General features: G+C 39.9%; 5 protein-coding genes across 5 annotated transcripts; 2 read left to right on the top strand and 3 right to left on the bottom strand.

The window, feature by feature from the left end:
* Positions 1–13,234: 13,234 nt before the first annotated feature.
* dchs2 (dachsous cadherin-related 2) lies at positions 13,235–46,119 on the bottom strand. The gene is made up of 20 exons (XM_069166916.1): positions 44,363–46,119; positions 41,260–41,451; positions 40,881–41,112; positions 39,548–39,784; positions 35,963–36,991; positions 35,674–35,861; positions 34,718–34,817; positions 34,423–34,580; positions 32,340–33,180; positions 31,517–31,756; positions 26,799–26,933; positions 24,115–24,324; positions 22,718–23,578; positions 22,521–22,634; positions 21,571–21,782; positions 21,317–21,468; positions 20,351–20,481; positions 19,967–20,253; positions 18,996–19,137; positions 13,235–16,961 (listed from the first exon to the last, which is right to left on the bottom strand). The coding sequence occupies exons 1-20, from the start codon at positions 46,106–46,108 to the stop codon at positions 14,362–14,364; spliced, it is 9,807 nt and encodes a 3,268-aa protein (XP_069023017.1). The 5' UTR covers positions 46,109–46,119; the 3' UTR covers positions 13,235–14,361.
* Positions 46,120–47,317: 1,198 nt separating this feature from the next.
* Positions 47,318–49,397, top strand: LOC138208796 (uncharacterized). Its single transcript, XM_069166915.1, has 5 exons — positions 47,318–47,585; positions 47,674–47,874; positions 48,013–48,218; positions 48,881–49,030; positions 49,189–49,397. Exons 1-5 carry the CDS (start codon positions 47,449–47,451, stop codon positions 49,395–49,397), a joined length of 903 nt encoding a protein of 300 aa, XP_069023016.1. The 5' UTR covers positions 47,318–47,448.
* Positions 49,042–55,026, bottom strand: plrg1 (pleiotropic regulator 1). The gene is made up of 15 exons (XM_069166914.1): positions 54,880–55,026; positions 54,560–54,666; positions 53,651–53,787; positions 53,422–53,475; positions 53,226–53,319; positions 53,033–53,123; positions 52,820–52,918; positions 52,614–52,706; positions 51,779–51,928; positions 51,546–51,647; positions 50,832–50,934; positions 50,596–50,704; positions 50,018–50,157; positions 49,711–49,904; positions 49,042–49,612 (listed from the first exon to the last, which is right to left on the bottom strand). Exons 1-15 carry the CDS (start codon positions 54,886–54,888, stop codon positions 49,553–49,555), a joined length of 1,542 nt encoding a protein of 513 aa, XP_069023015.1. The 5' UTR covers positions 54,889–55,026; the 3' UTR covers positions 49,042–49,552.
* Positions 55,027–56,435: 1,409 nt separating this feature from the next.
* Positions 56,436–60,375, bottom strand: fgg (fibrinogen gamma chain). Its single transcript, XM_069168155.1, has 9 exons — positions 60,268–60,375; positions 60,132–60,179; positions 59,848–60,034; positions 59,627–59,711; positions 59,009–59,139; positions 58,540–58,673; positions 57,717–57,901; positions 57,259–57,536; positions 56,436–57,061 (listed from the first exon to the last, which is right to left on the bottom strand). The coding sequence occupies exons 1-9, from the start codon at positions 60,328–60,330 to the stop codon at positions 56,883–56,885; spliced, it is 1,290 nt and encodes a 429-aa protein (XP_069024256.1). The 5' UTR covers positions 60,331–60,375; the 3' UTR covers positions 56,436–56,882.
* An 8,332-nt stretch (positions 60,376–68,707) lies between these two features.
* On the top strand, positions 68,708–70,394 carry lrata (lecithin retinol acyltransferase a). The gene is made up of 2 exons (XM_069167611.1): positions 68,708–69,247; positions 70,242–70,394. Exons 1-2 carry the CDS (start codon positions 68,714–68,716, stop codon positions 70,392–70,394), a joined length of 687 nt encoding a protein of 228 aa, XP_069023712.1. The 5' UTR covers positions 68,708–68,713.
* The last annotated feature ends 413 nt before the right edge of the window (positions 70,395–70,807 follow it).

Genomic DNA, 70,807 nt, shown 5'->3' with positions numbered 1-70,807 from the left:
ACTAAAAGAGAAAAGACATAGAAATTACACTAACAAACAAAACCCAAAACAGGACTAACAGACCTCCTTACTAAAAAAAAAAAGAAAAAAAAAAAGAGGAAAAACCACACCAAAAGGAAATATTCAGAGGGCTACATCATCCAGGAGAGAAAGCGCCTTTCCCCCCGACCGCTCTTAAATACACTAAATTGAGGCAGGCAATCCACTCATCACAGATCAGAAACACCTGACGAGAGAGAGATGGACAAAAGGCAGGAGCGTGTAACACAAGTCTGGCATCAAAGTCACCAGGATTAAGATCATACCCAATGTCAAAGACACATTTAAACAGATTTATAAAATTACAGATGTTTAAAATCACATGGTGTAAAAATGTTAGCACATTGAATACAATGGCTAAAAGGACAGCTGTCATCTCACATCTCTCAATCAAGACAAAGTTCACAATCTTAATGCAATAGTCTTCCTTTGATTATTATACACTCTCCTTCTGTAGGTTTGAAGGACTTTCAGCAATTGCAATCGATTTCACTAGAAGCCAGAAAAAAATATTCATATGATTAGTAAAATCCTTTATTTTTATTTTAGCCAAAATATAGCTGAATACACTGCCTCCATTTTTTTGCTGTAACACAGATTTTTTTTTTTGTCTACAGTATCTTTTTATTTAAAACAAGCAAATGCAAACCAAGCTAGCCACAAATGGAAACTGAATTTACACCACTGCATAGTTACTAGGCAAGGTGGTACAAACCCTGTAATTAGTGGGAAACGTATTGTTAATTTTGAGCCACAAAAAACTTGTAGGACATGAACTTCATTGGCCTCAAACTAGCTACATTTCTTGATGTATTTATTACTTTCACCAATGTTAAATGTTTCCCATCATCTATAGTCTGGCTTTCTGATTTCACAATCCTATAGGTTTTTTCTGTAGATGATTTCCAAAACACATTTTCTCCTCCATATAAGTAAATTGTAAAAGTGACAACCACAGACATTAAGTAGTCTAAAGGACCCACCGATGTGTCTTCATTACTTTCCTGTTTTCAGAAGGCAGCATTAAAACCCCACATGCAGAATCCTCCCACTGTGGTGTCGGAGTAAAATGCACCTAAATGCAGTCAGACACAATCACTCAGCTCTTTAATATTCCTCAGCACACTCCCTGAAGAGAGCGTATTAGCACTGACTTAGAGTAGCATCACTACTGTGCGCGTTTCACTCTAGTGGTGTGTGGAGGCAGATGGAACAAGCCCAAGGCGGTGCGCATTAAACCTGCAGAGTCCTGCTGAGATGAAGAGGAAAAGACCCAGAGTTATCCTAAACTCTTTGGGGAGACACATCATTGCACACACACTAAAACCTCGCCTCACGTTAACTATATGATGGCTCTCCTTTAACGCCGAGGGCTTTTCCAACCTCAAACATGCAGCCAAACAACATCCACCCAAGTGCTTAGCGCTAATCGTTTCACATTCTGCTCGTGTTCTGTTAGAGAGCATTATCATCACCATCATCACTGCACCACAAAGCAGTTTTGCACATGACCAGAAGTAAACACAGCCCTGCTTATCTGTCACTGTGCTACGTAATTAAATATATTCTAAATTGGGTTGGTGGCACAATGTCCCATTTTAGCGTTCCAACCGAAACATCGCTCTGGCTCCGTGTCATCCTGCCAGGAGTTACGTAGGCCCTATCAGATGACACATCCCGTGTATACAAGATGAAATGTAACATTTATTCTAATCCACTCCATGCATGATGTCTGCGTGTTCAGGCTGCTGTTGCAACTGAATTGGCAAGCAAGGAGTGACAAACCTGCTCAGCAACAACACGGTGAAACGATTTTGTTTGCCTCATTTTTTAGGGTAAATTTTGATTTCTGTCCCTTTGCCCGAAGAGCAGAAAATAAGATAACCAATTCCTTTAAATTAAATATTAAAACAAGGAGCAGTATTATATTCTGAAGATAACATCTTTGTATTTCACTTGCCTCCAGATGCTCTAACATCATGGCTCTTTTGGCCGCCTTGGCATTGGTGACCAACTAGTTTGCGCCAAAATTCAGACTTTCCAAGACAACTAAAATTACAAGCCTAAATATTATCGGCAAGTTAAAATATATTTCATATTTTAAGAAACTTTTTTGGGCTTATTAATGGACTACATACTGTATACAGTTATGTTTCCTTATTGGAAGGCAAGTATCTTAGCATAGGCTAAAGTCTGGAAACAACTAGCCTGACTCTGTGCAAAGTAAAACAAAAATCCACCTACAAGCATGTCTGAAGCTCACAAATGAACCCTCTCTATTAGATTTGTTTAATCCATTCACAAGACAATTGTGAAAGTGGTGTTCATCCTCTGCTGCAGCCTGACATTGAGGTTCAGGATGATATTTAACATTAAAATCTTGCTTGTGTAGCTGTAGCAGACAAAGCATTATGCATGCAAAATAAGATTTGACCAGTTATGTAAAATCTTAATTTTTTTTAAATTTACAACGAATAAACATCAAAACATGAAATAACTAGAATTACAGCCTTGTGGTTCTTTGCCTCTGCCATCCAGTCAAGTTGAAGTTTACATTCATTTCTGTCCAGACTCATAAATAGATGCAGTACATACCTTTCAAATAACAAAGTTGATCCTGAAAGAGAACAAAGTTGTAAATATGTCAGCAGACAAAGCATCAAATATGAATTCTGCTGTAAAAAAAAAGAAGCTACGAATTCATTTAAATTTCAAAGTAGAATTCAGGATTGGTCACAATTTTCCATATTTCAAGATTACAGTAGTACATGCAGCCTCTGTACGTGTGCTGTATAAAACATGTGTACATGGCTGTTTGACACTTCCTGTTTCTGTACCAACTATTTCCCCTGTATATAAGAGCTACAGAATATCTGTCTTTGTATGTTTTTGTGCTGTATATACTTGCATTAAAAACGCAGACAGAGCCACATTCCTTGTGTATGCCAGTAAACTAAAGAGTTTAAATGCACAGACGCATTATGCTTCTACACTCTCCAGATTATCCGCAAAGTGAGGGGATGAAATGAGCTCCACATGGGACATTGTGCTTTCTCCTGCACAACCACTTTCTTAGGCACACACACACACACACACACACACACACACACACACACACACACACACACACACACACACACACACACACACACACACAGCCACACACAGCCACACACAGCCATTCCTTCTGTCTCCCACATCTGTGTGTGTGTCCCTAATTGTTTAATACCTCTCTCCTACCAACCTCCCTGTGCAACTGAGGTTCTAATAGGCCTATCAAAAAACTGTTGGGGCCTCTGATTCTTATTACTCTGAACTAACCGATGGATATTTCTTTGGTCAGTGGAGGAACTTGTGCCACTCACCACCTTTGTTTATTTCACATGGTTGTTTTGTGGCTGGATCGTGCGTGTGAGTGTGTATAGAGGATGATAAAATGGTTCAGAAAACAACTTGCGATGCCTACCTAAGGGGGTTTCTTTGTTTCAGTGTGTCTGTCCTTAATTTATACTTTTGAGGTTGGAGGAAAAAAAACCCTCTATTTTTGCACATAACTTCAGCTCTCCTTTGTTGAACACAAGAACACAAAATTGGCACCAGCAGGAAGATTGAGTCGAGTGTTTGTGTCAGTTGCTACTAGTAGTGTTTACAGTTTATCTTCAGGACACTGAAGGACACTCAGTGGAAAAGGGAAGACGGGTAGGTTGGAAAAACTTGACCCTAACATTGTTCAATCCCCTTCATCCTCTTCATGTCCTCAAAGACACAAATGGATGGTCTCTTTTTGGAAAAGAAGGGAGGAAAGCTGTCATTGCCACCTCGTCTACTCAGCGTCAGACGCAACCATTTGAACCTGGGGTGGGGGCATAAATCTCAACCCTCGGGCCAGCCTTGACATTCTTTTCCCAGATGGTGCCTCCCCTGCTGTGGACTCTGCCCCAGAGAGGCCTGGCATCTCAGATAGACCCATCCATCACGGAAGAACCTGGCCCCTTATACTGGGAGCAAAGGCCCCTGTAGGGAGCACCTGCCCTTGTGTTTTCACCTTGTGGCTAAAACAACCCCAACCCTCCCCCCAAGCACACTTCATCCCCCTCTGCTTTCCTGAGAGGTCAGAGGTCATTTAAGGTTGTGAGACAACTTTGCATGGACAGGGACACTCTTTTAATGTAACATTCACACTCAACGCCTGTGGTTAAATCTATTAGGGCTCATATTACAGGCGGGTTAGAGGTTGAGATATTATTAATGTTAACAGAAGGCCACACAGGCTACAGAAGAAACAGAAATATGAGAATAATCAGTGCTGGAGTCAAACTAGTTGCACACAAAGAGTAAAAACAACAAAACAACACAACATTTCATAAAATAAAGGAAAGCTGCAAAGCACAGGTCACTTTAGAAAGAACTCCAAACAGCTTTTGTACAAAAGAATCATAGGCCTCCCATTTTTGGTCCATCTGTTTTATATATTGTAGCCAAAAAACATCACTGATTTGATTGGACCCAAATGTGACGCTTGAGGCTGCTTCATACATCCAAAGCCTGTTTGACCCTCCTTCTCTTGCCCTCCACCAACAAAGCTCCTTTTCCTGCTCCCCACTCGTCTCGTTCAACGGGCTCCAGGCCTGACCGTGTGTGTTTCTATGTGTGTGTGTGTGTGTGTGCGTGCGTGCGTGTGTCTTTATGTGTGTGTGAGAGCTTTTTGAGCTTGCAGCAAGAGTCTATAGCAGTGATCCTCAAACTTTTACAGACCATGTTCCATTATGTACCAAACCAAAATTTCCATGTACCACCTTCCATTGCAGATAATAAAATCCACTGGTTTAGCCATGCAGTAGCTCCAGAAAGGCTAAAAAAAAAAAAAAAAAAAAAAAAAAAGGCTACTGCATCAAAATCAAAGAATACATGCAAAAAAAAAAATCAGCCAGACGTATCTAGAAACAGCTGCACATTTTGCGTGTCCCTCAACTGCTTCACCATTGAAAGGTCGAGCGCTGTCACTTTCGTCATGACTGGCTTTTGGCCAATGTATTATTTCACACACTCATTCCACCCGCTAAAAACAAAGAATGATGAGTCTGAATCTCACTGCGTCAAGCTAATGTTAGCGTTATGCTATGCCAGACATGATGTGGCATTACCCTACCTGGCAAAGCAAATACGTTCTTAAATGATTAACAACTCACTTTTATTTTACCGTAATGAGTATATGAATTAACTGCAGCGTGGAATAAAAATGAATGACTTTTTGCACTTGGGCTAGGACTACAAGTGTCAGCACTTTGAGCAAGGCACCACCATGTGGAGCCATGCTGCACCACAGTTTGGAAGTCACTGCTTTATACTTTGCTGAAAAGTCATCCAAATACCTATTTGAGTATCAAGCACTCACCACCTGTACACCTAAAAAGTGGCTCTGAAAATTTCACAGTAGATTAGATTTACAGTAGTTACAACGGCTGGTGTCAGACAAAAGATGTGTATTTAGCACTATTTTTTCACGTTTTATTTTGAAACTAGTCTCAGAATATAGAATATACATGGGGACAATTCTGAGCGAAATGCTAACGACAGCATGCCAACACCCTCATCATGACCGGAGTAATGCGTAATGTTGGCCGACACTAAAGTGAAACTGAGGATCATGGGAAAGTCTTCTGCTTCGACGTTACTTTTGGTCATAAACCAAAATCAGACAAATTTAAACTTAAAGTTTCTCGACATTTTCTATGTTTGTATGCGGGAACTGGACTGCTGTTTTCTTCTTCTATGAATTCAGTTTCATTCAATTCTAGTTATATTGTGCCAAATCACAACACAGGTCACCTCAAGGCACTTACAACAGAATCGTGCAACATTAGAGAGAGGGAACCAACAAATTAGACAATGAGCACAATAAAGAGGAGGTAAGAAATCATAAATTCACAGTAGAGCATTAATGTGTCAGCTTAAGAGTTGTAGTAGGTCATGGTTAAAATAAAATGTATTGCTATATGTACTGTTGAGTGGTTTAATCTATCGGATTTTAAACTACAAATTTAACCCTCGTGTTGTCCTTGGATCAGAATGACCCGCAGCTGTGTTCAACCAAGTTCTATTTTATTTTCATATTTTTTGGGATCATTGGTAACGAGGAGGCTGTGAGGGTTTCTTTAAAGAATGATAACCAATGATCCCAAAAAATATAAAAATATAAAAATAAAATAGAACTTGGTTGAACACAGCTGCGGGTCATTTTGACCCGAGGACAACACAAGGGTTAAGGGTGGCCTTTGATTGTGACCAGTCCAATGCACACTTGTGCTAATCCTGTTGATCAGCATCTTGATGTGCCGCAGCTGTCAAATGGATGGATTACTTTGAAGCAAAGTGCTCACTAACACGGATTAAGTTGTGAACATAATTTGAGAGAAATAACCCTTTTTTTGTGTTTAACTCGTGAAAATTATGAGAGAAAAAAGTGGTTCTTATATTTTTGTACATAGGTATGTAAAATCAGCGAAGTTACTTGTGACTATATAAATGAATGTTGTGGAGTAAAAAGAACAATATTTAATTGTAAAGGAGAGTAAAAGTATCAAGTAGCATGACATATATTTACTGAATTCAGTCTTAAGAAATGACTTTTAACAAGAGCCCGTGGTTTTATTTAAGAGGTATGCATGTTTTGTTTTCCCTAAATTGTATCACAGGTTGTTTTGGAATGAAAAGTCTTCGGTTAAGACATCAAAATAAGGCCTGATAAGACTCAGTAAAACTATAACAACAAACCAGGTTCTACAGGCTGCATGCTTCCTCGCTTTAAACTCTTGTTGCCAGCTCTGTTCAGCTATCCCACATCATGTCTGTATTAATTTTCATCAGGAGCAGGCACAGCAAGGCACTCTGGCATACATCGTCCCACACACTTGTCAAACATCTGAAAAGCATAGAAAGGATGTTCCACATGTTTCTGATAAAAACAGAGGTAAGCAATGGTCACAGAGTGCAGTTTACTCGTTCTGTGATTAATTCTTAATATAAATTGCATTATTATCTCATCGCTAAGGTTATAAATATCTGCAGGAAAATGTCCATATTATAAATAAATCCTAGAATGGGTCCACATTATTAATAAATCATGATGGTTAAGTTTTCTTTCTTCTGCTGTCAATTGTGCCCCCTTTTTGTTTTCGGGATTAAGAAAAGGTGGGATAGAGAGAAAACCGAAAGCTTTTGGCTTTTTTCCAGCTCACAAATGAAGCATAAAGCAGGCTCTCAGTGTGACAATGTTTATATAATCTTTCAGCAGCACAGCTTAGATTAATTTACAGATTTATGGAAAAGTATCAAGACGCTGCACATATGTTGATTGTCTGAAGTCAAAGGGCTTGCTAGTGATTTATGATAGTGAGGATGATGTTTTATATTTTTACCACAATCCTCCAGATAAAGAATCTATGGTCTCCTCTAAAGAAAAAAGCACATCCTCTACACTGATAAGAGACTGTAACTGTTGATTATCTTATAAATAAAACAAAGATGAGCTCAATATTGTTTAAATTGGGTTAAATCTCTTAAAGCTGTTTGTGATCAATGGTTTTCTGTGCGGTCAACAGTTCACTTTTATCACTTGTCATCAAAAAGGTTTGTCAAAATCCCTCCTGAAAGAGTGTTTATATAATACCAACGTCCTCGGTATTCTCTTTCATAAACCAACACACAAATCCCCATTGACAGACAGTCAAGTCGACGAAATGATTATGGTTTTGGAAATTACTCTCATATGTACTTAATCTCTTGATCTTTTGTTACCTTACTTGTTATGAATATATATAGCAATACTGGTTTGTCAGTTCACTTTGGTCTGGACTGAAATACAGAACTGTGCAAAGGTTTGATGCAAAACTAAATCAAATATAATGTTGGTCACCCCATGCTTGTAAAACAGAACCAGCTCTGCAGAAACACCTGTGCAGAACTTTTGAAGGACTTGTGAAGTATAGGTAGTTTCAGCATCTTGAAAAACTTGTCACAGTTCCTCCACGGATTTAAGCTGCCTTAGTGCCTTTTGTCTCTTCATTACATGCCAGACTGACTCCATGATGTTGACATCAGGGCTCTGTGGAGGTCCGGCCATCTGTTGCAGGACTCCTTGCTGTTCTTGTTGCTCAAGATAGTTCTTTATGACTCTGGCTCGTTGCAGAATTTGGGACCGAATCGATCAGATGCCTCCATGAAGGTTTTGTATAACTATCAAGAATTTATTAGGGTTAAAGTGCCAAATTCTTTTGCACAGTACTTATATCCAAACGAGTATTGGAAGGATTGCAATTTTGTGACATTAATGTCGCCTCCCAGCGTTAGTTGCAAAAACTGTGGTGATCCCTTTACTTTTCACATGGTTCCAATACCGGGCCAGTTTTTTCATCATTATCATTATCATTATCATTATCATTATCATGGTGGGAATTGTTTTATCTATTAAAAAAAATTCAGCAGGAATATGTTCTTGCAGAGAGCGGTGGCCACTATTGTTGTCATATGTGAGTGATTTTTGTTTTCAAAAGAACAAATCTTTTGGGGAACGAAATTAACTCAATCACTCCTTGAAACAATCCGCTCATCTGTCAGTTCAGTTGAGCTCTCTATCAGTTGCAAGCAAACGTTTAGGGAGATTCAAGTGAACTGAAATTTTTTGTAAAAGTCGCCTCAAGTGGAAGCTTTTGTCCTTGTGCCAGTGTTTACAGTTTACAATGTGTGGTGCAATATTTAAAAAAAAAAAAGGTGGCTGCCTCAGATCCTTTCACTGTGAGGTCCTGTGATTTGTTCACTGAACTGACTGCACAGTGAATATAAAAGCACCATTTGGAATCAGGCCCAGCAAGTTTAACAGTAATGCCAAACTGTTGACCAGTTAAAAAGACTTAAAAGTAATAATAAACCAGCCTTTGTATCAAATGTATTTTTTAAACCCAGAATTATAAACATAGTTTGGCGTGTTTTGTCAAAACCGGAGCTCATGAGGATTAGCCACTGAATGTAATGCTATCATTTCTCCTAGTTGATGCAGAGTTAAGTGCCTAAAAGGTATAAGCAGCCGTAGGCAGTCACGCTGTTTAATGAAAAAAGAAAAAAAAAAAAAAGCAGAAAATTCACATACAGCGCTGTGTAAAATTTCATGACATGAACCCCCCCCTTCCCTTTTTTTTCAGTCAGACTGTTTTTAGATTTATAATTAAATTTGTGATCAAATATGTCAGTCTTTGTGAATCTACAACATGATTCCATTTTTACGTGGTTTTGTGAGTAATCACAGAGCCAGCTTCTTACTCTGGGGAGATGCTTATTGTTTTAATTTTCCAGTCTGCGTTTAGTCTATAATCTATACCATCTTCCATGTTAGAGAACTTCAAAGGAGTTTTTCTGTGCTCTTTACTTTCAACAAGTGGAATTTGTAATGAACATCTCATGCTACAAATCCACATTACATACACAATGATAGAAGTTTTTTTTTTTTTTTTTTTTTTTTTTTTTTTTTAACTAATGTGTTTCTGGCATAAAAAACTAAAATAAAGGATCAGACTTCTAAAATTAGATTAACATTTTTTTTACGTCAAAACTTCCAGTTTAACCAAACACAAATATAAATGAGAGGCAATGCATATATTAGCAACCCATTAACACCTCCAACATGCATATGAAAACAGTTTAAAAAAGGGTTTCCATAAAATCAGCTGTCACCTCAATTGTGCTTTCCTGCTCCGCAACTGTTTCTCTGCCGATTGAATGTAACCTAAATTCCTATGGTGCATCATTCAGCCTCAAGTCCCCTGTGATCCAAGCCAGAAACCACAATGCAGAACTTGTTTAGCCACAACATATCTCAACAGAATGCAAACAGAGATAAGTATGAAATCCAAGCCAGTTTGAAAAAGCAGCTGTGTTTTATTTTGTCACAATGCCTCTTCTTCCAATTCACTATCAGACTGGATAATCAAATATTTTCCTCGTGTTCTGCAGAAAAACCTGGTTCAGGAGAAACTTTAGCTTAATGTTGACCAGATTTTAAAAGTGAGGATTTCAAACAGATGACTGTGTGCTATGGTGGGGTACGAGTTCATTATTTGCCTTTACTCAGTTAGTTACTGTAGTTAGTTACGTAGTTAGTTACTAAGTCATGCACATACAGGTGCCAAGCCCACATGCACTTACAGGAAGCCAAAATACCAGGTTGCACTGGTGACATATTTTTCAAACAGAAGAACAAAATTCTCTCTCTCTCTCTCTCTCTCTCTCTCTCTCAAAAAAAGCTTTGTTTCCTATCGGCTCAACAAAAAAAAAAAAATCCACTTCACAAAAGGTTCTATTCCAGCAACACTCTTTCAGGGTGAGAACATTTCTTATAATTCTTTATGGAATACATCAGAAACAAATGATGTCACTTTGTCTTCAGGCTCACCTAAATCGTATAATAAACACATAAAAACCTGCTTGTAAGTTATGTACCTGGATGTAGCTGTGGACACAGAGATGTTTGAGTTTTAGAAAAGTTGGACTTCACGTAAGGCTTCAGCTGTTTTTCATCAGACAATGTGCTTTAAATTAAAGTTCCAAACATCAACAGAGCAATTGAGTCATGAATATTACACTGTATTCTAATTTTGGAAAATAAAAAAGGAGTTAATTATTGATTTGACTGTCTTGTTTGACACTGCTGAAGTGATACAGATCAGTGAGGATCAATGCCGCAATGTTACCAGCCTACGACACAAGACCCCTCATGGGCAAATGCCCCTGTTCACTGAGTCAACTGGTTTGAGATTAACTGAAGTATTCCTTGAAAATATGCACCTCTAAAGCATAATTTAACTGAATAGATGATGGTCTTGTGATGACTTTGCTGCCTGGTCTTAGGGACTTGTGTTAAAGGGGGTCCCTGTGTTAAGGCTAGTAAAAAACAAGTCCGTACAGTGTCCAGAGTAACCAAGCAAAACTGTTCGTAGCTGTTCTGAATGGCTACACAGTAAGACACTACAAAAAGTCTGTTGTCAAGGGCAATATTGAGACATGAACATACAAAAAAGTGACTGAAGTTAGTAATCGTGGAAGAGAGGGAAAAAGGAAATTTTAGACAGTTTCTACACACTCTTTTCTTGCAGCAAATTTACTCTCTGTAGCCCAGTTTCAGTTCTCTGAATCAATGAATCTTTCGCCTTTTGAATGATTCAAATAGATCTGAAGTTTTGTGCTCATTGATGCTACCTTGGTTGGAAAAAAAAAATCTGCGTATCGCAGTAGGAATATGAAAACTCTTTTGATTCAAAGTACACACAAACATTTACTTTGTTCAAAGCCACAAGCCATGTGTTCTGCTACACATGACCGCCAACACCATTCCTTGTCCACCAAATCCAAAGAGTAGCTGTGCTCAGCTGTTCCGTCACTTCCCTCACTGCCTGCCGGAAGCTTCCTCCCTGGATTCCAATTTCTCCACAGAGCTGATGTTTAAGAATAATTCTTAATACAAACGATTTAATCAGTAAACATGCTAAATACCAACCTACCTGCTAACATATGCACCTACTAACTTCCACTAAAGCTTCTGTTGGTTCGGGTGCAATAAGGCCTCCTCCCACACAGAAAACAGAAAACATTAACACAATGCTGAACATAATCCAGAAACCTCTGTCTTTGACTGAGTGCTAAAGAATCTGTCTGACCTTTCTTAGCAAATTGACTTGCCTCACTGAGTGACAGGCGGTATTTGATAAAGATCCACTGAACAGCTCTTTACACAAGTTGTGGCTATGTCAGCTATGTGCCGAGACACAGAAGCTTGTTTGGCTAGATCACCTGATATGGCGGGAGATCTTCTCCATCGCCATGATCCCGAGGCCAAGGACACACTGAAATCATAAATACAAAAGAGTGCGGAGCTCCTCAAAATGAACAGAGGTGCGGAAGAGACCTGAGTCAATAAATAATTACGCAGCTATCATTGACTACATGCAGGGCACACTTGGCAAGTATATTTTAAAGCCCGACGGTTTATTATCTTTCATGAAACTATCTGATAAAGGCTTTAGCTTCTCAGCTGCCCTGCGGGCAGCACATTTGGATTCACAGCAGGCCAAGTGGAGCCATGTTGAATCCTTTTGTATATATTTACTTTTCTTGGAAAAGCTAAATTCTGATATGTTTGGATCACTGTTCTGGAAACCAATAAGAAAAATGTGAACAGTGTCCAAAGCTGCTTCTTAAATAACAGAGAAAACAAATGCACTGACAACTCATAATCTGGGAGTTGTTCTATGATCCATCTGTAAAATTTGACTTGTTGAAAAACATTTGAGACAATAGATACTTGTATCCTTGAAATCACACATAATAGCCATTTTATTTCACTTGCAGATGCAGATCCAGAGGTTTGGAACCAGGACTTATCAAACACTCAGGCAGAGATTTGCAATCATCAGCAGGGTTTAAACCTGACAAAAGCTTTGGATGTTGCAAAGCTTTGTGGAAACACTGAAGAACTGATGAATGGATTCCATTACTTTAACCAATGTGAGAAGACAGCTCACTTGTATTATACTGTTGTAAAGCCAAACCAAGCTGTTTGGCTGGCTCCACTACAGATGGAAGTGATGACAGAGAAATACTGGAAATACTGCATCTGACAGTAATGGTAAGATTAATGTGAAAATGTGCTGTATTTGTACATGGATAGACAAAATACAAATTCAAGTAGCAAAAATTTCAACATCACAAAACTCAGGTAGTGAAACAAGCAAAGTTCACTGTACATGTGATAGTGTGGCACACTACCACATAAAAATGTTTGTATAACTTTAAAGTGACTTTTGAAGATTTTAAAGGAAAACATCAAAGCTGGAGAGGTTAAGATCAGGCTTTTAAACATGGCATTCACATCTTTTTTGAATGTAAAATGAATTGACTTGATTGAAACCTCTTGTTTCTCTTTGGATGCATGTTGAGAAAAACACTTAAAATGCTAAGGGTGGACCTGTGAAAAAAAGATTAAGGAAAAAAGTGCCATCTGAAACCAAAATCAGAATTCTTAATACATTTTAAAGTGAGGCTGTGAAATTCAGATATCCCATGGGAAACAACAGTAAAGTCTTAATGGTAAAAACGTATCTAATGATCATCCTTTTTTTGAAGTATTTTATTTTCTTAGTCGAGTTATTATTGTCCTATGATAGAAATAATGTCTTTATTACAGGTGCATTTCAGTTACTTTAAATTTCAGTCCGAAAATGTGTCTTTGAACCTAAGAAAATACACGTACAAGCACAATATCACTCTGTTTAAATGCTAAAAACAAGAAAAATACAAAAAATGTTTTTATTGCAAATTCTTTTGCAAATTTATTAATATTTAAAGTTATACAATTTTCTGGAAATTGTACATAAAGTGCTGTTTATTAACAGGACGTCCATAGTCTACAGTCAGCACACACAGAAACAATCATGAAGTGTCTATTCATGAGAAAAAGTACAACCGCCAGAATCTGGAACTGGTTTGTGAACAGCGAGCCAAAATAATCCCATTTCTAGAATCTGAAATCTGAAAAAGATTTGTGTCAGTGAAGAATCATTTATACTCTCTTTTGGTTTTAGGTGATGTCTGTATACACCTGGGGTCTCGTAGCTTCAAAAGGCCTACTATAATATTAAAGTAAACCTTAGATTGATGGAACACAATAATCTTTATTCATCACTGGATTTTACTGGCATTTTATTGGCAAAATATATTAAAGAAGAGGGAAGCAAAGAAGGGCTTACATTCAAAACAATATTTTTATGATTCCAGGAAGATAGACACAACCACAAAACAATGTTGCCTTTCTTTGGTTATTAAAGTTAAACCAACCTTGAAAAAGTTTCCATTTAGAAGCCACAACCAACAGCAATATGAAAGTGTTTCATTTTCTTCACGTAATATGTTTACAATAAAAGTAATTAATTGCGGATTAGAACATCTGCTCTTGTTCAAACTGTTGTATTTTAGACCATAATGCAGGACAGGCTTCAGCTCTGGCTTTTCCATGTATTAGTTTCATTACAGAAGTGGGTTATGAAATCAACCTCAAGCCAAGTAATTAAATAACCACATTATCTTATGAATAATCTGCTTGGTATCACTCCCTTGAGTCCAGAATCATAAAAATGGAAAAAAGATGGAAATAAGTCCAGTGATATATCACAATGATAATGAACCAAAATCAAAACCAAATTGTTCCTTAAAAATGCTTCAGATGGTAAATCAAGGATGGGATTGAATGTCATGGATGAAGTTGTTCCACGTTTGTGTCTACACCTGTATTTCTGACTCCAAAAGACTAGCAGTGAGGGGCCCTGAGTCAAGTCTTATCCCCCCCACCCCGGTCTCTGAGACAACTGGTGAGACACTGGGGGTCCTAATGGTGAGAGAGGACAGTGAAGGGGAGAAGGTGGGTGTCATAGCTGACGGGGTAAGTCCCGTGTTCCTCCCCAAGGGTGAATAGGCATATTTGGGGTAAGAGGGTTTCCTGCACAGGCTTGGCACACGAGCTGGTTTTCGTGGAGGAACAGTCCTAATGCCAGGCTGTGCCACACCTGTAATAAGAGGCGGTGGGTACATGAGACAGCTCGACTCTGCCGCCAAGTCCTCGTGGCCGCCTTGAAGCTCCTCGTCAGGCAGCATCCCGATATCTGTGAATACTGAGGCCAGAGTCTGGAAGCCTGGCTCCCAGTCCAAAAGGTAGTCCCAGCTGTAGCTGCCCTGCAGCTGCTCCTCAAAGTAAAATAGTGAGGAGAAAGAATCCGCTGAGGCTTGGGCTTCAGAGAGGGGAGCATACCCTTTTGTCGCCATGTTCTCCTGTAAATCTCTTGCCCTAAGTATTGCAGGAAGTAGTCCTTCCCCTCCTCCCTCCTCTTTGAAGTGGTGCAAACTTTCTGTGCTAGCCACCCCTGAGATAAATTTTTTATTGATTGATAAAATATGCTCTGGACCTACATCGATAGAGTGGCAGGAGATAGTATCCCCAGGTAAGGCAGAGTCTGGGATCTCTGTGATCTGTTTGCTGGGTTCCTGTCTTTTACGGCAGGGGTACTCATTGATCCACTTGATCTCCTGGTCCTCAGCTGTCTCACCTTCTGCTGATCCACGGCCACTTGAGTCGGACGGATTGTACGGGATTACGATGTCCCTCTTGGTCACCAAGATGGTGGGCCGTATCATCTCCTGCAGAGATATGACACTTTCCGTTTGGCTATTGGATCTGCTGAACGAGCCAGTGCCCAAGTGCGAAGCAACGGAGGCGGCCTTTCTGATGGCAGCTTCTTTGAGCTTGTACCTGAGAACCAGGCACACAAATATGACTAGGACCAAGAGGAACATGATTAGCGAGACACTCAAACTAAGCATGTGTGCATCAAGGGGAACCCCGGTAAGTGCTTCTGCTGAGCTGGAGATATTGACAAAAACCAGGCAGGTTGTCGTCCTGGAGCCCATTTTGGGACTACCTGCAGACACAACCAGTTCCACCATGTCCTCAATGGCATGGCTGCCTCTTCTGCGATATACAGGACCTGACACAAAGATAGCACCAATTGTTTTGTTAATTGAGAAAAACTGTGATGATTTCATAAGCGAGTACTCCACTAGCCCGTCCACGCCTCCATCATGGTCCATCGCCATCACGTAACCGAATGGCTCTCCGGGCTTGACGTTTTCGGGTAGGAGGAAGTGGTACTGCTTCTGGGTGAAGACGGGACTGAACTCATCCACTCCCTTGATGCTCACCTGCACTCTCACTGTAGCTGCTTTGTCGCCTTTGTCCCTGGCCTCCACTACAAAACAGTAGTCACTCTCTCGCTCGAAGTCAAAGGTTTGTCTGGTGTGAATGTCGCCTGTAAAGGGGTCAATGGCAAAAGCCTCCTTCCTCTCAGGGCTGCCACTGCCGTAGTCCATGAAGCAAGAGGACAGAATAGAGTAGGTGAGCTGGCCAAAAGGACCCAGGTCGTTGTCAACAGCATGGACAGAACACATGTGGGTAAATGCTGGGAGGTTCTCCAACACAGAACAGTTAAGTGTCGGGAACATGAAGTATGGAGTGTTGTCATTCTCATCCAACACTGTGATGTAGACGATGGCAAAAGCCACATTATGGTTGTCGGACAATTCGCCGCCATCAGATGCTTGGATGGTGAGGGTGTATTTTGAGTCTTCCTCATAGTCAAGCAAGTGGTTGACCACCAAAAGGCCAGACTGAGGGTCAAGCTTGAGGTGACCTTTGCTGTTCCCAGAGATAATGTCATACTGTAACAGGCCATTGGTTCCCAGGTCAGGATCCTGAGCGCTGACCTGGACCAGCTTGGTGCCAATCTGGCTGTTTTCACCAACCTGTGCGTGGTACTCCGTGCTGGAAAAGACGGGGTAATTGTCATTGCAGTCCGTCACAGTCACCATGATGACAGCTGAGCTGTTCAGTGGAGGCATTCCTCGATCAGACACACTCACTGTTAGTGCATATATCTCAGTGGTCTCACGGTCTAACGGGTTACACAGAACCAACTTCCCTATATTTCTCATTTGATTCTCAACTTGAATCATTTTTACTTCCAGGCAGAATCTTTTCTCTTCATTTCCTGTGATGATGGTGTAGTCAAGATGGCTATTTTCAGCACTCAAATCTTTGTCCTCTGCAGAGAGCGTCAGTACGGTGGTGTCTGTGGGTGTGTCCTCTGGGACTGTGAGTGTGTAGATGTCCTGGTGAAACAAAGGTTCGTGGTCGTTGGTGTCCAGAATCAGCACTTCTATTGAGGTGACAGTGGACCGCACAGGGTCGCCTCCATCTCTCGCCTCAACCAGAAGATGGATCAGGTTGCTGTTTGTGATGGCCTTTAAGGGCTTGTTGGTAAAAACAGAACCTGCAAGACAAGACATTTTTTTTATTGAGTAACTTAAAGCTGCTCCAGTTGACAGGATCTGATGAAGAGAAAAAAAAGTTTTCATGTGAACTGGAAAACATTAGAAGGTTTGATGAGTGAGAAAGATGTTAAAAACACAAGAAAAATTAAAGAAGAACTATTTCAGATTTTGCATTATTTCTACAGAAAGTTAGCAATAAAATTGTATGTCTTTGTACAAAAGACCAGATTTCTCAGAAGGATTTGCTGATCTTTTCAGGGGCTTGTTAAAGTAAATCAACCAGGTTGTGCCTCAAGTTTCCAACAGAACATTGCGTACTAAGGGAACAGTGCATGACAGTCTAAAATACTATAACTGAAACATGGTGGTGGGAATATTCAGGTTTCGGGGTAGGGTTGCATCTCTGGAGTTGGACACCTGCACTAAATCAACCCCACACTGACCAAGGAGAAGTAGCTCTCCCTTCTTCAGAGACACGTTCCACTCCTTTGGTTGGCATATTTGTGAAGAAGTAGCAGGATAATGAGCCAAAACACACCCTAAAGCTTTAAAGAGCTACTTGAAGACCAAAGAAGACCAAGGAAAGCTGACTTTCATGGACTTTCCTCTGCAGTCAACTGACCTCAACCCCCCTGAAGACTCAGAAAGCCAACCATTCCTGACATCACAAGAAGCTTTTTGGATCATCTGTCAGATCAGGCTAAAATAACAGGGATTATCAGGTTTGAACAAACTTGTGGAGTCCCTGCAGCTCGAGTGTTGTTGCCAGTAAAGCAAAAAGGGGGCAAACGATGCTAAGATACTCTTCAAATTATGTTTTCAGAGACAATACTTTTCACACAAATGAAGTTGTTATTATCATTTGTAATGAAATATTTAGTTTTCAATTCAAAACAAATGCTAAAAGATGTGACATTTAGCCGTACCAGTGTAAAAACTACAATACATTTCAATCGCTTTAACATGTGGTTCTCATATGGTTAACAAATACACAAGCTTGTTTTTCTAAAAAAAATAAGAACTATACAATATCTCTGCTTTTGTGACAATACATGGAGAGTGAAATCAAAATTGCCCTGGTTATTAGACACCGCAATGCAACATAATTTCCCGTGTAACAATTCTTAAATGAATTCCATGTGCAGACTATAAGAGCAATTTTCTTGTTGGATGGCAACATCAGTGTTTGTCCATCCAATTTATTATTCCACTTCACTGCCACTTAAACCTTTTCTACAGGATGACTGTATTCATTCCATTCTGAAGCAGCACCCTCCACTGTTTGTGAAACATATAAGCATGGAAAAACAGGGAGGTACTGGACCACAGAGAGCACCATATTAAACTTCTGGATTCCAGTTTGAGAGCTTGAGTTAACAGTGATGCAAATTTCCATTAGTGCTCCTCACCGCAAAATGGGGCAAATACATTTCTCTGATATTAAATTTGGGGATCAAACATGATAGAAGCCCATAAATCACTCTTGAGTGAAAAAGACCAGCCAGAACTGAGGAGAGCTGGTTTGGTTTCAGCTGGGCAGGATTATCTTTTTTGGGTTTAGGGAATTTTAAAAGCAGATAATAGCATAGTCATGTCTCATCAGAGCCACTACATCTCATTGACTTCCAGTTGGCTCTTCTTTTTTGTCCAAGGAACTCACTTGTGAAAGACTTCAAAAATATCAACAGCAGTCAAATATACTGCCACTGGCAGAAGGAAAACTCTCAGTAACCTTTGATAGTGTGTGCTGAGCTGCTCACAGCCAAGTAAAGACTTTATGGATGCCCTTTACTTTGGCATATGCCTCTTTTAACTGTGCCAGAAAACTGATTTTAATGGACAGAATAAGACTGTTGAATATGAAGTTCAGACCCCCAGACAGTCATAAGTCATGAAACTTCTAAAGCATGAAGTAATGGCTTTTACAGAAGAACTACAGTTAATTGTATATTTACAATGTAGTGTCCACATTTTGTGATGTTTATTGTATACCATAGCGATTGCAACTTTTCCATCAGTTAAACTGGTCTTACCGTTGTCTGGCTGGATGTAAAAGCCTTGCAGAGGAGATGACAGCAGTCTGTAGCTGATCTGTCCGTTGAGTCCAGAGTCTCTGTCGGTAGCGGACACCGACATGACTAACGTTTCTGCTGAGACCAGCTCTGACAACTCCACCTGGAAGAGAAAACGAATCATGAATTATGTCTGTAGTGAGATCATGAAATATACTTTTGGTAAGAGATAACTTTTTTTTAAGAAATACTTTATGAGGAGATTATAATTGTAAAGAAAAGATTTCATAATGTTTACTTAATAATTTATTAAATCTTATAATTCAACACATCAGAACAAATTTTGGAACCAAGTGACACATCTCTTTGGCTAGTATATAACTTTCTTCATTTGTTTGTCATTTTAGGTAACTCTTTATTCCATAAAGCAAGACTCCTCAAGTGGATAGTCCAACTCTTAAAGTCACAAAACATATATATAATGCCCGCTTTGATTCTGGAGGTAGTTTCTAAAGTCTGAATTTAAATTGAAAAATGTGAAGTTTTAAGAGATGAAGGGGGCCTAATGAAAAAAAACAGCTTTATTATGGAAAATGAAGGATGCAGTGTTTTTAAAGACTAAGAACTAAATATTCAGATACATGAAATGCTACTACTTTAATTTTAACCAATTATTTTTTTTAATGTGTCTCTTGTGTTCTTGTGTCTCTTTACTAACTTTCTCATAATAATAAGTCAAAAAGTGAGCAGCAATTGTTCATAATTTATAATTAAAGGCTTATGATTGTAACCATCTAGTAGTAAGCCATCAATACTTATGAAACACCTCATTAAAAAAAATGCATAAAATCTTTACAACCTGGCAATGGCAAAATGATCATCAATGACTTGTGTCTAAATAACAAAACCTTTCATTTGACTGACAAACCACTACATTTTTTATCCATCCATCTGTCCATCCATCTATGGGTTGATGAATATTTCATATATACCTGGTAGGAGACCTGGGAGAAGACCGGAGCGTTGTCATTTACATCAAGCACTTGAACTTTAACCTCTCCATTGGTCTGGTGAAGGGAGTCGGACGCCCACACTGTCATCGTGTACTTTGTCTGCTCCTCATAGTCCAGGGCTTGAGTAAGAGTAATAACTCCAGTATATCGATCGATAGCAAAGGGGACGTTGGTGCTACTGTTGTCTGAGAAGCTGTAGGTGATAGTTGAGCTCAGGTCAACGTCGTTTGCAGTCACCTGCGTGACCATGTAACCTGCCGGCAGATCTAGGCAGAGAATAACAGAGAATGTCATTTCAACTGTATTAAACTCCCATATTCTACAATGAGTGTTGCTATAGTGTGTCAGAGGAGGGATGCTTACTCTCAGCTATGACCACAGGCTCCATGGGTGGGATGGCAGGGCTGTTGTCATTGACGTCCACAACTTGGACCCTGACGGTGGTGGTGCTGCTGAGTGGAGGATTCCCCCTGTCTGTCGCCCGCAGAAGAAGCCTGTCATATAAAGGGAATAATGTAAGTTATGGTGTTTCAATGGATTATGCTAGGTAGGAAATGTACAAAAAAATATATAATGTGCTGTTTATAATAGAACTGTGAAGATATACAGCATGTATTTGCACCTTAAAATCCCTAACTCTACTTTAGGAATTATGCTTGTTGTACTGAGCGACATACTGAAAAGCAAAAATTACAGAGTCGTGAGCATATATCATGTTGCAGCAGAAGCAAAGTAATATTCTATTTTACTTTTAATGTATCCTCTTTGGCCTTGTCAGGAAATCTGACAGACTTACAATGCATGAAAGCAGTGCCCTTATAATACCAGAAGAGCACTCTAACTGTGACCACACAGCAGGAATAAACTTCCTATTTATATCTCCTAATAGGAATGAAACAAGTTTTTAAAATTCAACAACCACTGCTCCCATGAGCCCTGAGCAGCATACTGACAGTGAGGATGCACAGGTTGTGAAATGCCAGTAAAATAATTGTTGTTTTAGCCTGGTTAGATAGATAGATAGATAGATAGATAGATAGATAGATAGATAGATAGATAGATAGATAGATAGATAGATAGATAGATAGATAGATAGATAGATAGATAGATAGATAGATAGATAGATAGTTACTTTATTAATCCCACTGGTTTTACATTACATTTACATTTTATATTTAAGTCAGCTGTTAAAGAAGCTAAGAAGTAGGATGTTCACTCTCTGCTTTACATGTAGAATTGTTACTAAACTGATATAATCAGTCCATCTTTCAATTCCATGCATACAGTAAAAGTTTACTTAATAGTTGTTAATGTGTGAGTTGAACGTACTTGTATGAGGGAGTGATCTCATGGTCCAGTAAAACGTTGGTAGCAAGGATGCCTCGCACTGAGTCCAAAATGAATGCTTCATTAAGGTTACCGGACAGGATGGAGTATTCAACCTGCCCGTTCATACCGCTGTCAGCATCAGAGGCAAACACCTGCTCAAAACATGGAAAGTGATCAGTGCCATTACAGTTAATTAAGTAATATACTTGCTTGGTGTTCTGATGTCGAAGATGGCTTAAATAATGCCAGTTTACCTGCATAATGTAGGTGTTGTGCACCTGCCCCTCCCACACAGCCGTTCTGTAGCTGCTGTGTTCAAACTTTGGTGCGTTGTCATTGATGTCCAGCAGAGTGATGGAGACCCTGCAGTGAGCCGTCTGCAGCCCGTTATCAGCCAGCACCACTAGCTGGATCTGAGGACTCGCCTCGAAGTCCAGAGAGTTATCTTTCTGCACTTGGATCTCACCTACATACGAAGGAAACATGAAAGTAAAGCGCGCTCAAAAGAACGTTTGAGGAGGTGTAGCTCACTGTATATCAAGTAAAAGTAGATTTAAATGTATTTTAATATCTATATTTGATCATATTGTATAAATAATTAACATTTAAATAAAGTACATTCCACTTTGGCCTTGTAATGCCGCGTTTTACCAAATAATGGAAAAATGAAGTGAAGTAGTGGAATGAAAAACAGAACTTTTGATCTGTTAACAGAGGTGTCGACAGAAATGCTTTTAGGTTCAAGTTTTTGTGGTAAATGTTCAGTTATATTTGAGCCTAACTGTGTCTGCACATGACTTTATGCAGAAATAAATACAGAAAAGGAGTTCTGGGTGGTGCATGAAAAAATCTGGCAAATTACAAGTATTTAGTGGGAAATACTTGCATATAAAAAAACAGATGAACCAGATAAGATGAGTGGGAATTTTGAAGAGTGATACAAAAAAAAAATTAATAAAAGACCTTTGAACGGTTGGATTAGAGGCTCTAATTGTTCAAAGTTATTTTCTGGATATTTATACGGAAAATACAATGGATGAGTGAATGATAATTTGTACTATTCCCATCAGTTATATAATGAAATCATGCACGACGTTCCTGCAAATACATAACACAAATGCTATCTGGTAATCATAACCAGTGAACTGAGAGCCAAAAGCTTTGGATGTGCAACAAGAAAAGCAACACATTTCATGTTTATTACCTGTCTGATGGCTAATGGAGAATATTTGATTCTCATTGCCACTAAATATGGTGTATGTGATCCTCTGTCTGCTGTTGGTTTGGTCATTTGCCTCCACTTTTGCAATCCAAGTGCCTTAAGAAAGAGAAAGTGAGAAGATTGATCAGGTTTTTAAAGGAATCAGTGACAACAATAGACACAGAGGTGGTGAAACGTACCAACTCTGCTGTTCTCCTTGATGGTAGCGTTGTACACTTTGTTTGTGAACTGAAGTCCTTCATGTTCCCCCTTCAGGTGGATGAAAACCAGGCAGGTGGAGGTCAGAGGAGGAAGTCCTCGGTCTGAAACCACAACCTGCAACTTCCTCCCAGACAAACCTGCTCTCATTCGTCTCCTCAGTGAAATCTCTCCCGACTCCGTGTTGATGTCAAACAGATTTTCCTCATCAGACAACATAAACTGTATTGTTCCGTTCTGACCCAGGTCTCCATCTGATGCCATCACCGTGGTAACTATCTGGCTTGGTAGAGTCCTCATAGAAACCCATGCGTTGTAGGGATTTTGGTCGCAGACTGGCACGTTGTCATTCACGTCCTCCACCTGTATGGTCACCGACACCTCAGAGCTCAGTGGTCCCTGAGTGCAGTCGTCAGTGGCCACAGCCCTGAAGGTGTACTGAGCTCTGCTCTCTCTGTCCAGAGACCTGGTGGTGTGGATCACTCCTGTGAAGGCGTCCACTGAAAAGGCCCCCTGGCTGCTGTCCTCTGTCAGCGAGTAGGTCACGTCCCCATTGGACCCCTCGTCAGGATCAAAGGCACTGATGCGCAGGACCTCGGCTCCTGCAGGGAGGCCCTCGCTGACGGAGGCGTGATAGCTCTTACGGCTGAAGGAAGGGACGTTATCGTTCTGGTCCAGCAGCACCAGCTGGAGCTGGGTGGAGGAGCCGAGTGGGGTAGGGCCATAGTCACGTGCCTGTATGGTGAGTGTGTAATTCTGTGTTTCCTCCCGGTCAAGGACCTGCGTGGTGCTGATGGCACCTGTGTGACTGTTGATGGTGAAGCGACCTTTGTAGTCCTCACCTAAAGACAATCAGAGATATTTTTTTTTATAGCTTTGGCCATTGTTTCAACCAGTTATGATGACTTACTATTCCCAAAAATAATGTTTGATATCTCAGAACATGGTGAAATTGCTGCTATCTAGTCCAAACCAAGTAGTCAGATTATCAGACATGTTTTAAACACTGTAAACAAGCAAATAGTTTAACAAACTATCTAAACTAGTATATTTGAAGGTAAAACTGAAACTGTGTGTACCTGAGATCATTCCATTTGGAAAAAAAAATATTATTCACACAACTACATACATACAGTAAGTGAACGGTGAAGTCAGTCTACAAACTGTGATCGATATTTAAAGCAGTTAATTTTGGCAAACCTTTGAAGGGTTTTGTTTACCTTGTCTTTTCAGCCAAGCTGCTGTGTTACAATATCTCAAGAATTATTATGACCAACATAAATGATGTCTAGAACTACAAGAAAAAAGGTCCCAAGTTGTGATAAAGCAGAAAATAAACCCAATGCTTGAAATTCAGCGCATTATCAGGGCTCCTTACCGAGTATGGAGTAGTGTATAGTGCCATTTTCTCCATGGTCCGGGTCGGAGGCCTGAGCGGTGTGGACGACCCCGGGAGGAAGGTTTTCTGGCAGGCTGATCCGGAAGGAGGACTGCATGAACTCTGGAGGGTTGTCATTGTCATCGAGCACGGAGCACAGCACGATGGCTGTGCCCGATAGAGGCCGTGTGCTGCTGTCACGAGCCTGGACTGCAGACAGGAATCGAAAGACATTCACTCTTACACTCACTTTTCTAGATATTTTTTTGCTACAGCTTTTTAATATTTCGGAAATTTTCTCATTTTTTTTAAATCTGAAAAGCATTTAGAGACGAAATATTATCTGCCCTGCTCCTTAAATACGCCAGAGTTACTCTTAATAAGAGCTGTTTTTAATTGAGCTATGTTTTCCCCTGAGATAATTTTTTTGTCATTTTACCTTCATTAATCCAGGTGACAGTTGATATTCAGCATAGACAACAGCAGCATGCTGGAGTTTAGCAGATATATTTTTGACCATGGTTACCATCTTAACCAAGTAACATTTTCTAATTTGTACTCGCACAAAGTACAGATGAGTAATGCTGATGGGAACATTATTAGTTTTGCAGCTTTAGTTTACAAACCAATGTTAAAATTTTCCCCGGCTGAAAGCATTAGAGGAAAGGTCAGGGTGACACCAGAGTCTGTCGGCCCCTGTAGGCTGTGCAACATGAATGTGTGCAGAAAGTTACATCAATATCAATGTCCATGCATTTAATCATTATTACATTTCAGTTTGAACCTTCAGTAAACAGCTCAAAGGGGCCACAGTCTATTACTATAGTGTCTCCTTTAACAGTAATTTATTGTATATTTTGAAAACACAAAAATTATATGCAAAGATGAATAGAAAAAGACAATTTTTCTCAATAGTCTCAGTCTCAAAACACAGCGGCGACGTAGTTAATGGCTCCATCACTGCTCACCAAAGACTGAGGTCAAATTCGATTTTTAGAGCAGCACAAACGCTATAGAATAAAATAAAAAAAATAAAAAAAAACTGTCAACATGAAGTATACTGAGGCAGCTTTTAATACATGTTGAAAAGACCTTGGTATTTTATTTCTTTCCAAATTCATCTGAAGCCAGAGAAAATTGTCTCCACATATTCCAATATTTCCCAACAAGCCCTGTGTGACTTTGGCACGACTTCAAGACGCTCAAGCTTTCCTGCTATTATATTTTATTGTTGGATTTAATTGTTCATCATAGTGGCAACTGTAAAAATATTATGATTAAACATCTGAAAGCATTTTTATCACTAAACACTGCTGAGTAGGTTGGATGTAATTACTGCGTGTACCCATGTCAGAGTGAAAGCAAACACTTCAAAAGAGCGGGGGGCAGCAGTGCAGTCAGTAGAAGCTAGATATACTGTAGCTCAGCCCTTTAAACGTCTACTGTTTCCTCTACATAAATCAATCTGCTGAATAATGTTGCCTTCATGCAGAAGGCAGACCTTTAATTCTTTATGACTTTGGCTGTGAAGCATGACAAGAGAGAGGGTGGAGAATGAGAAACAGAAGAGAAGTGTTCGATAGAGGCTGTAGAAGTATATATGTTTCGTTTCAGCTAGTTTAGATCTCTTTAAGATACTATTTGATATTTATATAAGCCTTTCGGAGAAGGAGATCCGGGCCAATTATTGCCTTAAATGTGCAGAAAATCAAACAGTTGGTTGTGTTTATATCATCAGTGTCAAATCAAAAGGGATTTCATTGGAACAGTTTTCCTCAGGACATCCTGATCACAGCCACTGATAACACAGCTGGTCAGTACAAACATCATCTCCATACAAACTGATTCCAACTGGTGATTATAAAAGTAATTTCTTCCTGGTGAGTTGCAGGCAAATGTGCATTGATTTCTGACTGGTTGTGGATCTTTGTCACTACATTTCCCAACTTGTTAAAACACATAAGGTTTTTTCCACTGACATTGCAATATGCTGCTCTGATTAATTGCAGCAAGGCCATTGTATGTTGTGATCGGTCGATTACTCACCTGCTAAACTGAATTAAGCAAAACCTGATATGTTACATCTTGTAATTCATATAATTATTTAATGATATTATAACTATTGTATTCATTGAATATGTGACCTTTGCTGCGTAAATTTGCTCGACTATTCTTCTTCCCTGCCCTAAAATATAGAATTAAAATATAATTTCTTTTATTGATCTTACACAGACTACAACAAATCCCAATTGGTGCAAACACAGAAAAAAAAGAAAATATAAAAGGGACAAACTATATAAACAAACAAAAAAATAGATATATGCATATCTGCTGTAAGCTGTAGAACACTAGGGTAGCTGATGTATTAAACTTTTCGATATTGTACATTTGGTGATATTTTTGTGTGTCTGTATACAATGAATTAGTGCGGTTATTGGTATAATTTTGTAAAAAAGTGGTTCACTTTGTTTCAGGCGAGGCGGGGAGCTTCCACTCTAAAACACACTGTTAGCTCACTGTAGCTTGACTTCAACTCTGATTCAAATGAGAAACAATAGACAACCTTTGACCTAAAGTGACAAACACTGAAACCACCAAATTTTGACAAGTGTGTGTCAGAGGAGTAATGCTCTTCAGACTTCCCTGTCACTTGGGTGTGTGTGTGTGTGTTCATGTGTCCATACCTCTGAGAGTAAAATTATGCTGCTGTTCTCGGTCCAGGCAGGAGGTGGTGGTGATCAGGCCGGTGTATGGGTTGATGCTGAAGAGCTTGTAGCCGGGGCCCGCCAGCAGACTGTACCACACCACGGCATTCTCCTCTGACGGACGGACACAGGAAGTAAATGGAAACACTGTTACAGACCTCACAGTCAACACACGGGCAGAAAAAAAGGAAAATTAAGGCCCCATTATCATTAATGTCATTACGAGGATAGTGCCCAGCCTATCATCTTACTCGACAGAAACAACAGCTAAGATGATCACATCAGATCGTACTGTATGATCTCACATGTTGAGATCATTTCTAAAACAGAAATGCTCCTACTGTGACGGTGCTCTCTTTCTCTCTTCGCTGCCAAAACAAAAACAAAGCAATCTCAGCATGACACCTACATAAATAATATGTTGAATGGATACAGGTGAGAAATAATCTGCCTTGGTGTTTGTGTCAGTCAGTCAGTTTAGCACCTCATCAGGTGAGTTCATGTTTAAGGCTGCCTTTGTGTCAGACAGCATTTATCTGAGGGTCTAATTGAAAACAGAACCATGTTGGGGGAAGGACTGGCAGGATGCAGTGTGTCACCTTTAAAACCGACAGAGGAGCAGAAACCTCGTCTGGCCCGGGTGCTTACTGCTCCTTCTACTGACAGTCACACATTGACTGACAGAAACCAGTTCACCTCGATGGTACACTCAAATTCACTGTTGACCAATAGCTGCAGCACAACGACACATGATTTATATCATCTCAGCATCAGAAGGCTTTCACAGAAACTGTCTGGAGCACCAGTAAAAAAGTATGACTCCCTCGTTATAATAAATGGTTACAGGGATACGAGAGCTCTTAGTGTTTGGTGTGAAAAACCAATGTGGCCTTTAACATTGAAAAGTAAAAAAAAAAAAAAAAAAAAAAAAAAAAAGGAAGAAATATCGGAGAACTGTGGTCATAAAAGTTTACTTGAGTTGACGATCATCACTGTATATTATAGGTTTCTGTGAAAACTGTCAGCAGATTGTTTGGTGAGGTCGTTTATGTGATGTGCTTCACTTTTTTCTGGACGCAAGTCAGAAAATATGGATTTAAAAAAAAATAATTTTTTATACTTTGAGTAAACCAACCCTTTATACTGTTGTATGTTGTGGTAGTAAAATCATTGCTGGCTGTTCTAGAATTGAATGACTCCTGATTCATTACAAAAGGTGTTTTAAAAAGGGTGTTGAGGGAACATTTATGAATGCCAAAATGATTCACAAAGAGAAGATCGTTTGTGCCAACAGCTGTGAAACATTTGAATCACATGTGATATTTGCTTGTTTTTAAAATATGGGTTGTAGTTTTAAATTTTAAAAGTTAAATAACAAATATGTTGTATTGTTTTTAAGTGTATCTCTTGATTATCGGTCTATGTTTTTATTTATTATCAATTCATTGATTGTATTTACATTGCTTTAAATTAGTTGCTTTACATTGTGTGTCAGATATGTGTCTTTCATAACTTGAAGTTATCTGTCTGACTTATGTCTTTTTGTTGTGTGATCCTGTGTATAGGCAACTAAATTAATTTCTGCTCTGGGTTTCAACATTCATTTTACTTCATCTTACTGTGTGACACATAAGATCATGTTGTACGTATATTTCTTCACATTTTCTGCCACAATAAATTGATCATCACATAAACAGCAAATTCTGTAATATCTGAAGATAACTTAAGAAACAATTTGAGATTTAACAGAATTTCAGTAAAAAATAAAAGGCCCCATACAATAGTGTACATGGTAAATCTGGCATGGTGATCAAATCTTACGGTTTGACAACTCTCCACATAATGAAACTATCTTCTTGTGACCCAAAGGACTGCATAGTTTATTTAAAAAAATAAATAAATAAATAAAAAAATCCCTCCAAGCATTTTAACACTTGCTCAACAAAGTGAATTCAGGATGTGCAGAGTAACACAACGGTTAGCTGTCACACTCGCTGATATTGCGTATCGTCTCTGATTGACTCCGACACAGAAACTGGATACAGAAACCATCATAGGCCTAAAACAATGGTCATCTTTGGTGAGAGTTTGTGAGAAAAAAAATAAAAGCAGCACAAATGATAATGAAATAAGACTGGTGGGAGAGTGGTTGAAGCTGCCAGACGAGGCGCTTCGAGGAGACAGATGAAAACATGGCGCCTATTGGCACAGATGGCTTGGATTATGGAAATCACCAAGAGAGAGGACCTTTCAAATCTCCCAGAGGAGCTGTGTGCTTGCTGTTCTTGGACAATTCTCACCCCCAAGAATGTTAGTTCACATCAAAAACCCCTCCTGTACGGATCCTCCGGCCGCATGCCCTCCACCTCCGCTATTTAAAAAGACTCCTACTGTCAACATGACGAGACCAGACGGGATTCAAGAGGCCCTGAGCACAACGTGTTAAAATAAACAGGAGTGATGTGTAGATTTGTGAATATGATTCGGGGTCAGATGAATGAGATTTGGTGGGATGTAAAGTGAACAGAGCACGAGAAAAAGACACAAACTGAACAACATATGAGGAAAAGGGCGTGGGTTGGTTTCAATTAAAGTGCTAATGGAGTAAAAAAAACTGACGATAACCTTGATGCTAAGCAGTGCTGAAGTTCAACCAAAACACAGCAGGGGCTCACGCTGCCATGCTGCTCCACTGTATTTTGTCATGTGGTACTCATACTTGAACAATAATAAACATGGGCTGTTACACTGCTGCTTACACAGGAGATTTCGGGGAATTTCCCCTTTTTATCACTTAATTTCTCTAGAAAGTAATCCATTCAATCCTACATAATTATTACAATTCTACTAGTTCACAGGCTTTGCTATTTGGTATTATTTTATTTACATGTGTCACTGTGTCTTTTTAAGCAGACCAGATCTCTGGTTTGAGGAAGTTATGCTTTAAGGAGACATGCAAGTGCTGCCATCTGGGCACCTTGGAGGGATACTGCTGTCTCTACATCAACAGAAAGACTATTTCAGGCTGAACATAAATGCTAAAAGATGAAAAGTGAAGCTCCATAGATTCCAGAGGGAAGATAATCAGAAATTGTATTCACAAATATCCTGTAAATCCTCTTAGAGAGCTCATAACTGAGGCTACAGATTTCTAGAAAAGAGTCAGAGGACACCTCTTTGGAGCAACTCTGAGTGAGGAAGGGACAAAAACTTGTATTTTACTGAGGAGGTTTGGTTGACCTTGTTGCTTGGTATGACACATCATTTAAAAAGGTGTGATTTGTCGATCCAGAACAAAAACACTCTGTGATGATAGACACAGAGCAGACAGTGCCATCCAGTGGAAATTAAATTAACTGCGTCCCAATACGAGTGAGAAAGTGCTGTTTTTCTTTGTGATCACTCTGCTGATGAAGGTTTTGACAGATCCGAATCATCACTGCTGCATTTTTCCAGCTGCAAAATATCTTAGTGCCGTGATCAACTTAATTTCTGGTGTTGACAAACTTCATCCATGAACAATTGCATCCCACCTCTTTGTCTTTCCACCATTTTCTCCTCTTAAGAAATTCTTAAGCCTCTTAAAAGTCCTCCTTTCTGTTTCTTACAGTTATTTTCCTTTAGTTGCTCTCTTAAGACCTAAAGATCTAGGTAATTGTTGTGCACAGAAGCCCCTGGATTTTAGAGGAAAAGATTCCTTAGTTTTGTTTGTCATAATTTTCCATCGAGTTTCTTTCAGTGTCTGAAGTAAATTTGATCTATCCAGCTAAAAAAACCCACACATTTATTTTAGAGGGCTCCATAAAAAGAGAGAAACAACAACAAAAATCATCAACACATGGGAAGTTTGTTTTGGATGAAAAGATATGCAACAGCTGCTTTTTCTACAAAGCATAATGTATAAAGAGGTCTCTGAGTTATGATTTGAAAATACAGGACTGATCAGATCTAATTTAGCAGCTTTCAATAGTCATTCAGATCATTCTTTATTAATTCAACTTGAAAAATAATCATTCTCCCTCAGACTTTATGGAAAAACGTACAGTATGAAAAAGGGAAAAATCACTGCATTATGGAAACCAGATATGTGGTTGCCCTTTAAAAGATATCGACCGAATGTGCTTCTTTTTTAGTTTAACTTGAAATCTAGTTTTTCCCCGCAGCTTTTAACTACATCTCAGCAGGTTTTTGCACAGTTGTCACAGAATTAGTTCATTTGTCATCGCCGAACCTGAATATAAAACTTCTGCACCTGATCTTAGATCACATAATGACAGCTGACCAAACTGCATGACTATGTGCTGTTCTCTGATGTAGACCATGAGATGTGGTTGAAAGTCCCACTAAAAGCTAGTAAGTGAATCTTGAGTTAAAATCATTCTGTCAAATTGCTGTTCACAAAGGGGAAACTTTCTAACTCAAAATTTTGAATGAATTTTTTCCCTGAAAGTTTCACACATGATTTGCAGAATGACAGATACAGATTCTTAAATGTTACGGTGTGTTTTTTTTTGTGTTTTTTTTTCAATAAAACCCAATTGGACCATCTTTGTGAAATAATCAATAACTACTGGTTGCAGCCTTAGATTAAATATAAGGGTGTTAAGCAATTAACTGAACGTCTTTAACCCATTTCTTCCTTTGATCCAACACATAACCAAACCAAAAACAGGATGTTAATAGCTGAAAGTTGTTACCCGAATCCTTGTCAGTGGCAGAGACCCGGACCACAGGTTCCCCAAGGTCTCTGTTCTCTACCACACTGGCGTTGTAGATGGCCTGACTGAAGACAGGTGCCTGGTCGTTCACATCGCCCACCTCTACTGTCAGAGTCTGGGTGGAGGAGAGCGGAGGGAGGCCGCAATCCACCGCACGGACGGTCAGACGGTGCAAACGCTGCGTCTCGTAGTCCAACGGAGACGAGAGAAACAAGAGGCCTAAAGGGGAGGGAAGAGTTTGAAAAAGATGGCCAGAAGAAGCAATAACAGCTCAATCCTGCATGAAGAAAGGACCTAAAAGGCTTTTGGAGTGATGCACAATGAAATGGAGGAAAATAAATAAAAATATGACTTCAGGTTTTTCCTCTCATTGTAAATCCCTCAGTAAATATGGATCAGTCAGGCTTCAAGTAAATACTGCCAGTGACTGAGACAAAAACTGTTTAAAATGCAAAGTAGTAAAGAATTTACTTTTTTATCATTTATCATTACAAATGTTCCTTGAATGTATACATTTGCTTTACTGTTTCTTACAGGACATGTCATTTGTAAAATAGTTTTTTAAAAAAAATATATATATATAGTTTTTTTTATATAATTCATGTATCCTGTTTCTTTTGTTTTAGTATTTTCGGTGGTAATAATCTTTAATTAAAAAAAAAGAGGATTATATTAATCAGAACACCATCATAAAAAAAAAATTTTTGTCCAAAGATGATCCCTCGTTTAAAAGTAAAATCGTATTAAAAGTACAATAGTTCATTGTTAATTCATTATTTTGACATTGCATACACCACGATACCTGTTTTCTGCTCCAGTGTGAAGAAACCTTCGTTTCCAGCCATAATGGAGAAGGAGACGACCCCATTTTCACCCTGATCTCCATCTATGGCCACGAAATGATGCAGCAGACTCCCCACCTCTGCATCCTCCATCACCTGAACTGTGTCTGCAGACACAAACACTGGCCGGTTATCATTGACGTCCAGCAGGAAGATCTGAGCCGTCACTGCCGTCTGTTTACGCTCATCCTTCCTCTCCGCCTGATCCGTGGCCGTCACAGTGAAGGCAAAGCTCCGGCTGCTTTCGCGGTCTAAAGGCACCACGATAGTCAGGCTCCCTGTGTAAGGGTCGATCTGAAAAGGGAAACGTGACGGTGACCTCTTGACTTCAGGGTCAAAGGTCAGAGTGTAGCGGAGAGCACTGTTTGAGAAGGTGCCGTCAGCGTCTCTGGCGTGAAAAGCAAACGCCAGCGATCCAACTGGAGCGTCCTCCCTCAGACCGAGCATCACCAGTTTGTCAGGGAACCAGGGTGTGTGGTCGTTTACGTCCTCCACCATCACGCTGACCAGCACCGACACGTTCACACCAGGAGCACGGCCCGCATCCTCAGCACGAACCATGAGGAAGTACTGCACGGCTGACTCGTAGTCCAGAGGCTGGTTAATATATATGTCACCAGAGGAGCCGTCAATGCCAAAGTGAACGCTGCCATCTCCCTCAGTGATGGAATAGTGAAATATCCCTTTATCTGAAACACTGGCAGAGCCAATCACAGTCGCCGGCTCAGTGTCCTCCCTCACCGAAAAACGTCTCATAATGTGATGGTCGGTGCGGCTGGACAGATCCTCTAATGCATTGACCTGCAGATCAAAAGCATAGAGAGTTATACTCTTAGTTTGTTTTTGTTTTTACACAACATAAAACCAAAGAAGACATTTTTGAAAGTCACAGGAAAATGAAAACAGTAGAACATAAGGGATTATTAAAAAGGTGAGGTGGACATCTTGAAGAGATAAAAGATCGCTGTACTTGGAGGAAAAAACACAACACTCTTCAAGCATGAAACTTTTCGGACAGAAACACTGAACAACATGTCATCCAGTTGTCTGTATGAACCCTTTTTATAAACCCTTTTAAAAGAAATGTCTCCCCTGGGTGCCAAACTTAAAGCTACTTAAAGATTGGTTCTTTCCTTATGCAAAATCACAACAACATGCTTAGGTTTTGTTTTTGAACATTGGTAAAAATGTTTATTATATACACACTACTGCAATTTCTATATAGTATGTACACAGATCTTGCAATAATTATTGTGTCGACTACTTCTCTTCTTCTGCCTGAGGTGTAAATATTAAATCTCAGGGCAAAGCAGCTGAGCCTGTGCAAACCCGACTAGATTACTGTGTGAATTTAAAGTTACAATAAAAGGATATAAGCGGTGGTAATAAACAGGGAAGCTCAGAAAAGAATGGGAGCTGAACTCCAGGTCTAATGACTTTAGTAAGAAGCTCCTTTCTTTCTATGTGGAAGTTGCTGGATGACTTGCTGCATCAATATTCTTGTTATACTGCATATTTACGGTCTATAATTTAGTAAATTTTCCTTTCTTGGTTTATTCTGTACACATGACATACATTATATTGTATGTCTGCACTGATGGAGCGATCGCTCCAGTGTTGCTCGTTCTGCGGGTTGTTTTTTTTCCTGTGAAGGTTTTAGTTTATTTTTTACTTATCCAAATCAGGGCTCTAAGGTCAGATTCTGTAAAGCCCCTTGATGCTCATCTGTTAGTTGTGATGTCAGGCAATATAAATCAAATGATCTTACTAATGACTAATAATAAACTCTTAATTTAGCCTAAGAGCTTCTGCAGGGAGCTTCTAATAACTGAATGGTAATTCACTGAATGATGATTTAGAATATAATAAGAACTGTATACTGTACTCTGCAAAGGGAATTGCTAAGGTCTCACTGGTCTTACACTAAACTCAATTTCAAGTCAAGCCTCCAATTTAAATCTCAAAGAAATATGCCATCCATGTAGCAGGGATTTGCTTATAGAATAGGATGAATTAAAGTAGTCAGTGGAGGACAGACTGTACCTGTACATTAATGACTGCAGTGCCCTCCTGAGGCGTGGCGCCGCTGTCCCTGGCAGTTATCTTCAGACTGTAGTATGGTTCAGTGTTTAGGGTGAAAAGTTCTGTCGTTCTGATGTCTCCACTTTGGCTGTCAATCTCAAAGTGTCCAAGGTCATCGTCTTCAAAACCAACGAGAAGGAGAAGTACAAGGTGGTGATACTTAGGGTCTCATTATTTAACGGGTGTATGGTACTAAATATGAATAATATAATGTATATTTCATACAGCAACCTCCAAACACACATGTACGACTCACCTGTGACCAGTGAATGAGTAACTGTTCCGTTCTCTCCTGCATCCAAATCTTTGGCAAACATGTTTGTCACCAAAGATCCTGTTGGTATACCGGCCCATATCTGCAATAAAAGAGTAATATGTACATAAATATAGTACATGTGACAAAATACCAACCAACACTAAAGATATATGTCTATGTTTTTGTTTAATTAAGTCTTATTAAGTCCTTCCTTTATACATGTTTCTGTCTTTTCTAGTTGTTTTATGTCTTATCTACATCAGCATAGGCCCACAGACCAGAAACATGCCACCAGAAACCAACAGAAATCATCTCATCTGACAAGAGTGCAACACACATTGATCCTCTGGTGAAGCATCATGTGACAGGTGAAGATGTCGAGGTAAAGAAGCTGAACTGTGCATCTGGAGTGTTGGTGCGAGTTGAAGGTAGCAGATAGGGAGAAATTATGCATCCTATATAATTGAAATTTCTTGATCAATAAACTGCACCAATAGCTGAAAAACGGATGCAGAACAATAACATACATTGACCCATTTGCTCTTACAAAAAAGAAAAACCCACCCACTCGTCAGAAACTGTAATTTTTAAAATTTCTCAAAAAGTGTGTATTTTTTGGTAAAACACTTGGTAAACTGGTAATCCAATATTTGTGATGATAATAATAATAATTTATGAAAAAAATGTAAGTTCTAATTAATAGTTTAAATTAATTTTAGATGTTTATTCTCAACTCTGCTTAAGAAAAAAGGCAATTGTTTTACTTTTGATATTGGCAGTGGAGAAATAGACAGAAAATGTGGGGAGAAAAACTGAGTATGGTAAGATGGAGACAGAGAGTGTTCGTGTACTGTATGTTATACCACATGTTATACTGCATGTTAAAGTTACTGTATCACCTGTCTACCCGTATTAACCACTTGACCACTGGACGTTGAGATAGGAGTCATTCTTACCTGCACATTCAGCTCTTTGCTGGCAGGCAGGTGTGTAAACTGTGGAGCGTTGTCATTGATGTCAGTGATGAGGATGTGAACGGTGGCAGTGGCATTAAGACGAGGGTGACCCTGGTCTGTCACCATCACCTTCAGACTATGCTGGCTGTGCTGCTCCCGGTCCAACGCCACCCAGTTGATGATTTCACCTGGTAGGGCAGAGGGGAGACAGAAGAAGGTGAGGACACACTGCTGCACAGTAAAGCACAGGATAAAGTATAGATGGTGTGATTACCACGAATATTTTTACCCGTTTTAGAATTGATGCGGAAGAATTTCCCATCTGAGAGCAGGATGTAGGACAGCTGGCTGTTTTTGCCAGAGTCCTTATCGACGGCTTTGACTGTTCCCACCAGGCCCTGCGGTGACGACCCCTCTGACACAGTGAAGTAGTAAACCTCGCTGCTGAACACCGGGGCGTTGTCATTGATGTCCAGCACCAGCACTATCACCGTGGCTGCAGCCGTGGTGTTTGCCGGCGAGGCCTCCCTGGCTGTGGCCAGCACTCGAAAGCGATACCTGGACTCTGTCTCGTAGTCGAGGTTGTGGGAGAGATACAACCATCCAGTCTTTGGGTGAATCCGAAAAGGAGCAGGAGGGAACCCAGCTTCTGCCTCCAGCGAGTAAGTGAGGCCGGAGTTTGACATGCGAGCTCCGCGGGTCCGGTGCGCCCTCACCTGAATGACCCGAGAGTCTTTCCGGTAGCCCTCACCGATCTCCACCTGGTAGACCAACGTCTCGAAGGCCAGGCTGTCCTCTGCAGCTGTCCGGTCTATGTTCACTGAGAGGGTCAGTGTGGAGCTCAGCGAAGGTTCACCTTCATCTTTAGCCACAATTTCTAGGCTGTGACTCTGCTGATGATCCACCTGCAAACTCTGATTTAATATAACCGTTCCAAGGTGGCGGTCAACAACAAACGGACAATTTCTGCTGCTTTTCAGGTAATACTGGACCCTCCCATTAGCTCCACTGTCATAGTCATGTGCATGCGCGATGAACAGCACTGTTCCTGGCAGAGTGTTTTGTGACACTGTGATGGTGTCACGACTTTTGGTGAAGACGGGGGCATTGTCATTGACGTCAGCTACGGTGATGTTGACCTGTGTAGTGCTGTACACGGGAGAGGCGTCGGTGTAGGACTGAAGAACCAGCAGGGCGTAGGGCTGAGACTCATGGTCCAGAGGTTTGACATTTAGGATCAGACCGGACTTCGGATGGACGGAGAACAAACTCAGAGGGTCTCCAGAAGAGATTCGGTACGATACAGATTCCACAGAGTCTGTGAAGACACACAATTTTTCATAGAAACATTAAAGACAAAACAATAAATAGCTCACAGAAATCACACATTTAAATATCTTACAGACTTTTAGTCGCTGTATTTAGACATGCGGAAAGTTTTAATTGCTTACATTTTGAGATATCTATCAGACATCAATTGCCCAATGGTCCTTCCAGCAATATATAATACATTCAGAAAAATATCACATCAGCATCATCCTAGAAACAGCTGCTGTGCCCTCATTTCATATTACAGAAATAGTTGCAGTTAATATACAAGGAATCAACATGCTTTGGTGTTTTGTACTGGAAGGAAATTACACAATATGTGTGACAATGAGAGCCAATTAAACATCATGAAGAGAAAATCAACAATTCATCACTTTCTTTTTGTATCCGTCTCATAGTGTAGACCAACTTTGTGAGTTTACTTACAACACACAGACAACAATGTTTGTCTGATGTGTTTTTTCCACAAAGAAAATGAATGTATTACTTAATTATTATTATTAAGGACATCTACTCCTGCTCCCTCATTAAAAAAAAATCCAGAGTCTATGAGGAATAGTTAATTCTGTGGTTTAGTTGCTCGGCACAAGATGTCTCGTACTTCACTCTAAAGTTCAATTCGTGTTTGTACACCAAAAAGAACAGAAGGCAAAAGACATGTAACCACTAATGAGTAACTTATTTTAGTCCTTTATGGTGAGGTTTCATCATCCTCATTCAACCAAACACATTTTTTTCAACGACAGTTAATTCCATTTATAAAAAAAAAAAGAAAAGGAAATATCGTTTTGAGTTCACATATTCTGTATCAAGATTGATTAGTTTGTGAAGTCAATGAGTAACAGTCTCTTTCCTCCGTGTGCAGGCTCACTGACTATCGAACCTCTTTTAAACAGGTCAGTAGTCCGCATAATGTGTGTTATTTTTAATGTATAAACATTAGGTATAAATCAGATGGAGAAAAGTACTGTATACTGTTATATCTGCAGGAGAAAACATGAATACACACCACACACACACACACACACACACACACACACACACACACACACACACACACACACACACACACACACACACACTTGATAAACAACACAAACGTAATTACAATACAGGTTGGAAGATCCCATTAATCCCCTCCAAGTGTTTGCTGTGTTTGAACTGTAACTACAAACCACTGAAACAAGCAAAGAGCTTAAAGCAGCCCAATGCTCTTGTTTCCGCTAAAAATTGGGGCGTTAATCGGTTAATTAATTAGACAGCCTTAAATGACTGTCTAGTGTAGGCAAGTGGTTTAGAAACAAAAAGACTGTGAAGGGATAATCCTGGTAACTGTGGAGCTGGGGAACCCCCGTGAAGAGAGCAGACTTTAGTGTTCATTAGTTTACACAGGACACAAATCATAATTTATATATATACATTTATATATATATGTTTGCACTTCCAATATTTACACTGTGCTCACTTTTTAACTCACATCTAAACAACAAAATAACATCAAATATACTTTATTTATTAATGGTAAAAAAAAAAAAAAAAAAACACCTGTCTCTCTGTACAGTTATGATGGGACAATGTTGGACCTGTAAGAGTACAGACACAATGACTATTCAAACATGTAGTCAGTCTTTGACCTATCTGTCACATGTCCATGTGGCTAAAGAGGATTAAAGATTAAACTTCCTCTTTACTGCTCGCCGCTTCATGTCTGGAAGGAGATTTGAGCAATGACAGTGATTGCTCAATTGTTTTTGTCACAGACAAATCCTGCTTTAATACTGTGTTTGTACAACATCCACAGGTTTGTTTGAAAGGACAAGGGAACAAAGTTAGTCCTAATATTAAGACATCTAAATAAATAATCACAAAACATTTGCTTACCCGTTTCATATTAATCAGAAATATGGCTTTTTTTTCCCACATTAACTTTTGCTCAACTGCAGCTAATCCTAGCAAGCAATTTGCAAATTGCTAAACCATCTGACCTGCATTTCTTTGAAAAAATAGAGAACACCAGAGTTTGTATTTAAGAATCACACTAAAGAATAAATTGCCAACTTAAAATGTTTAAAAAGCAATTTTCAAGTGATCACAAGAAGGACAAGCTAATCAGAGAGTGTATTATAGACTCAATTACAACCGGTCACCTTTCCTGAAAAACAGGCAAATTTTATTGTAAACAAAAACACTCAGAATCGCTACTTCATCTGACTACTGTCTGGGGATGTATTGACCATTTTTTTTCTCCCATAATCACAAAATATAAACTCATGGTATGAGCAGATACGAAGTACTGATTCAATACCAAGGCAAGTATTTTTGTTGGTTTTTCTTTGTTATTTTAGAAATGTGGAACTGTTTGTGATCGTTCAAGAGTGTTCAAGGTTTTCACATGCGGTTATTTGCAGACAAAGGTTTTTTGGTTTTAATTATCACCCTGCTATAAATCACTTTGTGTTTATTACAAATATCAACCTCCACCTGTCACCCAGCCACTCTGAAACCAGCTTGGACAATAAGGATCTGAGCAGACACACACACTCACCGGTTGGGTCGATGGCCTCCACCGTCCCCACAGACGTCTCCAGCGGTGCGTCCTCAGGCACTGTGAAAGTGTAGCGTGACCTCTGGAACACAGCTGGAGCCTGAGCGCTACGTAAGACATTGATGGTGACCCCTGCAGGTCTTGCTGAGGTCAAGCCATCCCCATCCTGTGCTGTTACAGAGAGCGTCACACTGGCAGCACCCAGGTGGGTCAGAGTGGAGGTGAGGAAGAGCATTCCTGCAGGAACAGAGAAATGTTCAAGCTCAGTTTGCTTCATCGAACTTCAACAATCACTCTGATGTTCGGTGTTTTTAAGGTTCGACTAAATATTCGTACTTAGTTTTACTTTTCCTAATGTAAAAGTTGAGATAGGAATCAGATCAATTAAAATCAACAAGTGTTTTGAATGACACATGATGTAAATGATTTTTCAAGAAGAAATTATATTTTTCAAGCTTTTCAAATGGGAGAATTCTCTTTTTTCCAGTTTTATTCATCACTGTAAAAGTATTAGTTTGAGTGTCGGTCGACAAACTAAGTTCTTTTGTCACCTTTTGAAAACTATATGGAGATAATATTACTAATTTATGACATTTTGTAGAAAAAATGTTTAATTGAGAAAATATCTACCATATGAGAATGGAAATATCTTTAGTTATAGCTCAGATTAAAACATTCTTTTGAAGACAGGTCTAATCAGGAAGGCTGCAAAATTACAATATAGACACAGCACTGCTACACAGCACAAACGATACCCAGTTCAGCTGCACAGACATCATAAAAACAGATATTTTCTCACTATTGAATAATTTTACTACTTAAAATTGCTATTGTTCAAAGCCAAATCTGTAACAGAAAACATCTTTTTTATTTTTTAAGTAAAAAAAAAAAGAGTTTCCTGTATCATCAGACATGCAAAGTTGGACATAAGCAGGTGGAAACAAAATAGCTGTTTGAAAGTGGTTGTCATTTTTTTAATTTGGTGTGACAATGTGACTGAGTAAAAATCTTTTCTTCTCGTCTGCTTTCATGCAGATCTAAAGCTTTTAAGCTTTCTGCACCCCCGCTGCTGAGTGGTGACACTAGCAATCATATCAATGGGATTTACACAAAGTAAGTAGTTGTTCATCCCTGAATGCTGCCACTAACCAGTCACAACTTACTTAAAGATTCGTGAGAGGATCTAATTGACAAATCAAGCTTGAGAAGTCATTTAAATACAGTTTGAAAACTCCCATGTCACACCTGAAACAAAACCTCCTTCTACTTGGAAAAAACCCCCAGTGGATCTACTGAAAATGTAAAAAAATAACCTAAAAACATAATTGCCTACCTGTTTGTTTATCCAGTGCAAACAAATTGGACATGTCCCCAGGAAGGATATCGTAGGTGACCTGTCCGAACCTGCCAGAGTCTCGGTCAGTGGCGATAACGTTGAGGACTTCTGTGCCGGGCTGTGCGTGGCTGCTGATGCTCACGGTGTACTCTTCAGGGTTGAACACTGGAGCGTGATCATTCAAGTCTTCTACCTCAATGTGCACGTAGGTTTGAGCGCTCAGGCCGTCCTGAAACAGAGTAAAGAGGGGGATTTTGAAGGGGCAAAATGTTGGAGATTTGTGAGTCAAATCAAACCTGATCTTCTGATCATTGTGCAGAAAATCAGCTCCAACTCCACATCAGGGATACATGTATTCAATAAAATGCAGACTCACTGGATCTTCAGCTTTGATCAGAATGTCGTGGACCGTCTGTCCCGTATCTCGATCAATATCCTGCGAGACGCACAGCTCTCCTGTGTGTGGGTGGATTTGGAAGAGGGGGTGTTTGTCCTGTTTGTCAAAGCCATCTGACAGAGAGTATAGCAGCACGCTGAACTCAGGGCTGTCTGCATCTGTGGCAACAACCTAAAACAAAGAGAAATACAGGTCTGAGGAGGAGAGGGGCAACAATGAAAATACACTGCATGTGTGTCTCGGTGGAATGGAGGCACGGTATCTGTCCATCTGAACGAGTTCACAGCTGATGCTGGGCATCTGTTGGGGGAAACATGTTTTTCACACAGCTGTGAGGAAACCAAAAGGCAAACATGCTGAAATTCAATCCTCCAGTCTTAGTGAAAAGTAGATGGGTGCAGAAATTGTAAAAATAACAACTAATGAATGAAATAGCTTTTTCCTCATCCAGTTATTTAAATAAAGTTTAGACAATTAAATAATGATGATGGGAAAAAAATTATATGATCATTTAAAATATTAAATCGGCAAAAAGTGATTTAGCAAGTTCAACATGGATAATAATTCATATAGAGCTTTAGCTGCTAAGAATATTTCATTTCTCCTTAAAGAACCGGCGATCACCTTGTTATCGTGCTTTAATTAAAAGAACTTTCCCCGGGATCATGAGCAATGGCAAATATTTACTTTCAATTCCTTCTGATTTACTGCTGACTTCATAGTGACGACCTACGAAGTCTGAACTGCACCTAACGACTGCTTTCATTTCTGATTAAGGTGACAATTACTTTCTTGATTACTCAATCCATTTTTCGGTCTGTACAAAATGAGATATGACCAAAAATAATTTCCCAGAGCCAGATGTGCACTCCTCAGATAGCTTGTTTTTTCTGACCAGCAGTCCAACATCCAAAAATATTTAAAAACATTACTATCAAAGATAATATTTGCGCCTTTGGGGTAGAAAGCAAATTTTTTTAAATCAGATTTTGCTTGATAAAGAGCTTCACTCCTTAAAGCGGTGGCCATTTGTTTTTCTGTTGATTGCCTATTTGACTAATTGACAATAATTTTAGCTCCACAGTCTTATATTTATATATTATATCAATGAGTAAATTAGTATTTTATTTTTGTTGTACACATTTTATTCTTCAGTTAACTCAAATAATTTGGTTTTGGTATTTTTGCAGTATTTCACAATCAATTGTAAAATGATCCCTTGTAATTACGCACCTGTTATTAAAAGTAGTGCAAGCCATATTGTCAGCTTTGAGTTTTAACCTTTGTGGTAACTGTGAATCATAACGCGAGTCTTGTTCCGTTAGAGAAGGTCAACATAATAAAAGCGTAATAATAAAATCCCCCAAATCACGGGGTGAGGACTAAAGACAGCAAACGTTGGAGTAAAAACACACCTCAGAAGTGACAGAGTTGCTTTCATGTTTGGCGTGCCCGTGACTAAGAGACACATTTTACCCAGAGAGCGCTCACTTTCCAGTCATAAAAATGGTATCACCTCTGAGTTTATGGACTGATCACAGGAAGTTTTACAGACGTGGGTCAAGGTCTAATCAAACGTGTAGCACACCCAGCAAGTTTCTGAACCACAGTTACTTCTGGGAATGAATTATTATATATTGAAAAAAATACATATTTGAAAAAAATAACTTAACTCAAAGAAGGGTTTGTCATCTGTATTCTTATAGCTACTTCCACCATTAATCCTTTTACTTTTTCACCCTCTGATTCACACATAGTTGCATTATATTTGGCTGACTTTGTTTTTCTGAAGGTACTTTGTGTTCAAACTAAAGGCCAATTGTTTTCATGCAGAACAACACACTTCAAATTTTGCCTGATGTTAAAAGCCTGAAAAAAAGCCAATAATTCATTTTTAGTCTTAAATCAATTCAATTATGTGTAGAGAAGATGCTGTACTAAATAAGGCTTCATTTGTAATGACCTTCAGCTTGTGCCAGGCTGCAGGAGTGTCGTACCAGGCATCACATCTGTCATATCATGGCCACAGCGCTGAACTGCAGAGGCTGCATGTTGTGTGTGTTTACGAGGAACACTGATGCCTTTGTGCAAACAGACTGAAGGCTACTTTTGTCTTAAGACAGACACCGAAAAACTGAGAGACCGAGGTGGGGGACGTCAACAGTGAGGACTTCTGGACAAACTGGACAGATATCTGCAGCTTCATTAAGTGGATGACTCGGAGGAGTCAAACTCTCCACTGGACTGTGGATGTATCAAAGTAAAATGTTACACATGCACGTGATTATTTTGCTACTCAGATCATTTAAAATAAAACTAAATTATTTAGCCTTTTCCAACATTTCACATGAAAATGAAAAGATTTGAGAAAAGTCACTGTGATTTTCTTCTTTCTTATTCTGTCAATCAAATCAAAGCCCATTCTTTTCAGGGTTGTAAACCAAAGGTTGTCAACTACAGTTGCACAGGATGCTTTTATTTCACTGTCGAGGTAAATAAGAGGAATCTCCGTGGACTAGTAAGATGAGTTCATATGGGTCACTTTATGCATAATATGAAGCAGCATATTTCATCATTTAACTTTATAAACTCTCCTTCTTAGATTTCTCACACACCTCTTACACAATGGGCATGAGTGGATGTTTTTTGTGGTTATTGTAACTCTCCAGCTGTAGTGCTGCTTCCATAAAACTTACGGCCTAAACTAAACAAAACATAACTATTTACTGTGTTCTGTAGATTATCCTGAGTGAGTAGAATGATGTTTTTGAAAAGGCTGTGTTGCTGCTGAACTTATGCTTTGGTCTCTAAAAAGTTCATTATATCACTTAAATTGGATGAAATGCATTTTGGTAGTGTCAGAGTTTCAGACTTTTCAGGTCCTATTTGCTTTTCCTGTTAGCCCTCTGGTACATATCTGATAAAGGCACAGAAATTTGCTCCAAAAGTATCTGAAAAACTGCCCAGAAAGCAGCTGCAGTTATTTCAAAAACCAAAACCACGTCTGATATGAAAAAAAAAAAAAAAAAGGACTTTTGTCGTGTTATGAGTAAACCCTTGGTGCTAATTATCTCCAACATACTTGTAAAAAGCAGCTTCCAACGTCACTGTGCTCTGCTATGGACACGTTGTACAGCTGCTGCTGGAACACTGGCTCGTTGTCGTTGACGTCCTCCACCAGCAGTGTGACTGTAGCCGTGGATGACAGAGCCGGTTCCCCTCCGTCCGCCGCCACCACCAGGAACCACACCTCCATCTGTGTCTCTCTGTCAAGAGCTGTAGCTGTGGTGACCAGGCCGGACTCCGGGTCGATGCTGATCAGGCTGTCCTGTTTGGACTTCAGGACGGAGTATCTGATGTCGGAGTTGACGCCTTCGTCTGCGTCTCGGGCCTGAAGCCAGATGAGGGAACTCCCCTGAGGAGCATCCTCGGCGATGCTTACAATGTATATGTCCTTCTCAAAGACTGGGTGGCAGTCGTTTGTGTCAGACACCTTCAGGAGGAAGACCATCTCACTGCTCAGAGGAGGGCTCCCAGAATCCGATGCTTGCACCTTCAGCTCATACAGATCCTTCTCCTCCCTGTCCAGCTCAGAGTCCACACACAGAGCATACAGGAAATCATCCGTCTGCTTCAGGGTGAACTTCCCATCACCTCCTTGGAGCGTGACAGTGAGCCTCTCCTCCACGAGGTCGGGGTCTGACACTGAAACCCGGGCCACATAGTGCCCAATCGCTGCTGCCTCTGACACCACGGCATCTCCTGTCTCACTGAGAAATAGCACATTGATGGCGGGACTGTTGTCGTTGATGTTAAGCACCTTGACACCCACAAAGGTGCTGCTGTACTCGGGCTGAACCCCGTTGTCTCTCGCACTGATGATCAACTCATGGAAAGCCTGTCTCTCGAAATCCAGCGGCTTGTTGAGGTAAACCACTCCGGTGGTTTCATTGATGGAGAAAACTTCATTTGGGTCGCTCTGCCGCCTGTTGATCTCATAAGTGATTCTGCCGTTGTCGCCCAGGTCGAGGTCGGTGGCGTGCACCTGACACACGGCAGACATGGTGGGAGCATCCTCGCGCACTGAGGCGTGATACTCAGTCTGGTTGATCACAGGGGGGTTGTCGTTCTCATCCAGGATGTGGATGTTCACCTGGAGAGTCCCTGTCCTGGCTGGGATCCCGCCATCGAAGGCCTCAATTATCAGGAAGTAGAAGTCCCGTGTTTCTCTATCTAGTTTGCTGTTAAGAACGAGATCCAGGCCGAGGTGGTTCTCAGATCCACTGCGATAATCCAGGTGGAACAACTCGGCCATCTCACTCTCTGTGATCCTGTATCCCTGAGTACCAAACTCCCCCTCATCCTGGTCTAAGGCACCTTCCAGTTGAAACCGACTCCCTGGTGGGCTCATTTCTGATATTTCCAGTTTAACCTCCTCTGAAGGAAACACAGGTGAATGATCGTTCACATCTTTCACCTCTATCTTCACTTTTATCATCTCCCCGGTGAGAGTGGCTGCCACAAATTCATACCTGTGTCTGCTCTCTCTGTCCAGAACCACAGCGGTGGAGATGATCCCCGTGTCTGCGTCTATTTCCAAGTCCCTGAACACGTACGAGTCTCTGCTCTCTGAGATGAAGAACCCGGTGCTTGGCCTGCTTAACCCCGCTCCCAGATCTCCGACGATGGTTCTAGCGGGCAGACCCTCTTTGACGGACAGCGTCAGGTTGAACACCTGTCCGAGACACTGCGCGCAAAGCAGCGACAGGACGAGCGTCTGAAGGAGCCGAGTTGATGCTTTCCGGCGACCCATTCCTCCGCTACACATGGCTCTGAGCTCTTGTGGAAGCCGAAGTGACGCTACATAATTACGTGTCAAAAATCAAACTCCTCAATCAAGTTTTAGACAAAGTTTCCAAACAAAAACAGGTGAACTCGTCGTGCGTGTTTGCCCGCAGGAAAGCAGCCAGCAGTCATCCTCCATCACAGGTATTAAGCGGGTCGTCGCGTGATTTTGGAGACTAGAAATCCCAGGACCTTGTAGCTGAAAATCCCCTGGGCTCCTTCACCCACCGCGACACTTGTGAGTGGCCGTAGAGCGCCAACCCGCAGTGCGCGCTGAACACACCTCCTGGCACGCTGCGCGCCCCACCCTGATCAGCTCCATCTGTGGCCCTGGTTGTTTAAGATTTAAGTAGGCCGAGAGATTATCTTCAGTGCCGCGTGCTGACAGGTGGTGTTGTGTGTTTGACTTGTTGAAGATCCTGAAGTGAGGTTCTTCGGTTTCGGCTTTTTTTTTTTTTTTATACACAGTCTATCATTTTGCCAAAAGGCCACATAGTGTTGGGGTGTCTCCCTCTATCGGGAACAAGGAAAACTTTTACACTCCCTAAACCTGGCCAATTATGGGCTCAATTAATCCTGTTGTTATTTACCACCCGATGTAAACCCCTTGCGCATGTGCATAAAAGATTCGTATCCTTCAAGGCAAAATAGTCTGTCTAAATAATCAGTGTGTATACTTTGCAGTTTTCAGCTGTATTATGGTATCAAAATCAATTATTATCTCTCGTCAGATGACGTAATATATGTTTTTTTTTTGTATTCGCAGGATTCCTGATTAACAATAACTGAAACTAATGTTTCTGAACATTATTAAACACTGTAATGGCGTCACGTCATGGGATAAATAGGTCTCCAGAAATATTTACATTTACAATAACAACATACAAGCATAATGTAAAAGCATACGTGTTACACGTTCTACCTATAGTCATCTATTGTATTAAAAAGCTTCAGTTCTTTGTGCCACTAAATCAATCACTCAATCAATAAATACTCTGACAGGACACATTGGAAATGCTTTTCTTGACACAAAGATGACACCAAAAACTCCATATGAGTGCATGCACATATACAGGACAAACAATAGAGGTCATTGTGGACCTCTCATTGGTCCTGCAGGACAGAGAGACCATCATGTGGTGCTAGCAGCCCCCGTAACCAAGCAACAGATGCAACCTGAGCTGTATGAGTAAACAAGCAGCATAGTGACCAAGTCTCTCTTTGTCTGAGTTAGTTTGTTCAGCAACTGTGGGCAAACTGCAACTCAGAAGTGTCACAAGATTAGATAAATTATAGTGGAAATTTTTTTTTTTTTTTTTTTAAATGCCATCTCATATTATGCTCTCCTACCAGTGGGATGATCAGGCTCTGGTGAAGAAGATATACAACCGACTGAAAGATGATGGGCTGCCTGTGTGGATGGACGTCGAAGGAGGGGTGACGGGGAACATCAATGACGCGTGAGTACAGAGGGCCGATGATACATGGCAATCAAAAGATAGGGTTAATTACATATGTTTTACATGCTGAAGCTGTGTGTGTTTTCAGGATGGCGGCAGGAGTGGAGGAGGCTGCAGTGATTTGTCCCTTCATGACTCCTGCTTACCAGGCGTCCCGCAACTGTAAGAAGGAGCTCAACTATGCAGACACAAGGGAGGTCATCATCTTGCCCGTCATGCTCACCGACAACTGGGAGGCCAGTGAGTGGCTGGGACTGATCACCGCAGGTTTGCTGTGGGTGGACTTCAGGTGTGGACACCTGGCAAAGAGGCCGGGGGACACATTTTCAAACCTCTTCATCCTCCATCGAAAGAATATATTCCACCAGTCTAACCTGTGTGCTTAAATATCTCGGCTGCATTACATGTGCTGTTGTTGCCGTTACAGAAATGCAGAGGAGGACGAGGAGCGCTTTGACCTGTGTCTCAGGTCTCTGGAGGAGGAGATCATGTTCAGTGCCGGTCACCTGCTGACAGTTGAAGAGCTTCAAGGAGAGCTGGTGGATCAGGACGAAGCAACCAAACCACGTTTGAAGAAGAAAACAGGCCGAGGCTTTCGTCACGCTCTCTCGAAGCTCTACATCCTCGACTCGGGTAGATGTGGAGACAAAACATTAAGAAACAACAACATTTACTCGGCACGAACCACTGACACTTGTGTCTTAAAGGCTTAATTCAACCATATACCAAGAACTTCTTCCTCACATGCCCTGAACCACAGTGAGGATTTGACAGAGGATACTTGGTGATTTAAATAGCACCAAAATTTGGTTTGATATAATGAAAATATTAAAGATAAAGCTTTTCACAACTTCACTTCATTTAGTTGTAAATACCATCAATCAATAAAGACCTGGAAAATAAAGTATTACTGTTTTATTTCCTGGTTTAAAAGGTCAAAATATGGTTTCATGGTGCTCTTAATCATACCAGAAATAAAATTCTGGTGGGAGAACTGTAAATCCTATATGTATGTCATTATTGTATTAGCAGAGTATAAAAATGACATTTCTTTAGTCTTTATAAATTTTTTGTTTGGTAGAAAGTTGTTTTAATGAAAACTCTTGCATTATCCAGTTTAAGTGGGACAGTAACTGGAGCACATTCATAGAAAGATGAGTTGTTAAGTCTTTCTTCTATCTGCACATCTACAAAGCCCTTTAAACTTTAAGGGACTCCTGATATTTACACACTGAAACCAATCTGTGATCTAAAACGTATGTTGTTTCAAGAATACGTTATATTCTCTGGTGCAGAACTCTCAGGGGAGCAGCTAATGGAGCCGAGCGCTGACAGCAGGAACACAGTGGAGCTCAGTGAGGCGGCTGGAGATCGCCGTTACTGGGAGGAGATTAAGGGGCACGGCTGCAAGTACTACAGGAACGCTGTCACCAACAGATACCTCGGTAAACAAGAATGTGAAAAATGTGGTCTTTATTAAAACGGAGAAAAACAAACTTCACATTCCCAGACAGAAAAAAAAAAAAGGCGATGTTTGTGTCCATGCCTGGACAACTGCCGACTCTGGAGTCAAGAGAAAATCATTTTCTTGTTCCCGCTGCAGGGTTTGACCCCGACAGCAACCAGGTGCAGGCTTCAGCCTGTCCTTCTCAATCCGAAGAGTGGATTCTGTTGGTGGACCAGACGGGCCAGAAACATCAGAGAGCCATCATCATCAAGAACAAACAGTCGGGGAGCTTCCTGGCGGTCCGAGACGGCAGCTTTACTGGGCTAACATCATACAACGAGGACTGCAAATGGTTTCTAGAGTAAAGCAGGCTGTCAAGGTTGCGTTAGTTGAGGGGAAGTTTGCTTGGTGAGAAAAGCTCGAGCAAACACAATTTTCTGCGCGTATCTACAGCTGAAGTCGGTAGAAATCAAAATTGCGATTGTTACTGTGACAAAAGGAAAAAAAATAAAAAAAATCTTTAGAATCTTTTTCTCTTGAGGATTTCTGGTTTCCAGTTGACTGGGTGACTTTCTTCTGTCTGCAAGAGAGAAAACGGGGTCGTCAAATGATCTTTCTGCTGCACGGGAATCGGCACAGAAACAGAAAGCTCAGTTTAAATGTGATGGTCTGACTCACAGCCGTGTCGTCCTCTTTGTAAACTTTGATGGTCTTGTCGGCCTCGGCGGTGATCAGTCGGCTCTCCGAGTTGTCGAACATGCAGGCAAAGATTCCCGACTCGCTGTCCAGAGAGCCGGGCTGAACGGCCGCGTGGATCCGCTGGAAGTTGTAGCCTGTCCTCCAGTCCCACATGTGGATGGTTCCGTTGTCAGCTGAAAACGAACGTGTACGATGAATCCTAAATCTGAGCTTCAGGTGCAGTAAAATGACTTGTCAAACCAAGCAGGATGAAAAAGAAGGTGACGGTGCCGCCGCTTGTTCTCACCTCCAGACACCAGCACGCCGTCCGAGTTGACAGCCAGAGTGTTGATGATGGCGTTGTGGCCCGACAGGTTCTGGATGAAGCTGCCATCTGGGAACATCCACTGCTTGATGTTGTCGGCAGATCCAGAGGCAAACGTGTACCTGTGAAATGCGGAATGTGAGAACAGTATCTTATGAATTACAACCAACTTTTGTAATAATGAAAACAGGGCAGAATTATCATCGCCGCACTCAGATGTTATCCTGTTTCAAATAACTATCACTTTCAAGGAAGGATGCAGAGAATGAATTTTCTTCGTTCTCGATTTGACCTTTTTTTAAAAAAAATTAATCAATAACTTCGATTAATAAAATAATCAATGATTGATTAATAAATAAATGCATTGATCTGGAACAGCAAACATTCTTGAGAGACACACGATGCCGGCCAGATTACATTTTTATAAACAATGTTTATACTGGACACATCTGCAAAACACTGCAAATGATTTTCTACCAAAATGTATTTGGCAAAACAATTATATACCATTAATGTATTTTTTTTTTTTAGTCAACAGTAACTGATGTGCGTCTACTCACTGTCTGGGGTGCATCACCAGAGTTCGCACAGACTTCTTGTGGTTTGTCAGAGTTGCTCTGGTTTTCCCAGCGATCAGATCCCACAGCCGGATGGTGGAATCGTGGCTGCCTGTAAAAAAAAAAAAAACAGTCATTTATCAGTCAGGGATTCATAGAAAAGAGACCACTAATGAGCTTCAACCTAAACTTGTCAGACTGATGAAACACTTGGTGTTAAGATTTAAAAACACATTTACCGGTGATGATCTGTGGCTCTGCCGCCTGACACCTCACCGTGGCCACAGTGTTTGTGTGGCCGGTGAGTGTGTGTACGTTAGCTTTGGTCCTGATGTCCCACACCTGCATGGAGGGGAGGGAGTCCAGTTCGTCAAAAATATTAAACTCAGCAGAGGCTCAAAGACCCGAACATCGTCTTCAACTAGTCCTCTGGAGGAGAGATGGCGTCTCCATAAAAAAGACACGATACATGACCTGATGAGTTTACGGCAGCGACATGGTTCACCTGAACACAACATTTCCTTTTTGGCATCAAGACAGAAACATGAATGTGATTTCAACTTGAGTGCAGTTTAGTTTGGGCCAGAACGAGTTTGTTATTTAACTATTGTTGTATTGTTCTATGAGGGCTGTGTAGGCGGTAGATGCTGATATCTGACAGCCAGAAGTTAGAAAACCATAAACATAACCGGAAGAAGTGAAGGTTAAATTGCTGTCTAGAAAACAGAAAGTGTCGTCAGAAGCAAACCAAATCTGATGTTTAGTTTAAAAAAAAGGAAAACAAAAAAGTTTAGACTCTTCTGGAGCCAAAATCGTTGACTAAACTTTACTGAATAAACGGGTTATTTTTGAATCCATGTGACCGTAGTTCACCTTTAAGTTCATGCTTAAAGTGTATATAAAGTGTTTTTGATCGGTACACCGAGCACAACACGCGCAGAGGAAGAGCTCACCCTCGCTGTGGCGTCTCTGCTGCACGTCACCAGCACATCGATGGTTGGGTGGAGATCCAAATCGTACACAGCGCTGAGGTGTCCGTGGTAGTGCCTGATCACCTAAAACACAGACCGATGGAGTCACTTCCAAAATACAACAAACAAACAAAAAACCCGTCTGTTTTTATGGCCTTTTCAAACATTCAATAACCTCCTCCTGCTGCCCACAGACTCTTTTTTTAATGGCGTACCTTGTTGTACTCCAGATCCCAACATTTGACCTGCTTGTCTTCTCCACAGGAGAAGAGGTACGGGCTGCGGTTGCTGACTGCAACACCGCGCACCGTGCTGATGTGTCCGGTCAGAGACAGTTTCAGTTTGCCACTGGCCAGGTCCCAGATCTGTGGAGACAAACAGCCGTCGAGTCATATTCAGATCATTGTAGGACATTTCCAGGCATCGTCTCTAAAGAGCGCCACACTGAGGTGAAAGCTACGGTTGCAGATACAGGGAAGAAAAAAAAAAAAAAAAAAAAGGCCTTGCGGTATTGTTTGACTGTCCGAAATAACATTTCTAAATGTGTGGCTGTTAACGGCAGTGAATTAATGCTGCGGCTGCTATCAACCTGCACAACATACAATTGATTAAATGGGTTTATTAAAAGGATTCAATAAAATCAGGGAGAGATCAATAAGAGAAGTGACTCATCTGGAATACAAAGAATTCACCAGGGCAGGTGAGGGCAAAATAAAATACACATTTTAAGTCACATGTCAGTCTTAATCAGTGACTTTCAAGTTGTCATCATGTGACCAAAGTGAGATGACTCATGTCAAGTCTTCCAACTTTAATTTGCAGATGAAGACCATCACATTCAGTTTAAAGCTCCGGAGGCAGAAAGTGGAACTTAAATGAAAGATTTTCTGTCAAACCGATGTCAAAGATGAAATACGCGCCAATAACTAATTGTATTGTAATTAAGAGGAAAAAAAACAACTATGATAATTATTTGAATTTCTAAACAGAAGAATAAATCACAGACATAAGTGACAGTTATAAGTGGAAGTTATTTTCAGCTTGACTCACCTTTATAGTTCTATCAGCAGAGCCCGTAACAAACCACTGATTCCCGGGTTCCACAGCGATGGACCTCACCCAGCCGAGGTGACCACTGATGACCTGTCAGATTAAAAACATGCGACAGTTACAAACGTCCCAGAGGAAGCGCCCTCTTACTGTCACTGGGTCACAAACAAAGAAAAGCAAAAACAGTCCAAATTATTTGTAGCTACCCGAAACAGTTTCCAGGGTGGATGCCACTGGGGTTTCGGCATCGTTGGCGCTCTCCTCATGAGTGCAGAATTTCTGGTGCCTCCTCCTTCCATGAGCGACTAAAAAAACCCAAAAAACACAGTAATTATCAGCTCGGCTCTTCTTTCAGAGGATGTTACGAAGATAAACAAGTTATCAGGTGGAGTAAATGAGGAGATGTGCTGCGCGCTTACCACTGCAGTCGGAGGCGGGTGAACTCTCTCTGCTCCGCCGGCGTGTCGATGGATGTCACCAACACTGGCTGCGGTGCGACTGGCGTCCTGCCTGCAGTTGTCCGACAGAGCGAACACGGTCCATCACTTAAACTCAACTGTTTATGCCAGATTACTACCAAAAACTCCGACACTGTGTTGGGGAAAGGCTTACCGAGCTTGTGAGGGTGGTAACACCAACGCCATGGAGTGCACGCCTCCCTCGCTGGGATTCCTGTGCATCTTTGTGTCAGCAGTCAACGCCACTCCTGTTGAGGGAAAGCCACTGGTTTATACACTGGAATGGTGCTGATGCAGTTATTGAAAGGGCTAAGAATGATTTGAAGTTTGAGTGCATTGAAAGTAATCACCAGGTCCAGAGGGGTAAGCATGCGTCCCGGTAATCAGGTATTCTGGGTCATCACCTGAAACACACAATAAAGAAGCGCCCCGAAGTTTAGTTTTGGAACATAAGTGTTAAGGGAGCCAAAGAAATGAGCTTAAAAGGATTCCATTATTAAGACTGAACTTTAAGGAGGCAATTTTCTACTTTCCCCCCATGTTTTCTGTTAATCGAGTGTGACCACGTTTCCTCCTCACCTGGCTGTGTGTAGCTCTGGTGGCCCTGCATGCTGCCTGGATGCTGTGACACTCGGTCCTTCCCTTCCTTCAGGACGGGCATGTGTAAAACAGCACCGTACTCAGTTTTCAGTTTCACCCCCATCTTCACCTGGTGGCTGAGATTACAAGAGACACTGATGCATTTCCCTTCATGCGCTCATGACAAACACGTTTTCACACAGGGCCATGTGGGTTTGGATTTTTTTTTTTCTCCTTTAATAATAAAAACCTTCATTTAAAAACTGCATTTTGTGTTTACTTGTGTTATCTTTGACTAATGTTTAAATTTGTTTGATGATCTGAAACATTTAAGTGTGACAAACATGCAAAAAAAAAAAAAGAAATCAGGAAGGGGGCAAACACTTTTTCACACCACTGTAGTAACCTGAATGTCTTTTGTAATGGAGAGTAGTGATCAGACAAAACAAGACCGAGGTATTATAACTGACACTTTCTATGTTTTCCGACACCTTGTAGACAAACCCAGTAATTGATCCATCAAGAAATAATTGCGATTATTAATCAGCAACAAAAATAATTGTTGGCTGAAGTTCAGATGTGTTTCATAACGTGCAAAGATTTTAGGAAAATCCCATATTTGAATAAAACAAGCTTACAGATTAACAACATTTTACACATTACGATCATACTATGATAATGACTTTCAGTAATACTACCCAGCTCTTATTAGCAAGTAATATCTATAAACTCATTAATTGGTCTAAAATTAGAAGTAAACAGACATTAAGGACAACAAAAAGCTGAATATGGACAAGTTTCTCCTTATATTCTCCTTTTCTGCACAAATTAAAACGTTCAAACAGAAACGAGACATATTTCTTCTCTTCTAAATATTTATGAACATTAATTATGAGTCGTTAAATGTACCTTTCATCATCCAGTGCGATGGACTTGGCATGGTCGGACACAAACATGTCATGAGTCCTCTTCAGAGACCTGAAGACCAGAGTGTGGACCGAGTGCTTCTGGACATCCTGTACAAAAACAATACATATATCTTAAAACGCTGAGTTTATTCAGTAAAAACGACGGTTACATTTACGAGTTAGTCTTCAATTCACTACAAAAGTTACACAAACAAGAAACGTGTCAAACGCAGGTCGTCCCAGATATTAGCCGGGCCCGTCGCGTTACACCTGGGCGGGAGCGAAGAAAAAGGCCACGAAACACTTCAAATATTGTCTTACCTCAGTCATCGTGCTGATAAAGTTTACTGATGCGATACTGTGGCTGGAGAAATTACAATGTTCAGTGAATACAGCTTGGTTGCGCTCGAAACAAAACAAAACAAAAATCACAAACGTGAAAACATGACCACCGGTAAGAAAGCGACGACCGACTGCCCCGGAAGTAAACAAGGCCAAAAGCCGGTAGAAAAGTATCAGCGCCACCTACCGGCCAGGAGGTGTAAACCGGCATTTCAGCTAAATACACCCAAACATTTTCTGTTCGACTTTTACACAGTATCTCCAAGAGAAGTGTGGACATTTTGAATTTTCGCGAAAAATTCGTTTGAATCTTTTGATACACTGATGAATAAGGCACTTTGTAGGGGGCACAGGCCAACGTTTGGTTTTCCGACACGGCATTGATTCATGGTTAATCAATCCAAGAGTCAGCCAAGCTGGTGCAGTGAGTGGTTTGCCATGTTGCGGCATAGTACACCAAACAATCCTGTTTAGGGCCAAAATCATCCTCAAATTTTTTTTTAAATTTAAAATTATTATGAGACCACTCTCAAAAACATCTTTTGCTTTTAGACACTTCGGTGAGAGTTGTATGTATGTTGGACTTATTGATGGACGCTATTATTCCCTATCAAGCCATGCAAGGGGATTTGTCATTTGGCACAATCACTTACCATTCACGAGGTGGAATTTGGACCCTAGAGATAATCAAGTGTGATAATGCATGGGGACAAGTACGACCAGTACACGAGACACAGTAAATAAACTGTGCAAATTGAAATCAAAACAAACACTAACTGTCAGAAGTGGTTTCATGTCCACAGTAATTCTGGAAACAACTATCCCATCATTTAGTTTTACAGAGTATAGTTCACAAGAACAGTTAATCTGGGCCACTAAAGTGGGGCATGCTTATACCAACCCAAGATAAGCTATATGTGATGTACCCTTGACGTTTTGATGAGAAAAAAAATGACATGATTAAATAATATTGTATTCACTAAATAATTGTTTCAGCAAATTATTAGTCGTTAATAAATGACAGAGACACATGCGGGCTTGAGGGACATGCAAGTTTGATATTAAAAAAGCTGATAGAACAACTATGATTTACTGTAATGCAGAGTCTGTAAAGATCACTTAGTTTCAATAATAATACTCCTACTCATAGAGGAATATTTTTAAGTGGTCTTTAGTAGTGCTTTGAATCACTGCCCAGGCTGATATTTTTCAATTACTGATTTTATAAAAGAGAAAGCATGGAGTGTTTCATTTCTTTGAAAGCTGAATGAATTTAGTCATGCATCTTTTAAAACTGGCAGTTCATTTATTTATGAGGTCTTTAGATCACTAATTTTATTCAAAAAGTTTTTTTATTTTGATATAAAGAACTGTAATTTTACACTGTTGTTTTCCTGTGTGTGCATGCATGGTTATCACCTATAAGAAAATGACCTTGGACCTGAAATTTTATGATCAAATGACGATAGTTGGGCAAGTTGTGTCACAGTGGTGTTAATTATAATACAGCTTAAATAAAGGACATGGACAACATATTAACATCTGAGAGGGTATTTATTTCAGGCTTGTTGCCTTGCATTTCACAAAGGTGAGTAACCCATTTCTGGACACATGGTGAATAACAACAAAACATTTGGATTTCAAATTTTTGTTGTGCAGTCAGACATATCACTTTAGATTATTGTATTATTTCGTTATACCAGGTATGTTTGTCTCCTCTCTATTTGTTTATAAAAGAGCTGCTTGCTTTACGATAGGTTGTTGTGTCATCATCATCCATGTTTTAGTAAGGAAAATTACATTTATTTAGAAAATGTGACATCAGTATTGTGATGACTCAGATCTCTATAACATGCATACATCATAGAAAGACACATCATAAAGTCAGAAAGATTCCATGGAGGAGTCTTTATTTGATCTATTGGTGGTTTTCAGGGCTGTTAATGTGTGCAGCTCACAAGTGTGTCTACTTTTTAAGCTTCTCAGAGTCCGCCGAACTGTTTCACACCAGCATTCTGTCCACCAGCTGCTGTGATGCGGGTGAGGGGAATGATCTTCATGGTGGTCTCTTTCAGGGAGTACCAGCGGTTGTGCCATGTGACCCAAATAATGCCGTTGTCGTAGCCAAATTCACCCGCATCCTTTTCTGTGTACCTGCCACCTGCAGAAAGAAAACCAAGCCAGTTCAGACCTCCAATGACTTTACAAACATCAATGGAGAGCAGTTTGGGCCCTGTTCATGTTTGCTGCTGTGTTGTTCATGTAAACATAATTATTTTAATTAACTTTTAACTGCACACATTATGCAAATGACATGAATGAAAGGACTTGGCAGAGGTTTTAGCCCGGAGGTCTTACCCTGGTAGTATTTTCCGTTCAAATGTGCAGCATGACATCTGTTCATCCACCAGCCAGAGCCGTCCTGCAAAGCACAGTTGCCGTCATACTTGTCGTTGTCTTTGTCAAAAGTACTGAACTGCATGCCGTTGTGCAACGTGTAGAACTTGTCACTGGGGTCATCTCCAAAGTCAAAGCCAGCGAAAGCATCTCCTGCGTCTCCAGCGAGGTAGTAGCCATAGGTCATACGGTACATGTCGACCTCCGGCCCAACGCTGAACATGGTGTAGTCGGCATACCTGGAGAAAGAACGAGTTTGTGTTACTTATTGGAAATCTCTGCTCAGTCATTTGGTTTTTATTTTTCAAAGGTACCCTCATTATTGGAGGGTCATGTTTGCCTTGTTAGCAAGTCCCTCTGCCCCCCTCTTACATAATCCGTTATCATCTGCGTGTGTGTGTGGGTGTGTGTGTGTGTACTTTTTGATCCCGTCCCAGTCAACAAGCTCTATCCTCAGCACAGTTGGGATGGTCGAAGCGGTCGTCAGCAGGTGGGTCTTCTCATTGCCGAGCCAAAACTCTGTGGTGTCGTCTGGGGAGAAATAACCGAAGCCCTCCTTGTACTGGGTCCAGTCCTTGTGGAAGTCCACGCTGCCGTCTCGTCTCTGAGGACAAGAAAAAGTGATCAAAATTCATGGACTTGTTTCTGCACTTAGTCAACAAAACATCTGTCAAATCCCTACAGATTTGAATGCCCTTAGTTGACAAAGAGACTGTATGAAAACTAGTAGTGGAGGGAGGGTGTATGTGTATGTGTGTGTGTGTGTGTGTGTATATGTGTGTGTGTGTGTGTGTGTGTGTGTGTGTGTGTGTGTGTGTGTGTGTGTGTGTGTGTGGGAAGGGGGGTTAGATGAGACGGGAGGGCTGAGTTGACCTTGTACAAGTATAAACTGACAGCTGATTTAATACATAATATGTACATAGTGTTTCATTTGCATAAATAACTGCTTTTTTTTTTGTTCAAATACAATATTAATATCTAAAATTAGCTATACTAACTTTACATTTTTTATGATTTGCCTTTTTTGGTCATTGAGTCTTTGCAATATTATTATGAGCTATTTCAAGTCAAAGTCTAAAGAGTAATGGCACTGGGGCACTGGGGGAGGCCTTGCTTTTAATAATTTTCATACAGTTACTATCAATTGATTACTTTGAGGATTGACAATTACTTTTGAAAATATAATGTCAGGAGATTTCAGTTCAAGATGAAGACAATAAAAAGCCATTGAGTGATGCGTACCCTTTGTATCACCGTGAAGCCACGTCCGAAGCTGTCAATCTCACAATAGACCAGGAACTGCTGTGTTGCTCTCTCTGGTTTCACATAGTAAAGCCCACTGGTGGTGGCGCCCTTGTTTGCAACATCCTGGCAGTCTGAGGAGAAAATAAATCATAATAAAAGTTAGGAAATAAAATATCTGGTTGACTTCTTTAATTCCTTCAGGTAGTGCTCTTATAAATATAATAAATCCAGAAATAAAGGACCAGAATAATATCAAATTGTCAGTCTGATTTATGTTTTTAGTCGGTATGTCCTTTAAAAATTACGGTCACAACACATCTAGAATAAATATGTTTACTCTGCTCTGATGGAGCATATTGATTTTAGTCTAAATAAACACTGAACAAGGACAAATGCAGATGAGGCAAGATTGAGAAACGTGAAATAGGAATGGCCTGAGGGTCACTGTTTTATTCTTTTTTTTTACCTGTTCCTGTGGTGGTTTGGATCTCGACTGGATCTTTGCAGGGCTCGCTGCATTTCTGCTGCAGCTGAATGGAGAGTTGTTTCAATTCTGCCATTCTTCTCTCATTGGAAGAGATTGTACTCTGAAGTTGGCTGGGAAGAGGAAAACAAATGGATGGACTGTAACCTAATCGAATTCATGTCTTGAACACAGATATCAAACAAGTTAAATTGGGACCCTCAAAGATGTTTTACAAAACAGATAAGAAGAAAATGCTACTAAGTAAAAGAAAAAAAGTAAATTTAGAAAAAGACAATCAAATGACTAAAGTAGTAGGAGGGGAGAGATGTGTGGGTGGCAAATCTGTCCATGACCTGTGTTCAGTTGTGTGGGTAAGGAGTAGTCTGTGCATTGACCTGAGGGCGTGGGTGGCACCTATGTTCAAATGTTCCTTTTCAAATAAAAGCTTTGCATTTAAAATTTTAAAAGTATCAAAATTAAAGCATGTCATAGTTTCTCTTAATGTGTTGTTAATTAACTAATGTAAAAGTATAGAGTGACAGAAAGTGGAAATAGTCATTACTCTCCATCTGCGTGTGAAGGTGTTGTATCATTGCGTTCATTAAAGGGGTAATTTACAATATTTGCTGTTCCTGTGCGACAACGGTCTTTTCAAATCGGAGGACATCATCCAGAATGGTTGTTGACTTTTTGAAGTATGAGTCTGAAATGAAAAAGCCAGACGATGAAGACAAAGAATAATTTAAAACAGGTAAAAAAAAAAACGTCAACATAAATATTTAGGTGTCCATTATTATGGAGATTAAGATGATTTTATGGTGCTGTGTTTTGTGCGCTACCTGACTGGGAACTCTTTTGAGCTGCAGTAGATGAATCTCTCATGTAGACAATTGTTTCTTCTGACCCTTTAGTCAAATTTGCAATTGCTTCTAGTTCCCTCAGCATTTCATCCAAATCTGTGTCCACTGCTGGCATGTACCTCTGCAGGTAATCAGCCACTCCACATGTGGTGGGGCAGTACTTTCCCTAATCATAGACAGAGTGTAAAAACACATTTATGATAATGTGTGAATACATACACAAATACTAACTCACAGGGCTGCAACACAAACTTTGTACTTACAAAGCCATCATTTTGGGTGCATGTTCCAATGTTGTCTCCTCTGATTTGCTACAAACACACAAAAAAATATTTAGATTTTGTGGTTCAACAAAACTGCGTCAGTCGAATAGAAAATAATATCTAAGCTGTGACTTACTGCTGATGTCAGGGAGAAAAGTAACAGAAGTCCTCCTGCCGCAGCAAGAAGTGATGGAGCCATTTTTGCTTCGGCCACCCGCTGTGGTTTTGTCTTTGAGAGTGAGGAGCTGCTCGACTCTGTGGGGTATTTATCTGAACAAGGTCCTCAGTTCAGCGCTTGATAAGGAGCTCTTTGGCAAACATCACTTTGTGAGTCAAACATCAACATCGGTCACTTCCCAGATTTGACAGGACCTGTGACTGACAGCTCTCGTTAAGGTATTAGAACACAGCTGTGAGTTGGCCACTAACAATATATTTGTGTATATCCCACGTAATGATCATGAGGCAAGGTTTTAAGAATGATGACGTACTTTTGTATGTTCATGACTTTTGTATCAAGTAGGTCTACTTGATGGTATTCTGGGATTTAGACAGATAGTCAATAAGCTTGTTCCGATTGACGACTCTGATTGTAACACAGTTCATTTACCTTTCTTATTCATCACTTGATGGAAATCTGATCTCTGCATGAGTCATCGCTCAAAGGTACAATGTCAATGCCATCCTCTTCAGCAATTTTACAAGAAACTTTAACTGGGACAGGACAGGACTGAGGCGCTTGCCTTGAGTGTAATATTGCGATTATACAACAAGTTACCAACTAAATAAAATATGAAAACAAAATATAATCATATTGTGGGGCCATTCCCTCTCAAAATCTAAAACTTTTTGTTACCATGGCAATACATGGGGCAAGACTAACAACTGGAATACGATCAGTCACGTCAATAGAAGCGAATGTAATGTATGCAATGTTTACCACTCCAGGAAGTAGTCCGACCCTTAGTAACGCCGTAACAACAGAGACGAGATCAAGTCCGGTTTATTGCTTTCTCAAACTGAATAATTACAGCACATAGACACACAAGTAAAAACAACATTAAATTGCATATTATATGAAATTCAATTCCAATTCTATATTCCCATTGAGAAGGCGGAGTGATATTTCTAGTGATGAGCAGGGTGTGATGTCATGCTGATCTGAGCACGGTCCAAATATACAGTTGACCAATCAGATCGCTGGGTCGGAACTACTTGTTGTATAATAAAACATTACTATTAATGTATTGTTGGAAAATAAGAACATGGAAATGGGAAATAATAATTTATATCAAACTTATATTTAAATTATATGAAAAAAGGAAAACTTCTGCCGAGAAAAAAACACGTTACAAATAATCACAGGACAACTCCTCATAGTGAGTCAAAACTGTGATGATATACTTTGAAGTACTTCCAAAATCAAAATTATGATTTTCCCAGTAACTCATGATGATGACTTACCAACTTTGACCATTTGAATCAGATGCTGTTTTCCAAATGGCGTTTATTGAGTGTGTTAAACAGAGGGCACAAAACACTATAATTCATGGGTAAAATAATTAAAGCAGTAGATATTTTGGCGGGGGATGTATTCACATGCTGAGGTTATTTCTGGTAAGTAGATTGAGTGTGCAATTTGAAACAACTCTACACAGCCAAAATTCCTGCACAAGAAAGAGTCCTAACATGTTAGAGCACTATTTGTTAGTGTAAGGGAAGTATGTCATTTGGAACGAAGCAATTGAGTGTGAAACGCTGGACACTTTCCACACTCAATAGTTGCCATCTTTGCCAGCTGTTGCAGAACACCACACAAAAGTGTATATTTTTCACTAAGTACGACTAAGTATTTATTGTGCGCGTTAAACAAAGGGCACAAAAACCTGTTTACGGAGGTAAAAATGTTAAAGTGGGCAGACATGTTAGCAGGAGATGCATTGAAAGGCTGCGATTATTTTCAGTCAGTGCAAAATGTCAGTATGCAGTTTGAGACCACAGTTCAAGTACTACACAAGCAAGTGTACTAACACGTAAAATGACTATCTGTTAGTGTACTTAGGGAAGTACGACATTTGGAACACAGCCATAATTTTGAAATTACAAGAGATGAGATTTAAGCAAGCTCTTAATTTAAAGGTTGGCTGCACTTGTGTGTAAAACCACTAGTGGGAGTGAAGCCACATTAAACCAAACTCACACACACTGAAACAGCGAACACACAAAGAAAGGAAATCTCCTCAGTCCCAACCCTGATGAAAGCTCAGATATGATTAATTCATAATTGTGACATTTTTAAGGTCAACCTTTGAACATGTGAAATCATGTAGAAAACATTTCATAGTGGTCAATTTTTGTTTCGGTGTTATGAAATTTATCGAAAACCCAGCAAATAACAACAGGCAGGCTCGTTTGTACAGTAAATGGTGGTATCACAGATTTTAAGTAATATTATAAAGTATATTTCATTTGCCCATTCCTTTACATGAACATTTAGCCCCATTCAATCCATCTGGAATAATCTCAGTATGGACGATGAGTTCATTTGCGTGCACAGGGAGTTGTTGCAAATGAAATCTTGCAGCGGAGAGAAGGTGAAAGAGACAAATAACAATTAACTAAAAAACAAATGCAATTAATTAAAGTATTTGGTTTTCTGGTAGAGGTTTTCTGGGGTTTGGGGGCTTGTTGGGGAAAATCTCCAGTCTTTACTTTTAAACCATTAAAAGGGATATTTACGTTTCTTTTGAACATTATTGCTTGATGAAAATGAAGCATAAATTGATGAATAAGTTATTTACATTTTTTTTTACAGTTGTTACACCTGTTATGACCTCAGTTTTTTTCAAGTCCTGTCTCCAGCCTGAACAAGAGCAAGAGCTGCATGCTAAATGCAGAATTAGCTTGAATCAGATGATGCCGTAACCAAACAGACAACATGTTTGATTTCATACCACAAATTTAACAGACACTGCATTTGGTGATAAACCAATAATCCATCTAATGGCATGTTAAAAGTGTATGTAAAAGTCCCACAGGCTATTTCACAGCTATAGTACAGTGAGCATGCCCAATCACCTCTTGTCTTGGTCATATTTAGCTCATCACATGGCTCCAGTCTCATCATGCTTTGCTTGTTTGACTCACAGTTGATGGAAACACGCTCGTGGTGGCAGATGAGTCTGAGGCCTGTTTTCCAGAAAGTATGTCACGTGCAAAAATAAGGGGATTTTGAGGGTGCAATGTGAGAAAATGAATGGACCTCTGACTCAAATCATTAAGTATATGTGGGCTTTACCCCCTCCACGAGTATGCTATGACGATATCAACAAGTTAACATTTTAATGACTTTAGTTAATATTTCAGTCTGATCCTCTGATATTTTGTATGCTGTAGAGTTTTAAATGATTGTAATTGCCGATGATGGTTATTCAGTGGCTTTTCTCCAAGGTGTTGCTGTCAAATGCACCCCTTTTTATTACATCAAAACAAACAGTGAAGATACATGTGATAAAATAAAGCTTAATAACAGTTCATCTGGAGGCCTCATGTTGACATTAGATGATAAATCTTACCTTAACTACCTTTGTGTGACCCGGTTTTATTATGTGGTTAAAAAAACAGGCACAGGACAGATATAAAGCCTCGCTGACCTGAGAATGAACTGCCAGGCCCATGAACCTAAACAGTGCTGAACTTTTGCTGAACCGGCCTCTTTGTTTTGACACACCAGATGGAAAGTGTCTCTTTCTTTCTCTAAATGCCATGAAAACACGGGCCCTCTCTGAGCACTGTGTCCAGGATGTTAAGATGTGTTTTGGGCATCTGTTGCCTGTGCATTCAGACACTGATGCCAGGCTGACATTCTGACATGTGTGTCACTTATCAGGATGCAAAGTGACAGAAAACCAATTCAGTGCTATAAGATTTTCCAAGTGTTCATACTGCAAATTATGCTATGGCAAAATATTGCTAAATCACTGTAATTCCTGAAAGAATTCACCTGTTCAGGGAATATGTCCAGCCAGCAGTAAACAACTTAAGTTCTAAGGCTGAAAAACAAAGTCAGCATAGCTCACAGGAGGTCTGACCAGGAATTAAATTTAAAGAGCCTTGTTATGGTCCCCCATTGGCCAGAACTATAAGTCTGGAGCCATTTGACCGTGGTGTAAATCTCCCCGGGATGGAGGGCAAAGGTTTGTTGTAATGCCATGTCAGGGTTCAACATGCAGCCACAGATTGTAAGTCGACTCAGCTGAACATGGTGTGATCCCAGTGAAAAACGTATAGCGAGACTGACACTTTGTTGACGCACATCATAGAGGACTTCGGTGTAATCAGTACATCATTTTACTAGAACAAGCTTTTGTTTAATGCTGAAGTTTTCAGAGACTGCATTTGTATCTATAGCTGCTTTGTAGTTAAATGTTTAATTTACTTACATCTATGGGTTCATTATGTGAAATTAGACTTTTCTGTTATTTTTACTTTAAATAATCATCCTTTCATACTTAGTACTTATCTTCTACCCTGACAGATTTGTGTTGTATCTATTTGCTGTTCGCTCTATAAGAAATAACAATTTGTTACAAATTAATATGTTAAATTAATTAATTAATACAGAATATGTAACATGTTAGCTAAATGGTATGAAGCTGGCATTATTCTATATTTCTTTTTGCCAATAAATCACACAAAAAGACCCAAACTAACAGTTTGTCAGTCACTCTCTTCATACTTTCTGACTTCTGTACCCTCTTTGTGCCCGTCAGGCTGATTGGTTTATACTGAAGATGTAAATCTTTAAATAAAGGTCATTCATATTTTAGTTTTTGAAAACAAATAATTTTCTAAAACCCGGGCACTTTGGTTTTGCTCTGATGTTCCTTTGACAGCAGTAGCTCACTGGCTCATGGGTTCTTGGACTCACAAACAAGCTATAATCATAAATTAAATCAAATCGTTTTGAGGGGATTATCGGACAATATGAAAAATACAGAATATCAACAGCCTTATGCGTTAATCTTTACTGTTGTCATTGCTGCCCAGAGATATTTTGATTGCAGATACATAATGTGATATCTGTTTCGCTCAGATTACTGACAGCCTGATGTTTGGTATTTGGGTTTTTCATTCATTATAGCACATTTAATGGATTTTTCAGGTACATGTATGTAGAGACAATTTGTCATACCAACTATTTGACACATTAAAATGTTCTCTTTTGGATTCCCCTTATTAGAGCACACATTTTAAATGTGTAACCTTATTAGTGCACACAATTTAATCTTTACGCCTATGCGATATCACTGAGGTCATGTCCTCCGTGTTTACTGAGTCAAAACCTTAGAGGGAGCAGATTCTGGTATGTTTAGACTTGGTATTTAAATCTGTTTTCTTTGGGAGCAATAACTGACTTAATAACTAAATAAATAATGAATTATTTTTTAAAGATGTATTTCATTTCAGAATTTCAGAGGGTAGTGAAACAACATTTACATTTTTATTCTGGGAAACAATTTTTGTCTATTGGGGCCATTGTGTTCGAGGGGCAGAAACCCTCTCTAGCTTTATGATTAGACTCAAAACGTTCCTTTTTGATAAAGCCTATAGTTAGGGCTGGCTCGGGTAGACCTGAACCAACCCTTAGTTATGCTGTTATAGGCCGAGGCTGCTGGGGGACCTTGTTACATGCTGAGCTTCTTTTCTTTCCTCCTCCTCTTTAACTGACTTATACCTCACCATCCTTTTCTCTCCCATAGTTTCTTATTATTGTCTGTTGTCTCTCCATTCAGTTCCCTCGCTCACGTAATTTCTCTTCTTTCTTTTGCAGATGTCCCGTCATGGAGCTGCATGTCTCTGCCCTGCGCTTGTCGTCTCCACCAACAGTTCTTCTCTTCTATCTCTATGCTGTCCTTTTGTCTGTCTGCTCTCCTCTCACCCCAACCGGTCGAGGCAGATGGCCGCCCACCTCTGAGTCTGATTCTGTCGGAGGTTTCTTCCTGTTAAGAGGGAGTTTTTCCTTCCCTCTGTTGGAGGTTTTTCTCCCTTAAAGAGGAGTTTTTTTTTTTCCCTCCTAGCTTATGTGGGAATTGTTGAATTGTTGAATTGTTGAATTGTTGGGTTTCTCTGTATAATATTGTAACGTCTTGTTGTAAGGACTTTAATGCCATGAAATAACCACGACTAACGATTAACAATTACATTAAACATAACTAATAACAAGAGTAGTCATTATAATAAAAGGCATTTCAATTCTCTTTTTCCCCCTCTCTCTCTTACCACGACTTGGCGCTATATAAATAAAGTTGAATTCAATTGAATTCAAGGATACTTTTAAGAAATATCTACTGGACATGTCCATGAGTAGTGTGGAGGAACATTGTATTCTAGGCTCTCAGTTGGTATTTTGTAATGAATGCTCACTTTGGTTCACAAGCAATATAAAATCCAGAGTAGTTTCTTAATGCTCCTATTGCAACTGGAATGTTGCATTTCAAGCTATATACAATAGTTTAGAGGTTAATGAAAAAGTCTTGAAACTAGTTTGTATAATTAACTTAGAGATTTTTGGTCTAGGACAGTTGTAATCTTTTAATAGTAATGTAATTCATTAGTTTGATATATTATGGCCTTGCTGACACACTTACAACACAAACAGTGATATACGAGTATGATTCCTGTATTTGCTTATGAATTATGAGTGTATCACATGTCCTGTAATGAGCTGTATAACATAGAGCTATATAGTAATAAATCAAACATACTTCCTAAAAAGTGGGGTATGCTTTGTGGCTGTCTCACATACTGAAAAAGCAGATGGCCTCAGTTAAATACCAGCAATCATTCATCCTTTTTTGACAACTTTACAGAATGCAGGTCAGCATATGTACTGTAATAATTGATCCAATAACATGAGATCAAAAAGGCTGCAGAGTTTCTAAAAGTGTTTTCTGGGTTAAACGATGAGTGTGGAACTGAAGGCTACAGGATTAAGGTAATCTGGTCAATGGAATGTTTTATCTCATCAGACGGTTCCTCTGGGAAAGTTTGAATCATCAAACACAACCTTGTTTCTCTCCAAGACTGATCCTGAACACGACAGACTGACAACAAAGTCCACTGCCCACAAACGCTTCATTGTCCAGTCATTGTCTGGATGTTAATTAAGTGTTTGATTTGAAATGATCAAAAAAGACGTTAACACGAAAATGATTAGTTTTAGCAAATTGGAAATAGCTCAAATGAGACAAATGTTTTTCTTTTTAAACCATCTTTTATTTAATGTTATTTTCTTTTTTCTAACAACTTTTAGTTTCTGATGGCACTCTATGAACCCAATTTAGTGCTGGAATGTTTTCAGCTCACATATGAAAGGCAATATTCAAGAAAGTTACTCAAGTACAGTACTTTTAAAATATTTGTCGTTTACTGGTTATATTACCTCACTACGTGTCAGAGAGAATTAGTGTACCATCTGAGGAATACATTTAGTAGTAATACTTCAGTGATAATGTTAATGCTATTGAAAATTTGGCTTTAATACTTTGTATTTTCAGAGATCATTCATAAAAAAACAAAATCAAAAACAGTCATCCACTTGCTACTCTTTATAAGTGAGTTTGGGGATGTTTGGTGGTAGGGCGTGTCAAAATTTTGTTTGTTCAAAGTGTTAAATCAGAGGACTGGATATTGTGTAGACATGTTACTTGTGTTCTTAATGCTCTACCCCACTTCCACTGAGTTACAATAAGCACTGCCCCAATGTAAATCATACCAAAACAAAACGTGAAAATAAAAACTTTGTCTTAAAGCTAGTGGCTGCTGGTCAGGACTAGACACATTGAAACAGCATTCAACAACTATGTGAGTGCAGATAATTGGAACAAATATTCTTCAATGAATTTTCTCCACGTCAGTTTAATTTTCTTAATAACCTTACATTTGTTCTCTTATCACTTTTGAAACTGATCTCCGTACCATTTTCAAACAAGGCACCATTTATAAAGGCTTTACAGACTTTTGTGACAAATCATTTAGGTACTGATCTTCCTTAGCCTATAGAGCAGTTAGTAAACAAAACAAATAAATCTTCTGAATAACTTAAAACTGAAGGGATTTATTACGAGTTACATCTTATAAATCCTTATTGAAGAATGACCTATTAAAAAGATGCTGAAAATGATCATACATCTCTTTTCAACACCACCTTTATATGTGAAGCACTTTCAGTTGTACAAATAAACACATTTACATTTTAAATCTTAATTCTTGTGACCTGCTAACCTAATAATGTCTCAGCTAATTAACACTGTCCTTCAGCATTTCATGGGAACCCAACAAAGGTGGTTTAGAGGAGAACAAATGCACATCTGTGCACCAAAGGGAAACAAAATGCAGCAAGAAATAAATACAAGAGCGTGACGAGGTGAAAGAAGAAAAATACGCACGTGCACACGGTCACTCGTGGCCAATCCTGTCTCTAGGATTTCAGCTGAGCTCACTCTCCACCTCGTTCCAGTGAGGATAAAAAGCTCGTTTCACTGAGACACTTACGGATATTTGCCCCTAAAACTCTCACAATGCTGCAGCTGCTGACTTTCCTGTTGGAGAAGTTATCTCTGCTCTCCAAGTTCAAACTCTTTGAGTCCAGCCGGTTGGACGCTGAGGACCGGGAGCGCACTGCGCACGGCGGTCCACCGCCTCCACTCCGGAGGGGAGACCTGCTGGAGGTTCCCAGAACCCTCTTCACTCACTTCGGCATCTATTTAGGCGACAATAAAGTAGCTCACCTGATCCCCGACATCCTCCCTATGCTTACGAACAACAACAAACTCATCAGCTCTGTCATTACAAACAAGAGACTCATCATCGGCTGCATGTACAAATGTGCCACGGTGCGCGTGGACACTCTGGAGAACTTTGCGTATGGCTCCAACATCCTGGTTAACCGCCTGGATAACATAGTGAAGACGCGACCATTTCACAATGACAAGGCCGCCAAGAGAGCTGAGAAACTCATCGGTGACTTCCCGTACAGTCTGCTGTGGAATAACTGTGAACACTTTGTGACATTCTGCAGATACGGATCTGCAGCCAGTCGGCAAACAGAGAAGGTATAGTCTTCAACATGGTCTTTGAATGGGTGCAGAATTAAATGTCGAACTTAAAATCGGTCCTTCGTGACATGTTTGCATGACAGATATCTTGGACATATTTATTTAGCTATCTGCAAATTGAAAGATTATGGAGATAAATGTGTCCTGTATTCTGTGTACATCATCAATACCATCACCACATCACTAGAAAAAGACAGGCTGTGTTCAGGTTCACACTCTTAAAAATTGGTTTGGAGTTAAAACCATGGCCGAATTAAGTATTACAGGCCCTGCAAGCAAAACAACCAGTAGTGAGTTAATAAGATAATACCTGAATCCAGGTCTTGTGTTTGCCAACTTTTTGGGGGGAACATATACCATGTGAACACAATATAAAGGTTTAAAAAATTTTTTTGACCACTTTACAAGACAACTCCACAACTTTACTGTAAGTTATAATCAGAGTATAAAATGATAAGGAACACAGATTCTGACACATCTTGATTTGTGATCGGTTCACTTCATGATGGTTTAAACAATATCCACAGTAATTACACGTACAGTATGTCACCTGTTGTAAACTGTGAAAGTTCATATATTACTGTAAGAAAATCCTATTATTTTATTGAATTTTAGCATCTGCAATAAAGAAAGAAACCCTGCATGGCCCACCTTAGTTCACATTGTACCCAAAAGATGCATCTTTTCCAACCAATTCTGCAAATCAGATCTCTGAAACCAAATGGTGATAATTCACTAGATAATGCAGAGAGCATTCCTGAGAGTCTTGCAGACTCTGCCTGACTTGAAATCTAACTTGGCCTCAAGTAAACTCAGTGCTGAAGCTGTTGTGTTTATGATTGACTGGAATCATTTTTTTAAGTGTCCTGACATATTTGGGATGAGAAATCAGCCAATCAGAAACTTCCAAATAATCTATACATTCTATAATCTAACAACTTTAAGTGGAAAACATGATCTATTTACTATTTCTCATTTCTTTTTCTTGCAGTTCTGCGAGTGCCTGAAGTTTGTCATCAGAGACCAGCGCAGCATCATCATTTCAGGGCTGGTTGGAATTATCACCATTTTCTGCTTTGGCATGGCCCCTTCGACTACATTACCCACAATTATTATTCCCTTCACTCTCTGGATGGCTGGTTAAAGATGCTCCAGGAAAAGAAACTGAACTTTTACTTTGCAGAGAAGACTGAAAACTTCACAATGGTGCACTCTCGTCACGCAATGCCTGATGCTTTACAACCCTAATGAATTTGACTCTGCAGACAATATTGAACGTTTCATATTATGATCTGCATTTGTTGTTCCTTATAGTTCTCTCATAAAAGTTTAGGGTAATCTATGGTATCAGAATACAGCGATTTGCTAACATTTTTGTCACCACAAACGTGAGTAAAACAGTGGACTAAAATGGTATCTTGTTCTATATATTTACATATAGAGGTTATTTTATAGTAGGTAATATAAAGCTGTGAATTTGACAGCTGTTGTAATAAACAATCTATTTTTACTTGTGTGCCTTGTGTGAGTCTGAGTCTTCATACATCTCCATATACA

Source organism: Embiotoca jacksoni, unplaced genomic scaffold, assembly GCF_022577435.1.
Source record: "Embiotoca jacksoni isolate LCO1_2020_lvr unplaced genomic scaffold, fEmbJac1.0.p SCAF_4, whole genome shotgun sequence".
Classification (NCBI taxonomy): Eukaryota; Metazoa; Chordata; class Actinopteri; family Embiotocidae; genus Embiotoca; species Embiotoca jacksoni.
This window is presented reverse-complemented; position numbering and strand designations above follow the sequence as displayed.

What these genes read in the sequence shown, in the direction of transcription:
- dchs2 (XM_069166916.1), bottom strand. Translation starts at nt 46,108, where the DNA reads ATGTGTAGCGGAGGAATGGGTCGCCGGAAAGCATCAACTCGGCTCCTT. An exon ending in GGAGGCCATCGACCCAACCG is followed by an intron (nt 36,992 to 39,547) that starts GTGAGTGTGTGT and finishes GTGTCTTCACAG; the next exon opens with ACTCTGTGGAATCTGTATCG. An exon ending in CCGCATCAATTCTAAAACGG is followed by an intron (nt 35,862 to 35,962) that starts GTAAAAATATTC and finishes CTGCCCTACCAG; the next exon opens with GTGAAATCATCAACTGGGTG.
- LOC138208796 (XM_069166915.1), top strand. Translation starts at nt 47,449, where the DNA reads ATGCCATCTCATATTATGCTCTCCTACCAGTGGGATGATCAGGCTCTG. An exon ending in TTGCTGTGGGTGGACTTCAG is followed by an intron (nt 47,875 to 48,012) that starts GTGTGGACACCT and finishes TTGCCGTTACAG; the next exon opens with AAATGCAGAGGAGGACGAGG. An exon ending in GCTCTACATCCTCGACTCGG is followed by an intron (nt 48,219 to 48,880) that starts GTAGATGTGGAG and finishes TCTCTGGTGCAG; the next exon opens with AACTCTCAGGGGAGCAGCTA.
- plrg1 (XM_069166914.1), bottom strand. An exon ending in CTGGTGATGCACCCCAGACA is followed by an intron (nt 50,158 to 50,595) that starts GTGAGTAGACGC and finishes CGCATTTCACAG; the next exon opens with GTACACGTTTGCCTCTGGAT. An exon ending in ACAAAGAGGACGACACGGCT is followed by an intron (nt 49,613 to 49,710) that starts GTGAGTCAGACC and finishes TCTCTCTTGCAG; the next exon opens with ACAGAAGAAAGTCACCCAGT.
- fgg (XM_069168155.1), bottom strand. Translation starts at nt 60,330, where the DNA reads ATGGCTCCATCACTTCTTGCTGCGGCAGGAGGACTTCTGTTACTTTTC. An exon ending in TTTTCTCCCTGACATCAGCA is followed by an intron (nt 60,180 to 60,267) that starts GTAAGTCACAGC and finishes GTGTGTTTGTAG; the next exon opens with CAAATCAGAGGAGACAACAT. An exon ending in GAACGGAAAATACTACCAGG is followed by an intron (nt 57,062 to 57,258) that starts GTAAGACCTCCG and finishes TTCTTTCTGCAG; the next exon opens with GTGGCAGGTACACAGAAAAG.
- lrata (XM_069167611.1), top strand. Translation starts at nt 68,714, where the DNA reads ATGCTGCAGCTGCTGACTTTCCTGTTGGAGAAGTTATCTCTGCTCTCC. An exon ending in CCAGTCGGCAAACAGAGAAG is followed by an intron (nt 69,248 to 70,241) that starts GTATAGTCTTCA and finishes TTTTTCTTGCAG; the next exon opens with TTCTGCGAGTGCCTGAAGTT.